Source organism: Aythya fuligula, chromosome Z, assembly GCF_009819795.1.
Source record: "Aythya fuligula isolate bAytFul2 chromosome Z, bAytFul2.pri, whole genome shotgun sequence".
In the NCBI taxonomy this organism is placed as follows: Eukaryota; Metazoa; Chordata; class Aves; order Anseriformes; family Anatidae; genus Aythya; species Aythya fuligula.
The window spans coordinates 2,930,290-2,987,055 of NC_045593.1; the positions used below are offsets into that span (position 1 = coordinate 2,930,290).

The following is a 56,766-nucleotide window of genomic DNA, read 5'->3' on the forward strand; positions in this document are numbered from 1 at the left end:
CACCATTAGGTGTAGGCACTAAGTTTAAATCAGTGTTAAGTCAGAGGTTGGACTTGGTGATCTTGGTGATCAACCTAGATGATTCTGTGGTACTGGGGTTGTTTGATCTGGAGGAGGCTCAGGGGAGACCGTACTCATCTCTACCACTGCCTGAAGGGAAGGTGTGGGGAGCTGGGGTAAGCCTCTTCTCACAGGTAACCAGTGATAGGACCAGAGAGAATGGCCTCAAGTTGTGCCAGGGGAGGTTTAGGTTAGAAATGAGGAGACATTTCTGTCAGAAAGTGTGGATAGGTACAGGGAGGTGGTGGGGTCACCGTCCCTGGGGATGTTCAAGGAAAGGTTGGACGCGGTGCTTGGGGACACGGTTCAGTGGTGATATTAGTGGCAGAGGCAAGATCGGACCAGATGATCTTGCAGTGCTGTCCCAACCCCAACTCCTCCATCACTCCCTCAGGCAGCAGCGCGGCGCCATTCCCGCCCCCATCCCTCCAGCAGCCTCCATGGCAACGGCGGGGCGCGGCCGCCATTTTGTGCCCGCCCCAGCGGGGCCGTCCCGTCCCGTCCCGTCCCGCCCCTCCCCGCCCCGCCACGTCCCGCTCGGCCGCCGGCCCCTTCCCTTCCCTCCCTTTCCTTTCCCTTCCCTTCCCTCCCTCCGTCCCCGCGGCGGGGCCATGGCGTTCACGCTGTACTCGCTGCTGCAGGCCGGGCTGCTGGTGGTCAACGCCATCGCCGTGCTGCATGAGGAGCGCTTCCTCCGCAACGGTGAGCCGCCGCCGACACCCCCGCGCCCCGTCCCCCGCCCTCCCTCGGCCCCCGAAGATGGCCGCCGGGCTGCTGTCAGCAGCTTTGTGTCCCTTTTTATTCTCCTTTTTTTTTTTTTTGTGTTTTTAACTCACCTTCTCCTCTGTGTGTGCATGTGGTGGTGTTTCTGGCTCGCAGCGCTCGGTGGAAGGGAGCTCTGCGGAGTCACGCTCTGCTGCGCTCAAGGCTGGGCATCGCCGGCCTTTAAAATAAAATAAAATAACATAACACCCCAAAGCAAAAATAAAACAACCCACAGGAACCAACCACAAAGCACAGAAGAACCCCAGACTGCCAGGAAGATGTGCAGTGTCCCAGGAGATGACCTGGGATGGATTAACCTGCCACCCAGAGCAAGGAAAGGAAAGGCAAAAGGGGTGAAAAGCAAGGAAATTGCTCCAAAGCTGTCTCTGGAGGAAAGAAACTCACAGGTTGTGCCTTGCAGCTCCACACAGGGTCGGTCTGTCCTGTCTCTGCCCTGCTCATCCCCAAATGTGTAAGGGCTGTGAGCAGTGGAACAAAAAATACGTGGTCCCATAGCTGCTGGGGGGGGACAGGGCCATGTTTTCCTCGTATCCCCACAGTCTTGGCTTCTCACACCCTCCTGTTTTTGTGTTTTCCTGAGGCTTTTGTGCTTTCCACTTTGTTGGTGTGGCAGCATTTCATACCAAAGTATGAAGAGTACTTTACTGCTTGCTTTCTGGCTTTCTGCACGCAGAGAATGCAAAATGGTCCTGCAGGCAGTCTGCACAATTTATAGAAAGCCATTTTAAAGCTTCTGACATTTTCTTAGTGACATCCTGATGCTGTGTTTGCCTTTAAACATCACTACACACCGAGCAAAGCCATTTCAAGCAGTTTCCAGTGGCACACAGCTGTGCTGCTCTTTGGCAGGCAGGCCAGCCACAGATAACACATCTCTAAATGCTCCTTCCCATTGCAATGTTTGTTAACGCTGTCTTGGTCGCTGAGCTGCCACCCAAAAAGTTCCTGTGTCATTTCTATAGCAGTTCAGAAAATCATCATCTCAGTTTGGAATTTGTTCTGTTTCCATTGTGTAGCTTGTTTCTGAGGTGTCGCTTCGTACCCAGCAATTATTTGTGCTTTTATCTTCTGGGAAAGGCCTGTGAGCAGATGCAGGCAATTTTTTTACATTATTTTGGCAGATGCTTTTCTAAAGTCCAAATAAACTCATTTGGTTCTCTGGCATGCTGGGAATAACAGGGTATTAAAAAGGTAAGGGTTTCCTTTGCAGAAACATTGGTTACTGTTGAGTTCATTAAGATGTTTAACAGTTTGTGGTATGTTGTTTCAAGCAATAGAACCTGAAATGAAGCTAATTGGTTTGTACTTTGTCTTTCTAATGTTAGTGATAAACTCAACCATACCCGGGATAGATCACTTGTTAATATTGCTGATAGCGTTTGTTGAATGTCTTTGTGGTTTTTTTTGTTAACATGGCTGCCTGTTTTTATGTGACACAGTTGGCTGGGCGAGTGATCAAGGGATTGGAGGATTTGGAGAGGAACCAGGAATTAAAGCACAGATCATGAACCTCATTCGATCTGTACGAACCGTTATGAGAGGTAAGATGACGATGATCATTTGTTTAAATTTGTCTGTGAAGTTTTGTTTCTGTGCTTTAATGAAATAATGCCGGCATGTCGCTTTCTTTTACCAAACAGCTGCTTGTCATGCAGTCTGTCCTTCTTTTGGGTTCCTTCCATCCTTGGTGCATGGATTCCCTATAGGAAGGGATTTCCAGGCAGGGCAGATTTGGACATCTGACTCTGGCTTGTGGTGCCGCTGTTGCATCTTACCTTTTTCTGGGATTTTGGGAGCTGGGGGGAAGCTTGGTTTGGAACGGGTTCACATTGGCTCAGTGCAGTTTTATGTGAAGAACCAGGTGAGGGAAATGTAATTACTGGGATTCTTAAAGGTAAGCCCATGCTTGAAAGGATGGGGGAGGGAAATGCTCTTCATTTGTCAGCTACCAGTAGTTTTTCACTATAAAGCATACCAAAATTCATCTTATAAGTGAAGACAAACAAGTAACAAATCTTACTTGTCTTGCTCACCATGAAGTAGAAACTGGTGTGTTTCTTCTAAATTGTAGTAACACCAGGGACAGAAACAGATGTTTCCATTTGGAGAAAGGGATGTTTGGGTCAGAGTTAAGAGGTGATCAATATTAGTACTGTTGCTTCCTACTAATTTTTAGTACCTTAGGCCTTGATCCCAATTCCTTCCACTAATCTTGATTCTGCATAGGAAAATCAGTTGTTTTTTTTTTTTTTAAACTTCTGCTTCTGAGAAGGTAGTCTCCAATTACTCTTGTTTTTTCTCTGCAGTGCCATTAATAGCAGTGAACTCCGTTACCATCGTGCTCCTCCTATTGTTTGGTTGAAGAAACCTGTCACAAAATCTTTTGGACATCCAAAGAAGCAAGTTGCTAGCCATCATTGCTCTGAGTTTTCTGGGATCCAGCACGGTTTAGCTGTCAGTTTGACATTCAACTTAAAATAATAAAGACTGTTTCTATTTATCCTATTTCCTAATGTTCACTTTCAGTTTCATTAAATGAGATAATGGGATCAATGCAACAATGCTGCAAATATACTGGACTGTGACACTTTCTGTTGCTGCCTGTTAATCACGTTGACTGTTAGAGTATGCATCGTAACATGTTGCAATGCGTATCAATAGGATGCGGTTTTTAAATGTCTTGTTACTCAGGGATGAATTTCCTTCAGTATACTTCCCAACTTATTCCTAAATTGAAAAAAAAATACCGTAATTTTTATTTCAGTTACTACCACAGTATTATTTAAGGGAATATGGATTACACTCCAAACATGTTAAAAATTACTAAAGTCGTGTGATAGCGAGGGAGATAAAACCAGATGGGTAAATTTCTAGTTTGATTCAAACTGGAAGCAGAGTGTTCCTCATTTGATTGAGACCAGGATTTTTTTCTTGGTTCGATAGCCTTTTCAAATCAGTAACATTTGGTGTGAAGTAGATGAAAATAGGTGTGTCTGCTATGCAAAATCAAAAAATTTGTATGTAAACCGGAGCAACTCTGTGTTTATTTAGCAGGTGGTAGTAGTGTTTAGCATTTGTTGCTGTTCTGTCAAACATTGTCATTTTTTTTTCCTAAATGTGTTAATCCTGCGTGGTGACTAATATGGTGGAAGTGGGGAGCTGTTCATATTCTGAGTTTCTTCTGTAACATGGGAGAATAATGTTTCCTTTCAAATGCAATTGTTAAAAAAAAAAAAAAAGTCAAATTTGCAGACTCGTCAGTTGCTGCTGCTGCTTCTCCCCCTCTCCATCTGCCTTTGTTCATTTAACAACTCACTGAAACTATGGGTATCATCTTGCAGTTCTTTCACAGAGAATATTGTTAATGCCTTTGGTAAGGATCTTGCCTCAGTTATGGCTGCTGGGTCAGGTCCTGTGTTAAATAGCAAGGCTGGATTTAAGATTACTGATCCTCAGATACCTTTTTAGAAAAGTTAAACTTTATGACTTTTCTGTTCAACTATGCTAAAGTGTCTTAAATTGTTTTTAGCTATTTTTTAAAGTGGGGAAGGCTGACAGAAACCTGTCAGTTTCATTATTTTAAAACAGCTAGGTTGTCATCTCTTCTTCTGATGTCTTGATGGCTAAAGCGTACATTGTTGTGTACAAAGATAAATCTGTAAAATGTGTAAATGAATTTAATTATCTCCAATTCCAGTGTTTTGCAGAGCAGACTATATGCAGGAGGAGAGTTTATGTTGTTTCCTTTTTTTAGTGAAAACCTGTAAATAAATTTTGAATTTCTAAGTTAAGCACTCTCTTTCATAATTCACTTCATATCCATGTACAGTGGAAACACCTCAGAACTCAGACTGCTCCAGGTACCAAAGTTACTGTTCTTCCATGAAATACTCTGCTTTTTTGTTACCACCATGGTGCTTGCTCATACCAGCTCTGCTATGAAGTTGTATTTCGGTCTGATGTAGCAAAGCCAATGAGCCAGGACAACTGGCCAGAGGCAGAACAGGATCATGCTAGGTTCTAGAGCAGGTAGGTGCGTTACAAAGTATTCCTTAGAGTAATCTTTGTTTAATTCAGAGCTGACTAGGGTATGTATAGTCTGGATCATATATTTTCATACATATGTCTTCTTTCATGTTAACTGGAGAGTACTTACATGGAACAGATAAAACGTGGATAACCAGAGGTTGAGTTGTGCTGTGCTGCACTTTGATCTGTGATGCTTTGGCTGCTGATTGCTGAAGGCGTGTTGGCCAGCGGTATAAAAGCAGCGGAAGATTTATTTATTGCTGATGGGTTGGAGCACTGAGCTGGTCTGAAGCACTGCTTGCACACAGTTTCCTCTTCATCTGTTTTGCCTGAAAACACCAGGTCTTATGAAAATACAAGCTGGCACTAAAGACTACAAGCAGCAACTCTGAAGATGGGTAAAAACTGATTTCCCCCTTCCTCCTGTCCTCTCAGAAAGGCTGAGGTCTCAACACATGCCTTATAGCCCAGGGAGCATTTCAAAATCGATTTGATGCGTGCAGTAGTAGTTCTGTGCAGCAAGAATCCTTCACCTGAGGCAAAACTGGGACAGTTTTACCTGCCAGCTGAGAAACAGTGATGCAAAGTGGGATGGCAGCTGGAAATCAGGTCTCCAGGTAATGAGCGTGGAAGAGGGCAGCTAACAGGCAGAGAAGGAAGGATTGGAGAGAGAGAGCAGGGGAGTAACTATACTGCCTCGTATGGCTTTGAGTAGTTCTGAAGTACCTGCTGTAACAGAAGTTTAAATTAGGCAAAGCACTTCCTCACCTTTTTTATTTTTCCTTTTTATTTGCCTCCTACTTGCAATATCTGCATTTTCCACCCCTAACAGGTGACTGTGCTGGAACTGCCCTCAAACCTGGCCAGGGCTCAGGTTCTTCACTACCATGAACATGGAGGAAAGTTTCTACCTGGCAAGGAGCTGTGCCTGCGAAGCAACCTGCGCTCCAGTAGTCACTTCAAAGCACAAAGAGCATTCTCACTCGTACCTGGCACAGAACTGACAGTACCCAGAACAGAACAGGATGAAGACTGTGACTTCCCACCATAGAGTAATTGCCAGATCGTTTCTAGGAAGCGCTTGGAAACAGAAGAGGCTTTCACAGCAGCAAAGCGCAGTTTGGTGGCTCCTAGCACGGCTGGCTGGAGTTAAAATGAACCTCAGGGGACTCATCTGAGCCTTTAGTGCAACTTCAAGCAGTGATAATGGACCGGGCCTGTGTGCCTGTATAGTTTAATTAAAGGTTTTGGAGGGCATGGTAATAGGTGAAGGGAAGGGCAGGAAAGCGACGGGTTTGGATGCTCACAAAGGAGTCTCATGTTCAGTTTGCCTACAGCATCCTACCTTACAGTGCAGTGTTGTGATTTCAGTCGTCGCATGGGTTTTGCTGTACAACCGGCATGCAAAACTCTGACCATAAATCACATAACTCAGAGCTATGCCCTCACCCCTCAGGAAATCCTACTCGCATCACCACCCACAGCTTCAAATGTGGCTGCACGAAACCTAAGCTCACTTTCTACACGCTGTGTGTCCCGCAGACGGACACAGCGTGGTTCTGCAGGTGGCCGGGGGCCTCTTGCCACTACCGCAGCCAAACGAACGGGGTCGGAAGGGAGCTGGAGATCCCCCAGCCCAACCCCACGCCCATCACCCGGAGCCAGAACCTCCTGGGCCTCACTTTGTGCCCGGCGCCTCTCCTCCTGTCACTGCGCACCCCTAAAAAGGCTCTGTAAAAAGAAAAAAAAAACTCAGGAAGGCTTTAGCTCGGTCCCGGGCGGCAGATATATAAAAATATATCGACATTTAACTACTCGCACGCGGAGCGCCCCGCACCCGCCTCACCGCCGCCTCGCTGAGGTGAAGCAGCGGCGGCAGGACCCGGGCTGCCCCGCGCGGTGCCTGCCGGGAGCCCCCGAGGGCGGAGCGGGGCCGCCCCTCAGCACCGCCCCCTCCCGCCGAGGCGGCGCAGCGCCGGGCAGCCCCGCTCCGTGAGGGCCCCGGGGGGCGCTGGGCGGCCGTGAGCCAGGTGGGTGCGGAGGGGTGTGTGTGGGGGGGCTCGGGGCGCACCCCGCGCTGCTCCCACCCCCTCTGCGGCCGAGTGCGCCCGCCCGCCCTGTGGGTGCGCTAACGGGGCGGGCGGAACCACGCGAACAGAGAAGGGGGGGACAGCGTTAAGCACGGAGACTCCCCTTCCGGAGAGTGGGCCGGCCCAGCTGCCCGTTGTAAAGCGGTGGGGTGGGGCGGTACCATCTCAATTATGGGGGGGAGAGGGGGGTTGCGTCCTCCTGCCCTTGGCAACATGGCGGGGGGGGGTGCATGGGGCTCCTGAGGGGAGGCACCTCAGAGGGCGCAGCCTTGTGTGGTGGGCAGGGGGCACATGCAGCTGCAGCCACTTTTGTAATGCTTAAAATGCCCTGTGCTGGGCTGAAGTGCCTGAGGGAAGTTTCTTTTGGCAGTGATAACACAGAGTTGTGCAAAAAAAAAAAAAAAAAAAAAAAAAGAAAAGAAAACAAAAAAGTCATTAATGTGTGTGAATATCTGAGGGGAGGGGGTCGAGGGGATGGAGCCCGGCGCTTTCCAGTGGTGCCCAGTGACAGGATGAGAGGCTCCGGGCACAAACTGGCAGGGTGGTGGCTGGACCAGCTGATATTGGAGGTTTTTCCAACTTTTAATGGTTTTGTGATCCTATAAAACTATAAAACTGAAGCTCAGGAGGATCTGGCTCAGTGTTAGGGGCATTTCTGTGCTGTGAGATGACAGAACCAGGACAGGCTCCCCAGGGACACCCCAAACCCGCCTGGGTGCCCTCCTGTGCAACGTGCCCCGGGTGACCCTGCTGGGTCCCTTTCACCTGTTTTGGTGAAATTCAGCTCAATTCAGGCATTTCACCTGCACAAGTGTTTCACATGCAGAAGAAGCCCTCTTCCCGTGGAGCTGATGACGCTCCTGTAGGAGTTGTGTCAGTTTCTTATCATCGATGCCTAACCTTGGCCTGTGTAGCAACTGGCATACTATAAAATAAGCTTTTTTTTTTTTTTGGTTTCTTATTGTGGGGAATTGGCAACAATAACAAAGGTGGCATCTCATAAAGTTCTGTGCGTGCATCTTGTACCTTAGACATCAAGTTCATGTGGTCTTGGTAGCTGATAAATCCATCTCCAAAGATAAAAGTATCATGACGGAAAATCAGCTGTAATAAAGCAAGGTCTGGTCATGGTGCTGGCTATTTTAAGTGTTTTAAAAAGTACACCTGTGCTACATGTTGTGCCTGTAACCAAACAGCCCAGCAGAAAACCAGAAGGATTTTCTGCAGTGATGGCAGATTGGATGGTTGTTACTGTGCGACAGGCAGCAAAAAATGCTTCTGTACTGGATATTTGCTCTGGAAGGCTCAGAAAACTTGCAAGTGGCAAAATATACAGCACTTGCAACACACCTATAAAGCAGTAGTTTCTGAAGACAGGTTTTAGACTTGCACATAACCTCACTGTTTTCTTCCCCTGTGTCTTTATACTTCGAGGGCTGGCTTCTGTTTGAGGCCAACTCTCTTGCACTCATTTATGTGACAGAAAAGCTGCTCGAGTGCCCCCTCTGCAAGAGGCAGGAGTAACCCCTCTGGGTGCTGATTATCCTGGAGCCCTGAGATCTTCCAGGCCAGCAGCAGTCTGCAGAGTCCTTGCTGGCACGCAGGCAGTCAGCCACTGCATAGCCTACGAATTAGGACACCTGAATCGTGCCGCGGGCTGGATCGCTGCAGATCCAGCTTGCAAAAATAAAATTAACAGCATCCACTTTTTCAGAGCCTTTTGAGCTTTATAGTCGGAGCCGTGTATCATTGCTTAGTGGTATTGTATTTATTTTTACTTGAACAACACCACCGGTGTCGCTGGGACTTGCCGAAATGTGCTTGCTGAGGCCTTGAACCAGCAATACCAGACCTAATGATCCTCTTCCCAACAGTCTTAGTTGTTTAGAGAATTTTTGACGCGCACAAATAAAGGCACTTAAAAAACAAATAGCACCTGATTTCCATATATAGCGTCTTTGGGAAAATACCACCCCATCAATTATGTATTTTTTTTAAACACTGCCTTTTATTTCTCTGTCTAAAGGGGCCCATTTAATACTACGAGTAATGTTCTGAGTAATACCGGGCTTGGCACAAATGAGGCGCTTAACTGAGTTCCTTATTTTTATTATCCATTGTCTGCTAACCAGTTTTCTGTTGTTTCATTTATTTGCCTTTTCCCTGGGGAAGGAAGGATGGCAGCTCGGCGCGCGCTGAAAGCTGTCTTGGTGGATCTCAGCGGCACACTTCACGTTGAAGACTCAGCTGTGCCAGGCGCTCAGGAAGCTCTTAAAAGGCAAGCCACCTTTTTTCGATGTCCTCTGATAGGTTGTGTCACTGCTGCTTGCACAAAGACATTTCTTCAAGTAAACGGGCCTGAAGATCCTGCCTTTTTATGCTGGTATGGATAAGCAAACATGTGAATTCTGCTTTCATTTACACCTGTGTCAATACCAGGAGAAGTCAGCAACGGGCCCAGAGAGTGACATGCCACCATGTACCACCTGAGCCCCTGCAGCTTTCCTAAGTCACTATCTAGGTCCTCTCTAAGCCTTTTCTAGACAGAAAAAAAGACTACAAAACCAGCTAATTGATAAGGGATTGCAGCCTTAGCCCAAAGTGGAAGGTGTTACCCTGAATTACCCCCTTCCAGTCACTTCAGCTCACCTGATGCTCAGTGCTTTGTTTAGCTGCAGGAACCTGCTCAGGTGTCTGAGCCCTTAAACCTGTGGTGAGCTAAATTGGAATAACAGGGAGAACACATCATGGCCTGGTGACCGAGGCATCCTTTGCAGTGTCCTCGTTTCATGTGCTCTTTCAGCCAAGCATTTGCTTTGTTATTTTTAAAGTTTTTTTTTTTGCTATTTAGAGAAACGTTTGATAATGCAGCCTATCTTTTTTAGGAATTTCTTCGTGTTCATAAACAGGACAGTTCAGTACCTCTTCCTTCTCGTTAAAAGGGTGTCTAAAGAAACGGAGACATAGTAAAATGATTTAATCAAAACTAGTCGCTAGCAAAGTAGGCTGTGCAACCCCAGGGATCTCTGTACTCTTTTTTTTCTGAAGCTGTTTCCCTGGAGAATTAACCTTGCAAAGGATGAAGAAAAGCAACAGAGAGAGATGTGTGTTGCCATGGGGGGGAAGAATAAGTTTTAGTCAAGGGAGAGGAATAGGGCTGAGTTAAGCACAGGAAATTTTTACTGAAGTTGTATTGACTCCTTAAGTTTTTATAAAGCTAGACTGTTGTTTGTCTGCAAAGCTCAGAGGTATTAGGAAACTGCTTTGCTTTTCACAGGTAATTTTGTGGCAATATTTATTTTTTTAAAGATGTAAAATCGCAAGCAACTAAAAACTACTGAAGTGTTGGGTATTCTTTCATTACTCATTCCTTCACTGGATCCTGTCTTCTTGGTGTTTTGTGCTGTGGAGAGAACTTGTGCCAGATGAGAGTCAGCATTCTCCGAAATCCATGTGTGCGCACATACTTTTGTGTGCTTTGTGTATTTATAGATCTATTGCAAAGTGGTGATGCTATCAAGAGCAACTCAGCATCTCTCCTGGGCTCTGCTCACCTCCAAGCCCTCAGGCAGCATGTAGGACAGAGGAAATGGCTTCTGTAGAATGAGAAGACAAACTGTTTTGTAAATCCACTGATTCTTCTCTGTCTCCTGCTGTGCCTCTGCTTGATTCCTACTGAGTTGTGCCCAGGCAGGCTCAGCGCTAGTTTTGGCAAGGGAGGGAATTAGGGAAGGGATAAGGTGCAGGGAGCATCTGGTGCCATTTGTCAGCCTCAGCCATCTCTCACAGGTACACAGAGCAAACGTCATTTCACTGCAAAGAACAGACAGGACTTTCTGCTTAGAGGTTCAAACAAAATAGTGTCCCATGCTATTTTCTGTTCATCCGTGTCATTGTCCTTCCTAAAGAGAAGCTGAAACTATCAGCCTGCAGCTTGCTTAGGGGACAAATGGATAGATTCCATTTGGAGGGTTACCTTTCAGTAAGATAAAAAGAAATAATGGGAGGTTAAAGGAAATAATAATCACTTTATTAGCAAACACAGGCTTTTTTTTTTTTCTAATACCAGTTCATACTTGTGAAAGGTGAGTGCATCCTTCTGCACATCAGAACAAATGAAAAGGAAGAGGCAGGTGCGAGGAGGTCTTCAGCATTGACCAACTTCATTCTGATGTTCTTCGTGCAGTCCTGGTGCCAGTGTTTGTTTCTATAGCAACAGAGAAAGTGATGGTGGGGGAATAATTAAAGGAGATGCCACTGCAATTGTCACTTAAAATTATTTGGCTGTTCAATAGTATGTACTATCAGGGTAGAGCAATAATATGGTTTTATGTGAGGATCATTGTTCCTGAGGAAAGGGAGAAATGGCTGCAAAAGCTGACATAAAATCACCGCACAGATAACGCAGGCTCCTAGAGCACCCTGCAACTTCTGAATGAGCTGTAGTTGCTGTGAAATTCACCCAGCGTGTGGAGTTCTGTATGTTAACTTAGCAGCAAGCTTCTTCTATCAATTTGTTTTAGTTTAGGATGCTGTTGATCCAGAACACAGGCCTGACTTATTTATTACCTTGTTTGAATTAAAAGGCTTTTCAAACTATTTGCAATTAATTGTAGATATGCTTGATACTGCTGTGAGGATGGAGTTCAGAATCACCATTTTCCTCCAGCCTTTTCCTGGTAGAAGCAAAGCAGGGATGTCTTGATCTTGTGCGAGGTAGCTGTAACTCTTGCCATCTGTTTCACATTGCCCTCCATTCTGCACAGAAGCTAACAGCCTTGTTTCTTCTGAGCTTAGCACCAGTAGTTTAAGATGTATACAGTCTTTTCATCTGCAGCCTTTAGACAAACATTAATTTTTCAGTCCCCAAAAGCCATAAGAAGTGTGTAAATGTAAAGTAGTCCATGGCAAATGTGTCTTTGCTCTCCATCCATCAGGTTGCGCAGCGCTCCAGTTACAATTCGGTTTGTGACCAACACAACGAAGGAGTGCAAGAGAGACCTGCTGGAGAGGCTGACGAAACTGGGCTTCGACATTGCTGAAAATGAAATCTTCACATCCCTGACAGCAGCCAGAAATCTTCTGGAGCAGAAGCAGGTGCGGCCTCTCCTCCTGGTGGATGATAAGGCCCTGCCTGACTTCACAGGTGAGGTGCTCAGGGAACAACATGGGAGGAGGTGCTGAACCTCTGAATAATGAAACACTGAGAAATGTTTTGTAGAACAACACATGTATGTATTTTACTAGCTACAACAAAGCCTGAATCATGGACTCTCCAGAGTCATAATGGCCCTTTCCACTATTAAACTTAACATTAAGCAGTTTGAAGTTGTGGTTGTGATAGCTTCTTGAGGAGTAGTGGGAATAGGCAGGAATTCAGAAAAAAAAAATAAAAAATTGATGCCTTGTTATTAATTTCCAGCATAGAAAGTAATATTTATCACCAGATCGTTGGAGATTTATTGCGCCTACAAATGCTGAAATGTTTTAAAGCAAGAATGTTACGATTTAGTGGAAACCAGATGTCCCTCAGCTATTGTAGGGAGATTATGTCCATAAAGAACTAGTACTTCCAGCAGTTTGCTTGTCTGTTGTTGGTCCTATGCTGCTGCAGCATGTTTTGTCTCACTGTCTGTTGGAGATCTTAGGGAATGTTCAGTGTCAAAGTGATCAAAGCGTCCTGAGTGTATTGTCAGGCCAGCAGTCACACGTGTTGCTGAGAAGCTGGTGTGTGGGCACACACAGGAGTCTAGTTCTCTCTTAATAGATGATTATTAAATGGAAAACCTTGTATTGACCACCTAGCTCTCACTCCATAACTGTACCACCTAAGTGGGTGCTTTGTCACCCTGATAGTCAACTCTAAAGACCCAGTGAGAAGCTGCTTTCCTTTCAGATGTGCCCATTTCCCTCCCACAGCAATAAGAGGAGGAGAAGGTGATCCATGCTAACATGGACACCTCAGGCAGGTGCCTGAAACTAGGTCAGTTAGTCCTCAACTTAACTAAGTCTTCATTTCACGAGTAGTGAAGAAATCCACGCTTTTAACATGCTCAGAGTTGGAATCAGTACATTGGGTTGTGAGTGGTCTTTCATCTGGAGCATCAAGGCAGTGAAAATGCAGCTGGCTTGCTGCTGCTCCCTGCCCCTTGCCTTATGAGCTGAGATCCTCACTGCTGTATTAATTTAAGTAGGTTCTATTCTTGCTAGGAGCAAGACATGCATAAAACTTTACGTTTCCTGTTAAATTTTAGTGCCATGCTCTATTCAGTAATCTTCAGATGGATAGGTGTTCAAGAGAAAAGCCTCTGTGGGCTGTGAAAGCCATAACACCTGATAATCTGTTCCACCTGTCATCGTATCCAGAGAAAGAGGCCCCCAGCAATATTCTGTGCTTGTGTTCTCAGGAAGGCTTTCCTGGGTCAGAAACAGCTGAGGCAGCAGCTGATTTCACTGAAGTTAAATCAGTTTAATCTCTGTGTGTTTGGGATCTTTCCATCAGATTCACAGTAGCTGATGTTAATTCTGTGTAAAATACCAAAGACAGAGATATCAGAGGAATACATTGGCGGCATTTTCTGCATTGCTTGGATCTGGTATGGATTGTTCTGTTTCTTTTTTCTGCAAGCAGTTTGGCTCAGATTCTCTCAGTGCTGCTCTTGAAACATTTAAGTACACTGGAGAATGTTTTAAATTCCTGTTAGTGACTGCTATTGAATTATTCTTGGATAATCTCTCTGTAAAGTTGGTCACAGATGGATGAATGTAATCCATTCATGGTTAATGGACCCAGATGCTTTCGGGTGGTGTCACAAATCCCCATGACATCTCTGCATGCAACATTTTGGTGTCTGAGCTAGCTGAAGGCCATGTGGCATGAGACATCAGCCAGGAGGCTGTGATGACACTCTCTGGAGACCCAGGAGCTCTAGCTGTCACAGTAAAGGTGCAGGGGATATGCTGTGTGAAGGCAGACCAAAAGTGTTAGCAGAAGTGCTGCTGTTACAAGAGTAAGAGAGATTTATTTACAGTGGGTTAAGTTTCTTCTGTAGATACTGTAAATGCTCTTCCATTGCTGGTTTAGTTCTTCACAGGCTTTTTAGGGTCATATTTAGTTCCTTCAGAGGAGACACTGCTATGTAAAACAATCATGCTCTCCCCCAGAGCAGTGAGGGACACAGGAGGTGCAAGCTGTTCTCAGGGGGACTGGCCCACATTAAAAACAGACCTCCCAGAAGAGACAAAACTAATTTGGTGAGACAACTTCTAAGCCGTGCTGCAACACCATCTTTGCCACCATAACCAGACAGAGTGGAACAGTCAGGCTTTGTATCCTCAGTGACCAGAGGGAAGTGAGAGAACTGGGTGGAACTCACTAATGTTCCTGCTTTACTGTCTTGCAAAGCCCACAAATGTGTGTGGAGAGAGAGAGAGAGATACTCACAAAAAGTTGTTCAGTGAAAAAAGCAATTTGTAGTCTGCAGCATTTCAGTGGAGGCAGTGGGAGAATCATTGCTGGACAAGCACTGACTGCCCAGACACAGAGGTGTGTGCTTTGTGAAGGATGGCACAGTCTGTGTACATCAACACCTTTTCCACAGAGACTTTCCTCATTTCTAAAATAGGTAAAACTCTTCAACAACATGTGCCTGTGTGAGAAAATGCTCGTTTTTGCTGTAAAGTGATTAATTGCACTTGCTGTACTTGCTAACTGTATATTGCTAAGTATGAACAAGATTTGGTTCACTCAGAGTAACCATTGGTACTGCGTTTTGATCTTCCAGGGATAGTCACTGAGGACCCCAACGCAGTGGTCGTAGGACTGGCTCCTGAGCACTTCCACTACGAGATGATGAATAAGGCCTTTCGGTAAGTCAGCCTCTCCTCGTGGCTCTTTGAAGGGGGGCTGTCTTGTGCTGCGTCCCTTACGTGCAAGGAAAATCCTTCCACGTGGGGAGAAGAGGCTGGTAGCAGCATCGCCATTATGTAGTGAGGATTGTGGCGTCCTCCCCTGTGTCTGAGAGAACCTTTGTGGATTTGGGGCCTTAACCGTGAGCTGCAGGCAGTCTGGCCCCAGGTTTCATAGCTTTCAGTCTGCAAACAACCTGCAAAAGCGCAGCTGCAGTTGTCATTGAGGTGAAGCGAGTTAGCAGTGCTTCAAGAGGAAAGTGCTGCTGTGTTCAGAGCTGACTCTTCAGGGCCCACAGCTCAGAGGGAAGGAAATGCAGTTGTTTCTGAAGCATCTTGTGTTCAGGATGCTGGGCTATGGACCTCCCCTGGTCTGTGTTATATCCAGAGCACTGTCTGCAGACTGAGCGGGGAGACGGCTGTCAGGGACTGGTCACGAGGCAGGACGCAGTGGTGCGTGCAGAGGTGTGAGGCCGTGCATCATGCTGCAGGTGTCAGTATTGTTTGGTCTAAAGGAAGCATTAACTCCTGGCCATGTTCTCTTCTCCAGCCTTATGTCCATACGCCTCGTCCTTTACTGCTCAGCTAATTAAGTCCCTTGGGATTTGCAGTGCTCGCTGCAGAACGTTAAGGTGAACTGGATTAAGTGCAGATACCCATGGAGCAGATGCCTCTATCTGACCTGGGCTCCTGAGGGAGAGGGGAGCTGCTTGTAAGGCATCGTTCATATTATGCAACTGTTAGGCAACTACTTGGTTGAAACCCAGCATCAGGCGAGGTAAATCTAACCCAAAACCAGATACACAGAGCGAGGCCCTTCTCTAGGCACCATTTGGAATGGCTGAGATCAAATTTCTGTTTTCATAAACATGGGATTTTGATGCCACATTTACAAGAATTCTCTCGGGTGAGATCTTTCCTGTAAACTGCTGAATGTAAGTGGCTGTAGTGTGGCTGTCAAATTAAATTCTTCTGTGTCCTAGAGACATCCTCCCACTGTGAACGTATCTGGCTGCTCGCAGAGACACATGCCAGCTCCCTTGTTATGGAGCTTGCTTTGAAATGCATTGATCCAGTAGAAATATTTTGTGATAATTAAGTGAAATGAAGTATTACCATTTCTGCATTGCTGAGAGTACACAGGCTGCTCTGCAGGCACGTGGAAAAGAACAGGCAGCCCCCAAGGAGCAAGCAGCCAACCTGAGCCAGCCTCTTTGAGCAGAGACACATCAGAGCTCCAGAAAGGCAGTGAAGGGCCAAAGCAAGATTTTATTTTCTTAAGGCCTTTTTTTTTTTTTTTGTTTTGTAAATCAGGCAGAGTTGAGGAGAAAAGAAAGCCATCTTTCTGCTCTGAAGGCAACTGCCAATGGTTCCCTTCTGTCCCCCAGCCTGGCTGTTTCTGCTGTGCTTGTTACATTTCTACCTGTTGTGATAAAGACTTGAGTTGTCTGCAGTACCTGAAGAAGGTGCCGTAAAATCCAGCGGGAGGCGTTTGGCAGTCACTGCCTCAGCTTTTATGGATGCTGTCAGGCGGGCTTGTACTGAACCCGACGCTGGGAGAGGGAGGACTGCGGTGATGTTGCTGTGCTTGGTCATACCCGGAGGATTCCTCAGCCCCAGCTGCTGCCGTGCACATTTCCCTTTGTTACAGAACAGGTAGCTGCTGGGTTGGCTCCAAGAAAAATCAACCAGAGGCAGTGGAAATGGAAGAATCAAAGATTCTGGAGGAGTAGGTCCAGAGCCTGTGAAAGCAAACTGTCCGAAACTTCTCTTTACTACCCTGCTGTCACGGCCCCATTGATCCAGGCACCGTGTGCTAACGAGACACTCCCTGCCACAAAGGTTTGACAAGGCAAAGGTCAGAGGAGAGCCTTCAAGCAGGACTGACAGTGAGGTAGTGAGGCTCAGGAGCTGGTTGAGATTGGTGGAGAAACAGCAGTTTCCCAGTAACTTCTGCCTTTCCAGTTCTGTGTTTTTTCCACCCACTACAGACAGTCCCGTGTATTGTGCAGGTTTTTGACAGGTAGGCCAGCTAGCAGGCAGCGGTGTGAATGTGCCCAATATCTGTGTGCTTCTTCAAGTAACTTGTTGCACTTCCTCCAACACTAAAATACAAAATTAAGGTAAAGTGATCCACCTGCTACTCAGGATTCACCCCTGAACACCCATCTCTGCCCAAAACACGTTGATATTTGGCTGTTAGAGGAGATAGCAACAGCCCTAAGAGCTGCTGGGCTGACTGCCTGCTCTGTAGATTTCCTGCAGCAGCATCCTGGAAGCACAGCCGTGTCCGCAGTCCAGGCAAGGAGGTGAAGGCTGTGGCCATCCATCTGCCACCTATGGTCGCTACCTGTGGCTAATATATTTTAAATTTGTTGCATGGGAAAGTCGGGTGGGTCCTAATGTTAGGATGTTGGCCTTAGCAAAAGGTGAGGTTGCTTAGAGTAATGAATCTAATTGCATTAGCGATTTTTAAAATAGAGATATTATTTTAAAAAGTTACCTGTTAAAATCCTCAAGGTAGTAACTCCTTTCTTTGTGGGAATTTTTTATTAGCTGTTCCGGGACGTAAGAAAGGAAGGAAGGAACTTTACTTAACTCTTCACGTGAATGTTAGCTTTATAAAATCCCTGTTATCATTTGGGTCTCCGTGAAAGTTTTGTCATCGACTTAAAAGCAAAATGGGGCCTTCGGCTGTAAGTATCTTTAATATAAGTTGCGTGTTTTCTTCTTCATTCACCCTTCAGGCTGATTTTGGATGGTGCTCCTCTTATAGCTATACATAAAGCCCGGTATTTCAAGAAAAAAAATGGCTTGGCTCTGGGACCTGGACCTTTTGTGACTGGGCTGGAATATGCAACAGACACCAAAGCAACAGTGGTGGGGAAGCCAGAGAAAACTTTCTTCCTAGAAGCTCTACGAGGGACCAGCTGTGCCCCGGAGGAGGCTGTCATGATTGGTGATGTATGTGGAGACCTAATGCCTTCTCACCTGCCTTCTAATGTAGTGTGTGTAGGTACCTCCCAGGTGCTGTGAACCCATCTTTGATTAAATAAAGGGTGAAAACTGAAATGCCCAAACTGGCATGATTTAAGGTGTAGTCCATGGGGTTAGTTCTCTTACTTCAGTGACTTCTGGAGAAGCCCTAAGTGTCCTGCCTGAGAGCACGGAAAGCCTGCTGACAATTAGCTCCTGCTAATGAAGTGTCTCTGATGCCCCTTCTAAAATCACCCAGTGACTTAACAGCTCTGTTCCTGCATTGATTAGGTCTCACTGTTTGATTAGGCAACAGCACAGAGCAAACCATTCCTGTGGCAGTTTGCCTAATAGGTTGCTAAGGGATTTGACTCGGTGTAGCTGCGTTTAAGTGACTGGTCGGTGATGTGCAAGGCAGAGAATGTCATGAGCCTCTGGTTAACAAATTATGCGTCTGACCACAAATGATCTCCCGTTCTGTCGCAGGACTGCAGGGATGATGTTGGCGGGGCACAGAATGCAGGCATGCGTGGGATTTTGGTGAGGACGGGTAAGTACTCGATGGTGTGCTCATTTCTGGGGACAGAGGTGGATTCCATGACCTTGTCCTTGCACTGGCAGCCCGCGTGCCCAAAGCAGAGGGGCCTGGGTGTAGCCCTAGGCATTTTTAGAGGCCTGCCATCCCTGCAGTTTGGTGCACCAAGAATCTGCAGGGAGGGCCTGAGCATATTATGGAGCAACTCCTTTTGGGGTGAATGAAGCAGATACATTTCCTCAGCTGCAGCTTTACAGCCTGTCAAGCAGTAAATTGCAATTAAGCCAGGATAGGCTGCAGATTATATTTAATGTTTCAACGACAGGGCTAGAGTGCAGACTCTGACCTGATCGCAGGGTGGTATGAAGTGATGGGTGGGAGTGGTTGAACACGTAGATGTGAATCTTTTTCAGCGACTCTAAAATCCTGGGCACTAGTCAAAGAATCCAGAGAATTGTTATTGTGACATCTTAGATTGCCAAGATTGGCTATATCAATGTAACCTCTGCTCATTCAGGAAGTTTGATGACATTCCCCAGTAATTACATGGGTCATTATCTAAACTGGAACCTTGAGCAGCCTACAGGGATCATGAACATTACTGATACTGTGATAGAACCACCTCTTTCTGAGGGGCTCGTGCCACACGGTCCAATATGTTAAAAATGAAAACGAGTAATCCTGCTTTTTCTCATACGATTCAGCAGGGAAGATGACAGCATTATCATTTCAAGAACTTACATTGCTGAGTAATCAGTGAAAGAATTACACCAGTATAGCACAGCAGGTTGAAACCACTGCATAAGCACCTCTGTGCTTGAGCTGGAGCTGCCCCTTGGCAGAAACTTCAGTAAAGTTCCTTGTTTGTTTGGAAAAGACCTGTGAGATGTTTGTTGCAGGAGAACATCAGATGGGCGTCCTGTGTCTAGCTGTTACTGACTCCAGAAGGCTGCTGTTTTCAAAGGGAAAAAAAAAGGATGCCCCAAGGAGCTTGGTAAATACATCTGTTTGTTCATTTGTTACAGGTAAATATCGACCAGGAGATGAAGACAAAATCAATCCATCTCCTTATTTAACCTGTGAGAGTTTCCCAGAGGCGGTGGAACATATCCTAGGCCATATGCTATGAGAAATGGAATCGTTTGAAGAAGCAGATATTTCATCGTTTCCTTTACTCTTGCTTCACAAATTAAGGTCACAGGATCAGTGCATGCATTGGATCAGAAACCTAGCCCTCAACTCCTTCCCTTTGAGCTGGGAACGGGAAGAGAATTGGCACATGGCCCCAGTGCAGTCAGAGCAAGGCCCTTTTCCAGTAGTAGTTGCATGAGGATGTGATTAGGGATCTTAGCTGCTCAGCAGATAAGATACCCAGCACCAGAAGAACTACAGCACAGCTGCTTTCATGCCTGACATAGAGAGCGTGGCAGAGAGTTCTGTTTGTTTTCAGGAAATGGCTGATGAAAAAAGCCCACTCTGAAAAGTGTCGAGTTCTTCTGCTGAATAAGCTAAACTGTAAAACTCACTGGAAATACTCAAGAAAACTGCAAAGACTAACAGAGCATTAGACTGTAGCAATTTCACTGAGTATGTCTCTGCTGTAATTTAAAGGCAGTGATTATCCGATCTAAAATTGACTTTTAAATTAAAATATTACCATTGTTAATAATAACTACTGTTAGAATCTTTCCTCTCATTAGAGCAGATCCTGTTTTTTGTTTTTCAAATTTTACATAAAATTAAAACTGTCAGCATTTTACAGATGTTTTAATTAGATGCTGTTATTAAAAAGAATGGTACACCAACAAAAATCTGGTATTAAATGCCTTAGAGACTGTGAATTTTTTAAGTTAGACTTCAGCAGGGTCCTATTAATGCTACAGTTGCAGAATTTCACCACTGTTGTTTTTTTCTTTCTTCTTAATGTTATGGGAAAAATCCTTCGCAAGCCATGGGGACAGATTCCAGTTCTTACACAGTTGGTTAGCAGAGCTGTAAAATGAGATTTAATTGTGTAGTATGCATTGCTTCTCCTATGTGCTAAACCTACCAATATGAACCAACTTTGTAATGATGGTAAATAGCTTTTCTGGTCCATTTGCAAATTGTAATAATCAAAGTCCTTTACAGTTGTTTTACAATGCTCGTGAGTCTTAAATTATTAGATTGTAATTATACAGTACTGGAGTATTAACCTTATTGAAAATATACTTTTGTGTTAATGAGCCATGCTCCTTATTTGTTAAGAAAAATCATTGTGGTGAATGAAGGGGAAGCTCTCCTTAAATGAAAGATGGTCTGTCTGCAGTCTCAGTTGGTGGGTGGTTACTTACCTTTAGATTTAATCTCTGTCAGAGACAATGCGGGGCCTGGGGGAGCTCTGCAGTAAAGTGGGAAAATACACTCCCCCCCCAGGAACAAAAGCCATCTTTAGATATTGTTTGTGTTGCATGCTGTATAATGAAGTCAAAGCTACTGCTGGACACCCTTTACGCACACCCACATCACCCAGGAAGAAAGCAGCACTGAGAGGCTAATGTCTCTGCCAAATGTACCATTGGTAAAAAAAAGAAACCCCCCAAGAAAACACAAATACATGATAACTGGAGGCCTTATCTTAGGTACCATTATAAATTGTAACCTGCTGTTGTGAATAAATTCACACATCTAATGTTCTGCCAGCAATTCTGAATCTGTGTTTGTTGCCTGGAGTACATACAGGAGGTTTTTGGCCTGTAGTCAGAGTCAGGTTAGGGAAGTGAGGAATCTCTAAGTAAAATCCTGTGAGGTAATTTCCCACAAAGACTTCTGACAGTGTGAGACAATGCAATGCTACAACAACAGGAGACTGTCACTTCTCCAGAGGTCCAGGAGCATGCTGGAGAGCATCGTGGCACTTAGGAAAGCAGTGACACGGAAAACCATGCAAGAGGAAAGGTAAGAGGGGGACAGCGATGAGACCTGAAAGCCTGGAAAAATGACTTAGGTTTTCCAATAAAAAGCTTGACAGGCAGCTGACTGGATACCTGGCCATGATTATCAGCAGAAAAGTCTCCAACTGGGGTAATACCGCAGCACTGCACAGACTCACCTTTTTTATATGACTCACCTCACATTTTATGACTGGCTGCAAACCAGTGGGTTACCAGCAATCCAGTTTCTAGACAGATTACCCTAGATGATGCTGTTTTTCCACAATGACTCCAATTTCTTCTGATCCCTTGCACTTTCCACCTTGGAAATGTCCCAGACCAGCTGGGAAGTAATACATTTGGCACATCAAGATGATCTTTAAGGTCCCTTCCAACCCAAACCAGATGAAAACAGCAAAGTTTACCAGGCACTATTAAACTGAATTTCATTGAAAACAATTGCTTTTGCTTCATTAAAAAGGCATGCGAGCCTTGGTAGAGCTGTGCTGGTTGTGATGCTTTAGTGAGTCTCAGAAAGGGAGAATTACACAAACCATCTAATTGTTGTTAGCAAGCTTTCTGCTCCAGCTCTTGTACTCCAAACCTGTAAACAACTACCATGAAAAAAAAATAAAAATCAATCAAGCTTTAAGTCTTTATGTATAAAGTTAAGGCTAGAGTTTTAATTACATAGCAACTGACATTCTGCCATTACATTAATTCTGTAAAGAATATTTTTGAACAGTCATTGAAAATGGCTAATAAAAACAACCCTCCCTCCCCCACTGCATTTTCAAAGATTTCTACCTGACATTTCTCACGGCATTCTCTCCCCAAAACAACAGCACTTCCTTCTCCATCACCATTCAGTCCTTTGGAGATGACACAAATGCCATTTGGGATAGCAAAAGTCTTTCAGGATTTTTCTCTTCAAACTGACTCAAACTCTCTCTGCCAAGCTGTGTATTTCTGACTCAGCTTCTTTGCTGATGGCTTGGTATGGGCAATCACATCCAGGAAATCTGCTGTTGTGATTGTGTCCAGTCGGATCACAGGTAAGTTACTGTTACCTAGAGAAAACAGATCAAGTATCATTATTACTACCAAAAGACATTCTTTTAAGTCTAACATAACACTTACTATATAAAAACAGAAGAATGAACCTAGTGAGATAAAGATACTGACATAAAAAAGGGCTAATTTTCAGAAACATTAGCTTTGGTAAATGTTTTAGAAATGGAGACTGAAACTTCTTTAAGCAGATAATAGAGCTCCACCTGCTGGGGTTAACGCAATTTCTAGAGTTAGAGCAGTAGATCAGCATTTCCCAGATCAGATTCTCTAATCAGAGCTGTGGTACCTTGCTGATGGTTTTCAAGAGCATCAAAGATTTTCCTCACTGGTCTCATGGCTGCTTCCTTGCACACGAGTTTAATGTCTGAACCAGAGTACCCCTCGGTTTCCTGTGACAGAACCAGAATGATAAATTGCAGCTTACAGCCTTACAAATCAGACAACAACGGCATTTACCAGCATATATATTTTATTTGTATTTTTATAAAGTATATGTAAATTCTATTGCTGTCAGAAATGTATCACAGAATATAGAATGAGGATATTCAGAGGTGGAGGGGACCCACAGGGGTCCTTGAGTCTGACTCCTGGCACACATCATATATGTATAGATAGGCACATATGTATGTGTGTACGTATATATACACCCTCCTACACACCCCTTCCCCACCCCAGCATTACTGTTTGTCTAGCTTTGAATGCCCACAGTACTTTTCAGGTGCAAGGGAAATACCAAGCATTTTCTTTCTAAGTGACAGTTTTCTGTAGGTCAACTAAAACTCACCTTTCTGTATCTGTTTCCGGCTTTCCTGTTAATAAAATAACTACGTTTCCTCGTTTATAAAACAAAAGCTGAGCGGAATTGTCTCTGAACAGAAGTAAAAAGAGACAACTGGGCAAGCTGTAGATATTTCCAAAGAATTCAGGATGTGACAAGGGGCTAAATAAAGCAAGCCTGATTTCCTAGTGAATCTCACCCTTGTCTGAAAGTTGTTTTCTCCTGCTGCAGTGGAGCTGTGACAAACCTTCCCTACCCAATTAATTGTTCATTACCCCAGTGATTTGGAAGTGCTCCCAGCCCGGTGAGAAGAGTGAGAGAACATACTATTGCTGTAAGTCTCCCTGTATTTAAGGCTGAAAAATTGGCCCAACAGAGAGGATCAGAAAACATGATTTTGCAGCAGAGCTGTGGAACTGTCGTGGTTCCACAGAATTTTGCAGGCATGTACCTGCAAGACACCCAGCCCTGCCTCTCACTAATTTCTGGCTGGCCTCGGGCAGACCTGAGGTCTTTCCCCTAGCTCTGTCTGTTGCAACTGCTGCATATAGAGGTGCTGACCCTACCCTCTGCCCTGGACCTGTTCCCCCATGACACAGTTCTATCGCTGTTGATAGTACGTCACTCTTGCTTACATTTCCCACTCTGGAAATCCCCAAGCTGCTGCAGCGCTGTCTCACCTGGCCCAGCAAGCTGTAGTCCAGGTCTGTTCTCAGCTCCACTCCTCCGCTGTTGCTCAGAGGGGGCAACCAGTGCTGGATCATCGCCCGCCGCGCCTCCTTACTTGGAAGGTCGACCAAAATCCGCTTCTCCAGCCGCCGCAGCATGGCAGAATCCAACTCCCTGCAAGCAAAGCAGAAGAGGAATCATTTCAGTGCGTCTCTTTGCAGAGATATTTTTCACAGGAAGCTCCTCACAGCAGGGACTGACAATTTTCAACCCCACCTGTAGCTGTGCCAACCTAGTTTTGAAAAAATGGATTAGTTACCAAGTGCATTCCTGTCGCTGTGTTAGCAATACGCTGACATGGTGACAACAAGGCTTAACATTAACTTGTAAGGTGTAACTTGTAACTTGAAGCTGCAGCTATGGTGTGTGCAGCATGTCCTGTCAGTAATAACCTCTTCGTTTCAACCTTTGCTGTTAAGGAGACACAGCAAATTGTCTGTCTGGGGTAATATGTCAGGACTAATTAATTGCTGCTTTGTAAGGGATGCTTAAAATATAGACAGAAACAGACTTTCAATCTGGGATGCAAGGACCATGTTTATGGCAGAACGGGAGCTTGATCTGAGGCTGCTGCTGCAATGCAAATTGTGTATCATACAGCCCCCAAGGACAGTAACCTTGTAAAAAGGAGCATGTGAAAGGTGAACAGGCTGGATCGATGTGCCAATGAGCCAAAACCTCTGTTGATATCAGCTCTGATAAGGTGTTTGGCAAAAGCAATACCAAAAAACCAAAAACAAACCACCACAAAATACAAAAGACTGAGAATACTCCTCATTTTTACTTGTTTGTGATGCACAAACGAAGCCTGAAAGAAAAAAAAAGATTTTTTTTCCCGCTCCTTTCTCAAAGCATTTTGTGACCGCCTAGATGAAGCCTTTCTAGACAGACCACAGATCCTGTCAGTTTGCAGGAGTCCTGGTATGCCTGGCATGCCAGCTCTGCAGATGCACATCCAAGTGGGTTATTTAATCTAGCCTTCTCCCAAGTGCTCCTCAGTTGTCTGCATCTAACAGTGACATAGCTGAACACAAATTCCTACTCTGGTTCATCTCTTGTTACTCATATAATGGGAAAAATCTACAGGTATCCCAATCATCCATACAATTTTCAAGAAGAAATAGCAGCTACAAAGTATTTACTCATAAGTCTCCAGTACCTTCCAAGAGCTGCTCTGAGCTATTATCCTTCCAAATGCAGTACCAATCTTTCTCTAGTGGCCCCATTCAGACACTGAATTGTTATTTCAGTTTAAAATTTAGTTCCCCATGCCTGCCAAGAAACTCTCATCAAGGAGCAACTCTCTGCAATGTGTCTTGTGCTAAGAGAAAAAAAAAAAAAAGGAGCCCTAAGCACCATTTCCACCCCTGTCAGCTGAGCAGAAAGAGCCAGCTGCTGGAGAACTGCGCCTGCAGTGTAGGTACACTTAAACCTGCCTCTACCTTTGATGATTCCTTAGCTGAAATCCTTTCGCCAACAAAGTCAACATACAAGCAATACTTCTGGTATAAAACCCCTCTTGAATTTACAGGCAACTGACTGCCAGCTCAGGACAGACCTGGAGCACACCAACAAAGCTTATTTCTGCCACCTTTGGTGACTTGTCCTTATTTTTAATAGTATCTTCTACTGGCACACAACATAAAAAAAGGAAAAACAGCCACCCAGGTAGGTGCTGTCACTCAGCTCAGTGGGATCAGAAGTGCCTCTGTCCCCAGAAAGGACCTCTCAGTTTTGGAGAGCTGAGTCAATGGCTCAGGGTGATTGATAGGATTGTCCATGCCAACAGGAATTCATTCAGATCCCTTCCAGTACTCCTAATCAAGGACTCTGATCTGAATACCAGAGCTTTGCTAATCAATGGCTGTTGGTGTATTGATACCATTACTGAGGTTTCAGGCTGCTTAAGAGGCTTGCTGAGCAGCCCTGGGGTTTGCCCTATGCTGTGCAATGCCCAGTGCAGTGCAGCCACACAGGCTGCAGAATGGGCACAGGACCATCTTGGTCCCCTCTCCCCTTCCAGATGTTTATTTCAGCAGCTTCTCAGAACAGCTCTGCTAGGCTAGAATTTAATTACTCTGCAGCTGACCGTCCCCTTGGCTGCTATTTACCCACATTGCCTTCCTCCACGTGCACAAACAGAGCCAAATTTCTCAGGGTTTCAGAGGAGCCCATGCAGGTACTCTAACTGCTCTTGCAGGAGAAGGGCAACCACAGCCACAGTGCCTGCAAACACCCCATGAATCCACCAGATGTGGACATTTTCCACCACTCCAGAGCACTGTTGGGCTGCCCCTTGACATCGCAGCTTCACGAGCTCCCTAGCCACCCACAGAGGAAACAACCTTGCCCTTAGTGGATATTAACACAGCAAAAACACAGCCCCCGAGAGGCGCTGGGCCCCCAGGCAGTATTTCCAGCTGTTCCTCCTACTGCTGTGTTTTAGTTCTGCAGAGATGTAAGCAGTGAAATAGAGGTCTAAGAAGTGCTCATAACTCAAGGAACTGCTCTGCAAATGAGCCCACTGGTACATACAAGTTGCTCTGCTTACCCAGAAAGGTTACGGTGACCCTGCTTGTTGGCTTAGAGAGGAAAATAAAGACGTAATGTTTCAGTTATCTTAAAAGTGTTTATGTGCTAAATTGTTCTGTTAGTGATCAAATGCAAGGTTAAGTGACAACAATAACCAGAACAGAACAATAAGCACTGCGCCAACCAAAATATTATGGGCTCTTATTTCAGAGAAATGTGTTAAGAAATGCTCACAGAAAGAATCCCTACAGGACCTACAGAAGAGGGTGACTTTGGGGATCTCTCCCAGGCTGACATCACAAGGCATCATGCCTCATCATCACTGCCACATTTCATGGAGGTAAATGAGGCAAACAACTATTTTTGTTCCCATAAGGAGGAATATTAATAAAAGCATTAGGCAGAAATTCAGAGACCTCAATACCTCCAGAGGTGAAGCCAGAAACAGCAACAAGAGCTCATTGATAATTAATCCCTGCCTACTGGGATCATCGCTGAGGTGCAGAAGAGGGAAAGGCACCAAGAGCAGCAAGCTTCTCATCATCACACCTCCTGTCCTCCCATGCAGAGCCACCACAGGCTGAGGGCTTATTCTAACTCCCTGTCTTCTCCTGGGGCTTCCCCACACTGCCCTCAGCTCTCCTTCCTCACTGTCCTCCACCATACACACTGGGCACGCACTGCTGGGAGTGAAGGGAAGGGCTGGCTGTGGGGTAACCCCGATGTGATTTTGGGTTTGCAGCCCAACTCCCCTGACCCCACCTTGACTGTGTGCTGAGGGATCTAGCACGATCCAGCTCTGGTGGAAGGGAAGAGTCTAACAGCTGCCACCAGAGCTTCACCCACCCTGAGGGTGGGGAAAAACCAAGCAGCACTGCAATGGAAGTTAAACACACCAATACCCTAGGAAACATTCACTACGTGGTTAAGGACCACTTTATTTCTTCATTAACAAGGCCTTTATTCTGTGTAATTATGTTGAATCATTGCAACAAGGAACTTGTCAATAAGAAGTGCCTGGCTGATGAGCAGGGGGAAGCAAGGCTGGGCAGCAAGCACTGCCTGAAGAGGAAGATCAATAGCTGCAGTGCAGCTTAGGACAGCATAAAGAGCTTTGTTTAGGCTTCTTTTCATTCATCTAAAAGCAGCTTGGTACTTTTTTTTTTTTTTTTTTTTCCATGATCAATAAATATCCAAGTTAAACAAATCTCTTGAAATCCAGCTTAATACCAAATGTTTGCAAAAACACAGAGCTGTACTGTGCGACTGCAAGGTCTGGATTGTAAAAAGATGTATTTTGAAACTTTTGTTACAAAATAGCCCTACGCAGCTCAAGTCTGGGGTCTCACAGTAAGACTGTTGGTAGCCAAGCACACAAAAATAATCCAAAAACACACAGGTGCGATCTTTAAACCCCACCAACCTCTCTGGAAGCAAACACTCCCAAACTCCTCAAGGCTGTCAGCCTCAAGGATGATATAAAATGCTCCTGGATTTCACCAGATTTTCATCTTCCTAAAGTACCTTTCTGAGTGTATATCCATCTGCTTTTTAAAGCATCAGCATTTTAAAGCATCTCCACTCTAGGCACAGTTCTGCCAGGCATTCAGAGGTTGAATTAACTTTGGAGAGGGAAAAAATCCCACCTGTCCACAAGCAATGCTGAAAAAGTCTGAAAAAGAAAACCTAAGCTCACAGGTATCAAACTTTCAGCAGTGGGAGCTGGCTTCTCACAACAGCCCAGCTCTCACCCTTGTACCAACACAGATTGCCATCTTTCTGTGGGAGCAGTTTCTCCAAAATAGATATCTTGTCATTTTGGGTCTACCTGAGAAAAGCTGTGTCATTTTCTTGATGTTTCAAGGGAGCAATTTTGCAGACATTAGCACTTCAGAATTGCAAAATGATCCAAACCCAAATGTGTAAAACATTCAAAACTCAAGCCTGTAACTTCTGCTCAGCTTTCCAGAAAGAGTTTCAGTTGCATAAGACAGATGCTTGGCAACAAGACACACACAGGAATCTTTTTCTGCAGAGGCGTACAGAGAGATCAGCCCCATGCTTGCATTAACACATCTCCAAGATCCCCAGATCCAGCACCTTCAGGCCAGTTGTGCTCTTTGGACTCTTCCTCTGAGGGTTTCAATACCCAGTTACACCAGAATACTGGTATTCAACACCCGGTTTTTCTTTTCAAATCAATGGATCCTGTAAAGACTTCTGATTCTCTTTAATACTGCCATGTTGCAGCATCACTTGTAAGGCTACTCAGAAGTTAATTTAAGCAAGAGACCACTGAAAGGTGCAGTGCATTGCTCAGAGTTTCTCCTTCTAGAAGGGTAACACACATTTGTAATGTATTACTAATGAACCACAAAGAGATGAATGGGTTATTAATGTATTAATACCCTTTCAATCTTAACCGTTCACACACACAGTAGCTATTTTTTTCCAGCATTTTCTGATACAACTGTAATATAATTAAGTCCTAGTCTGCTCAGTTCTTTTCCTTGGGTGTCACAAGCAAGAAGCATGTTTGTACATTACACAAAATAAAATTTACACTGAGACTTTTTAAAAAGTGCTCAAAAGCAAGCAGCTGTGGATACACACACTGAGTCATTTGAACATGGACACTTCCTATGGTCAACAACAGCCTTGTGATCACAGCCCAGTGCCCTCAGCCACTTTTGGATGGCTCTGTTCTGTGGTTGTCACGCTTCAAGAACAAGAAGGAGCAATGACAAAAGAAGCCTTCATATTCCTATCATCTCTTTCACAGATGTCTGCCTCTGTGACTGTCCCCCACCAAGCATAATTTCCACAGTTTACTTCACTACAGTTCCCCTCTCTGCTTTCAACGTACCAATTTCTCTGTAGAAAAAAATGCCCTTCCACTGCAGATTTCATGGATCTGTAGCCCAGGGACACGGGGAAGTTCAGGGCCAGCAGAAATCCACAGGCTAGTTCCAGACCTCTGAAAGCTAACCTAACTTCAAAAACAAGCTCATCATCAATTTGTTTCAACTCCCTGTACAGGTGTTGGCTCCTACTCTGAAAAAAGGTTAATGAGCTACAAATCAGACTGTTAAAAGCAGCTGTGCTTGTACAGCAGCCATTATTTTCCCCATGTACCATTTACAACCATTTGAGAAGGTTTGTATGAAAGCAAGAGAAATACACTACATTCAGATAAGCGATCCAGCCAGATCAACATTCTGGCTGCCAGTAGCCGTAGGAGAAGCTATCTAAGGAGAGTAGAGAGCTGGCCATTTTCTGCTGCCTGTTGTCATCTTCTCATCCTCTCCTCTCTGTCTTGTTCTCAGTACCTGTTCTGCCCATTTTGAGAGCCAACATGATGAAATATTCCAGTTCTAATTTCCAACCATTTATTCTTCTTTTCCAAATTATGTTAAAAGAAATAACAAATTTTGTCCCTTAACTTTTAAAAGTCACATTTGATACCAATAAAATCCAACTTTCCTATTTATGGAGTATCCTTCTAAGCACTAGATGTTTTAAGCACCTTACAGCTCCAGGCTGAAACCCTTCTTAGCTTAAACATAGTAAATAACTTGCCTCTAAAGTCAAATACTCCATTTTAAATATTAGCAGCTGGTAGCACCAGCATATGTTGACTTTATTATGGATTATTCTCATGTGGCACAAATAGCAAGAATTGTAGAGTTTAAAAGTAAAAGCTCCAAATTAATCTTTAAATGCTTTAACCAAATATCAAGGCTTTTTCTGCAAAAGTCTAAATAAAATCTTTATCTGTGCTTAGAAGCTCATGCAAATGTATTCAAAATGTACTCTCTGGATCTCTTACCATGGCAGATTGGAAGCTGCTAAAACAAATACAAGATCATCAGATCGGGCCAAGCCATCCATCTGCACCAGTAATTCTGTTTTCATCCGTCGACTTCCTTCATGTTCACCACTACCAAGATTCAGAGAAACATTATTTGCTCAGTGCATTAAAGTAATCATCTTTATTTATACAGTGTCATTCACAGCAACTGAGCCCTTGTCACCATTTTGCCCCAATTCAAAGCACGATTAAGCTCCATTAGCTAACATCTAAGCATTAAAATCAAGCTTTCTAATGATTACTTAAATGGACTCTCTTCAGTGCATTAAAGGGAGGAGAGTTCACCATTACTGAATCCAAAGAAAGTATTTAATTTTTTTTCTTTATATTAATCTCCAAATAAAACTGATGTTTACTGGAAAACAGCTAAGGCTTTGATTGATTGACCTGTGTAGGAGAATTTTTATAACAAAACAGTTGTGATTAAACAACTAACACACCTACCTATTCAGGGCAACTACTGGAATTTTTCTGTGAGTGAATTTTAAGTGGCCACAAGTAGACACACATACTGCTTAATTCAACAGTTTGCAAAATGTTGTATCAAAAGTAAACAGAAAAGTTTGCAGTACTGAAACAAATTGAAAAATAAGGGCAGAGACCACACACAAAGGAGCCTTCTTCAAGGAGAGAAGGGGAACTTAAGCAAAGTGCTAAGAATACTGGCCCTGCTCCAGGTAACCAATTTTGAAGGAAACCAGTTTGAACTCTTGGTCCCAGATGTGGAGTTCTTGGTAACCCCTGGACCAAATCCAGAGAAAACATCAGGGCCTTAGATGGTAAGAATTATAATTCAGGTTTAATGGCTTATTTCTGCAAAGGCATACACACATCGGCGTGATGTCAATATTTAATAAGGATATGTAAAAATAACTATATAGTCTCAGATAAAAACCCTTACTGAAATACATAATCCAGTGATGTTAATGAGAGCTTTTAAAAAAGTATGAAGGCAAGACTTGGCCCATAATTTATAGCTATCAACTGACAATTACTACAAGTTGTGTATTTATGATATGGCATATTCTATTTATGCATCTTTGTAAGTATATAATTTATAGTATATTACGTACATATAGCAACACTGTAATGGGCTCCTAATGGGTATAATGATATTTTTGTATTTCTCCTGCTTCTCCTCCGAGTTCAACACTTTCAGCTTTTTTAAAATAAAACTGTCTACTCCATGGATGACGATAATAACAACCTCCATTCCTCCAACTCTAAGTCCTGACAATAATATCAAAATTTGTCCCATTAATGAAAATACCATTCCACTGTGTACACTGCATCTTACCCTGCTCTGCCTCAGCCTGTCCAAAGTGTCACAAAACCAGCTGCTTTTCATTTGCTTCTAACAAGCCGCCTGTTATGTCCCACAGCTGTCTTTACTTCCACTTCAAATACCTTATTTGAAAATACAACAGCACTGGTTATGTATTAGTGCTCTTCCCTCCTGCTTACAGTCTTCCTGGACCTGTTATTTCCATAGTCATATGCTAAACTTCTCAGAACCTGCCTTTCACACTACTCTACTGATCTCATCTACTGTGAATGAAACAATGACCACATCTCTCTTTTTAAATCCCCACAGCATATGCAACGTTTTCACAGAACAGTATTTTCGGAGCTGATAGGCATTCTGAAAGTAATACACTGCAAGTCTGTTAAAGCTGACAACATAACAGAAGAAAAATAACTTAATAGTAAGTCATGAAAATTACTGTTATCACTCAAAATAACTATACTGTCAATAAAAAAATCTAAAAGACAAGTCTTTCAGGGGCCCATTCATGCTCCTATTAAAGTTTACAGAGTAGACTCATGCCTTACTTGAGCTAAAATTTGTTTCTAGAAGGTGTATTGTATGATTAAAATTTGGTCAGCACTACTAAAAAGATGCATTGCAAAGGGGGACATACATTCTCCTAACACCATAGGAAGTGATCTCATCATTTACCCAGAAACAGTGCCTCTTTGACTCATAACTGACTCCAGCTCATCCAAGAAAATTGTGGAAGGAGCATGGTACCGGGCAAGCTCAAATAGCACCTGTTTAAAGAGAAGAATAAAAGTGACAGAAAAGATTAACAAGAAAACTAACAGGAAAAGGCATTAACAGCCACTTGCACTGGAGATAAATAATGGTACCCATACTCCAAACTTCTAGGGCAAAAAGGAGTATGTTCTAGGGCAAAAGATCTGGGTAGGCTGAGAGTCCCTGAATCCTCTCAAATTCTGAAAGGTTTGTAAAGGAGATATAAAGAACACAGGCATGTAATCCTGTTTTTATATGTAAATCTTTGTCTAAATCCTATCAGAGTACCCTGAGAATAATGGGATAGAAGAAAATGATCCATCAGAGGATTCTGGGAAGTCCTAAATTTTTAGCAGAGATTAAACATCCTGTCTTCTATTGGTGCTCCATTTGTAGTTTTTTAAATAAGGATTTGAGGAAAATAATAAATCAACTGCACCATAATGAAAAAAAAGAATGGATTGCTTCTCTTGATAAGAATTAAGAAGTTCTTTTGTTTTTCCTGGAGAAAACAACAGCTTGAACAATCAGGGCTAGATTACAAAATGGACTATTAAGCTGACACAAAACCTGGGCCTGCCATTTTGAAAAAAAAAAAAAAAAAAAAAAAGTTTTTAACTATTTTTCTGTAAAGAGGGAGAGACTTATATTAACAATAAGAATATATAGTCATTTCTTCTTCAGTGAAGCATTCTTGCAATGTTTAAATAAGTATCACTAACAATATATATATAAATCCAGCATTTTTTAATCTGAACATTTAAAAACAAAACTTAAAAGATAAATATTATTTTTTGCACTTTGGATCACGAGCAGTGTATGATCAGCATTGTGACTCATACTGTTTAAACATGCAAAAGTTCGCAATTAAGTCAAACACTGGATCATATAATAATTTTGCCATGTGAGTAACTTTTCCAAGATGGTTGCTGAAACAAAAATTGGATGCTATGGTATCAGTTTTGTTTGTGTATCTTCTTCCACTGCTGTTGTGCTAACCGTTTGCAACCTATAATTTTATTATGAACCTAAACTATAAAATCACATCAATACAGCTGAGAAATGATGAAAACAGACTGAGCTGATATTCCTCTGCATTAGTGCAAAACTGACATATACTTCACACAACTTCAGAAGACCATGCACCAGCCTCGTGTTATTTTAGGATATAAATTCATATGTTACTTTTCTTAGAGCTGTCCTGATCCACAATCTAATTTTATTTCTGTATTCTGCCAAAGACTCAACTCAGGGTGAAATTCCACAGATTCAATATAATTAGAAGTGCTGTAGCATGTTCACAAAAACCTTTTTGATAGTGTTGTGTCAGAAACCAAATCCCTTCTCCTGACAGGATGGAAACTTTTAGGGAGATACTGACACAGATGTCAAGAGGATCACACACGAGGTGAATGTCAGAAGAAAAACATGCCATTTTACAGGAAAAAAGGACACAAGAAGAATAATTATGTTGTAGATATTGCCTAAATTTCAAGGGAGATTTTGAAGCATTAACAATACTTATAATGGCAGTAAGCAAGTGCAATCTGTCTTGACTACTCATTTTCAAGAGCTCTATATCTATCTGAAGAGGACCCTAAGAGGTGTGTGTAAAGGAAGACTAAAAATTTGTGGATTTTTTACACCAAAATCGTTGACATTACAGAAAGAGTTATGTACCTCAGGGTACAGAAGCCACACCTAAATTTCTGAACTTTTCTATATCACAACTGAACCATGCATGCTAGTTGCCAGTCTATATGTGAAAATGCCCATTTGTGAAAATACCCATTTGCCATTAAAATTCCTTCATTAAAGCAATGTTATCTCTGTGTTTGACTGTGACAACAGTGTGCTTTGCCAATTCTGTGCCTTGCAAGATGAGAGCAGTAGGGTATTTGGTAACCTAGATAGCAGGTATATTTTGTAGGGAGCCTATGAGCCAGCCAACTCTCACACAAAGGCTGTAAAGCACTCTGAAGGGGTCACTAAACAAACACTAGTTTAGTTAGGAATACAGCTTGCTTGTTGCTTATTTAATGACTCAAAAGTCTTTGCTGGTGTTGGGATACATACTTCATATTAAATTACATAACTAAAATTCCACAGCAAGAATCCATTTTAAGACTTCAGCAGAAGCGATGTTATTCCCATTTTAAGAAGTAGATACAGAGACATATTTTGTCCAAGACAGGAAAGATGATAAGTATCAGAGGAATACTCGTTTTCCAGTTCTGTTTTAAACTCCATTTCTTTAAGTGGGAACCTGATTTCTGTGTAATGAATAAGATAATTCTTACCCGCACAAGTTTTTCTGAATCACCCCTCCATTTGCTGACAATGGTGGATGCTGATATGTTGAAAAAGGTTGTTTTGCATTCTGTGGCAACAGCCTTAGCAAGCAATGTTTTCCCAGTACCTACAAACAAGTGTTGACAAAATTCACTCTCTAAAGAAATACAATGCAAATGTTTGAATAATTCCCCTCATCTCACTATTAGTCAAAGTACTAAAGTAGGAAAAGTCCTTCTAGGATTGCCTGGAGAAATTCAGGTATTACAGCACTGCAAATGTGTTCTCCATATTCTTTCTATGCCAAGTGCATCTAAGCATTCACTAGAACAAATGGAGTTTACTGGAATGACAACTTTTGCAATTAACTCACACAGTACTTGTGGCCTCTGTCCCCTCCCAGCCACACTCATGTGGTGGCAGTGCTTCCTCTCTTGTGTCAAAGCGGAGTAGAAGGAGCAGTGGGGCTGTGCTGAGTGGAAAACACCCAGCTAGCACAGAAGAGGGCAAAGCTTCCACCCCATTTCCAAAATGATTGCCAAATACAGAAAAGAGAAGGCAAGGACATTTTCTTCAAGAAGGTGAAGAATGCAGGTTTATTTGTATTTTGCAAGATCAGGTAAAGTCAAACTCGATTAATATCATCCAAGCTGAGTAGCAACATCAATTCTTATTTCTCCTAACGGGTAGTGTAAGTACTGTGTTTGTTGGTGTGGTTTTTTTTGAAGATTCAAGTGTAGAAATAATCAAGGGTTGTAAGAAAGGCAAATGGAGAGGTTTGAGTGAAAGAGGCAATCATCCACATTATCTTCTTTCATTTCAAATTACAGAACATGTTCTTAATTATTAATTATTATGTGATACATTAACACTTTTGATCTAATTAGCATTAATGATTTATGGACAGTATAAAAACAGAAGTAGTGACATAGGATAAACAATAGTATATCCTATGTGGATAGGCTATAAAAACACTCCATACCTGGTGGTCCATAAAGCAATAAACCCTTCCAAGGAGACAGAATGCCTGTAAACAGTTGTGGGTACTGTGGAAACCAAAAAGTAATTCAGGGATTATAGATATAACAACATGGAAGGAATTCTAACCCTTACCCCCACTGCTCCTAACACATGTCAGAAATGGAAGAAATTGGAAGATGGGAAAAAAGAACAAAGCAATATATGATATCTATGAGTACTGAGAATAATACCGTATTAACTGTATTTGAAATTGTTTTAAATGAATTCTTCAAATGCAATTGGCTTTCTGTTCTCTTCTGTAAGTCATTTTACATTCAGTTAGTAAACGCCAAATCCAGTACATTTTACATTGCCAAGGGTGCAAAATAATAGAACCCCAAACTTAAAAAATTTTCATTTTGACTTTCTCCTATGGGAGAATGGGTATTACACTTCTAAATGAAACAGGAACAATTCAAACAGAAACTGCCTACAAAAGCACAAATAGTGAGAAAACTTGACCACCACTGTAATTACAAGGAAGACGTTAATGAGCTCAATGATAGTTTTCTCTAATCTATTTAGTATCTTACCCTTATAGGATAAACAACTGCTTCCTTGACTAGCCTTTTAGCTGCATCCAGTCCAATAATATCATCCCACTTCACATTTGGATTATGGAGGTAGATATCCTGCAACATATATCAATCACATCCTGTTAGCAAAACTTAACTTCTCCACTAGAATAACCACCTTTGGCAAAGTAAAAGCACCGACTCAGTTATAAAACAATTGTGCTATTAAGTGATAAAAACTTATAATTTCACCTTGTGTACTAGTCAGATCACAAGAGGAAAGCACACACAGCAATCTTTTCCACAGAAGTGCTACAATATGCCTTGCTTCCTCTGAAACTCCTAGTTTCCCTAAGAGCACATACACTGCCAAATGAGGTGCAGTTGAAGGAACATAGGTTTATAGAAAGACCTAGAGGAAAAGAGGCTCAGGAGAGACCTTATCTCTCTCTACAGCTACCTCAAAGGAGGTTGTAGCAGGGTGGGGATCAATCTCTTCACCCAAGCAGCAAGATAAGAGGAAATGGCCTCAAGTTGCACCAGGGTAGGTTTAGGTTGGATATTAGGAAACATTTTTTCACCAAAAGGGTTGTAAGGCATTGGAAAAGGCTGCCCAGGGAAGTGGTTGAGTCACCATCCCTGGAGGTACTCTAAAGACACACAGATGTGGTGCTTAGGGGCATGGTTTACTGGGAGACTTGGCATTGCTAGGTTAAGGTTGGACTTGATGATCTTAGAAGTTTTTCCCAATGTACATGATTCTATCTATATGCTGAGCAGATGTGTCTCTCAGATCTGTTTTCTGCTAGTTGGTTTTAGTAACTACCCAACATATGAAGAACTACTGTAATGTGAAGATGTGAAGATTACATGTTTTTTGAAATGTTTGTTCTATAGCAATAAGTTGCATAGTTTAAAATCAGATGCTATGTGAAAATACTTTTGTTTCTTTTAAACTTGCTGCTCAGTAACTTCACGGTTGCACTTATCACTGTTATAAATAATACTGAAAAATTGCTCCCTCTGTACTCCACACGCAAGAAAAGGTGCAAGAAGCTTTGTACCAGGAGGAAAATTCCCCCCTAAGCATCTATCAAAATACAGTCGGTAATTAGTCCATGCCCTGAAGCACTCACTAATTTAATTTCATTTAATTCATCAAACTACCCAACTCTTCTATGAATCTTTCCATTTCCTTTAGTAATATTTTGTGGCTTTGTGTTCCAGAGACTAATTGCTCTGTAGAAAAATATCATATCCTCAGTACAAATACTTGGGATAAATTCTGCTCTCTGATAAAAACAGGCAGTCTCCAGAGACTAAAGAAAAATTATGTGCTTATATCCAAGGGGAAAATTTGATTTAATACAATTAGAAAAATTATTTATATAGAGTAGATTACACTTTCCCTTTCTATTAACAGCAAATTAAGATGAATCAGATTTATGATACTAAGTAGAGGCTTCCATAACTGTTTCCAAATTAAATTAGATTGTGTTGTGAAATAGATACCACATGCTATTTATTTTTATTGATTTACACGGTGTTGATTACTATAGCAACTAGGAACATACCAACACAATTTAAAAACATATCATAACGAAGGCCAAAGTAACCCTATTTCTTGTTGCTAAAACAGCAACAAACTACCAAATCCTGTGATACTGTGAAGCCTTTTGGACAAGTACCTAGTGGGGTTTGGGAGACAATGCAAGCAAAGCATTTGTCTGCTTTGTTGCTAGACCAGTTGATCCACAGTAGCCCAAGGCCTGTTTGCTGGACCACACTTCAACCCATGACTGAAATAAAAAGGTGCTGACAACATTGGGATTCCCTCCAGGTGTCAAACTGCCCATACCAGAAGAATCCCCAGGATACAGACTCTCCAAGGCTACAGAATATTACTGATGCTTCCCATGCAGCTGCTGGGAAGAAGGAAGGGCACTGTCAGCAGTCTACAATAACAGCACATCCCAGGTAAGCCAAGCAAGAAAATGATTAAATGATGAAATAAAAATGATGAAATGAAAAAATGATGAAGAGTGTGGATTATGCAGGCAGTGCAAAGCAAGGCACAGGACTAGTATGTAAAAAAATGTGAGAATATCAGCATCTGATAATCTTTGTACATGATATCTAGTAGATACACTCAGAATCAGGATATTGCTGTAGTACTGGCAGATCATCCACACTGAATACAGCCCAATGCGTTGAAGGGAAATGGCACCTGCAGAGTTGAATAAAGGTTTTTCCACCATTCATAGAAAGGTAATACATTATACAATAGATAGTACTAGATCATATATTTAAATCAGTGTTGCATTGTACATTTTCTGTACCAATAAGAACAAAGGTAAAAGCTAGGACAGTCCCATAGTTACAATATGATTACATGTTACATGTAAATCCCTATTAGAAAGATCTTAATTACTTCCTTCTATTTTGTATAAGAAAAAAAAACATTGTTTCACATATAAAGAATGATTTTCAAATAGTCACATATTAAAAAAAAATGGTTTGCACCTTAGACAACAAGCACTGTAAGCATTAACAAAAAGAAACAAACAGCATTCTCAAATGACAAAGATAACCAAGATCTCTATATAAATGAAACAGAAATCCGATCTTACTTTGCTTACAACTGTTGCAAGTTCTCTCATCTCACCAGTCATGCCAATAAAAGCACTAAGGGGTTTTAATAATCGTTCCTTAAAAAGACAAACATAAGTTCTTGTCGGACTTCAATTATTATAAATAGAAGAACGGTAAAATAATTTTTAAAAAGCTCATACATCATATCAACTTTCAAAGTTGTAAAATATGCATAAAGATTTTGAAGCAAGCCACATTTGTTGTAACTCATTATTTCATCTGACAGAATCTAATCCAGAATTAACATTGAAATGAGCAGCTCTCTTACTGCATACGTAGTCCTAAACATGCCCTACACGTATTAAGAGGAATTAAAAATATAAATGTGTGTCATCACGTAGCCGCATAGTCTGTTTTGAAAGTTTTTTCAAATGTAGCAATTACCAGGCAAAGTTGTCTGTGCTGTCCTAGGAGTTATAGCTCATATCAAGGAGTGATTACTTTACTGAAAGTTTCTATTCTAGCCATCTAAACTGTGTTCCTGTCTCAGCTGAGGTGAATGCTAAATAGCATACTGAATTCAAATGAATGAGAATTTCACCTCCAAAAGTACGGTGGGTTTCTGCAAATTTGTTTGTGAATCATACAGCACAATGTGTATTTGTTCCCTTCTTTTGTGTTCAAAGAGTAGACAACTGTCAACAAATTAGACCATTATCAACTACAACCGTCCACTCAACAAAGAAACATACCACTCAAAAATCTAACCCCTTTTTTAGGGCTTCAGAAACAAGACAGTATTATTACAGTATTTTATTTTGTTCCTGGTGATATAAATCTGAAGATCACGCACACTGGATGAAATACAAAGAGAAACACTTACCGATGGATCTGGATCCCAATTAAGACTGTTCAAGGCTATTCCATTTGATGATAGTTTGATAGCATCTTGGACCATCCCATGGAAGTCAATAATTTGGTCCTTAAGAAGATAATGGTGTGATAGGCTTTTACCAAGATGGTAACTCTACTATTAAAAATGCACTGGGCCAAAATTTTGCTTAACATTACAGCAATTAGCTTCCTTGTTGCACATACAGACATAAATATGGCAAAAAGCTGACCACAAAATCTGTTGTAGCGATGAGTCAGTGTAACAATTTAACTGCAGAACCTCTTATCAAAGTACTCATTAATTTCAAATTTATCTTCAATTTAGGTATTATTGGTGGGTTTTACAAACAGAAATAATGTTTCTTCTCGTCTAACTTTGAAATACTATTTAACATAAACTAAGCCTCCAGTGCAAAAATTTACTGCCCCAATCATAAAATTGATCCTTCATCTAATTATACAGCAAAACTGTATATAAAAATATACAGAAAAAGCTCACATTGGATACTTTTGAAAAGCTTTTATGTGCTTTTCCTATATGCACATCTCTGACATAAATCACATATTAGGTTTCTACCAACCCTTCTTGGGTGAGGACCTTCTCCTGCTCCTCCAGATTTGTTGATTGCTGAGATGCTTAAGCCAAAGTCAGATTGCTCTGAAGTAACTGCACTGTCATTATTCTAAAGAAAAATGAATTTTAAACAGATGTGTTGCCAGGTACATGAGTTGCAGATAGCACCCTGTTGTAGGTATCATCCCCCCACTCTCCCCTGCTCCCATACTTCATACACGCCTAGATAAATTGTATTAGTACATGGTAGTTGCAACAGTAATGTGGACAAGGACTTACATCAGACCTTATATATATAAAAATTTAAACAAGAGGCTGTCCCTCACCCAGTTCCTCAAAAGCTGTAGCAGACAGTACTTGCCCACCAACCTGCTGTTCCTGCTTTCTCCTATGTAAGGGATGGTAATAAAGTAGTTTTTTGCAGCCATCTTACTAAAACAAGACTCACAAATCTAAAAATTACAGAGCCACAAGACTCCCACAATCTCAAACACCTTATGTACTGTGAAGATGCTTAAAACTGACACAAGACTTTCTGCTTGGTTGGTTTGTTTTGTTTTCTGATGCTAAAGGATGAATCCTTAAATCTACAGATGTCAATGGAAAGATTCCTGCTTATTTCAGTATAGGTTAGATTATATGACTTCTTTTCCTCTAATTTTGGCTTGTGACTTGCTCCCCACCTGATAGCTAGAGAGCATCTTCTCCCAAACTCTTGCATCTATAATGCTTAAATTATATAAACAGTAAAAACCCATAAGTTGTGCAAACACAAATTGTGTAACATCCTCTCATTGACTATAGCTGCTCAAAATAAAATCACATTGATTTCAACTGTAATGCTGCCAAGATAAAACACATTTGAACCTGTTTGGGGCTCTCTTTGGTGGATGATTTAAGTTCTGTTGTCCCCCCAGGAGAAGTTTTTGATGATGGTCGTTGCACTGTCTGATGTTTCGTCCTTGGAAGATTCTGAGAAGAGCTTGCTGCCCTAGAATGCAAGTTATATCTTCAAAGGCTTTCATAACTTTTTTTTTTCTTCTTCAAAATACCAAAGATTAAAAGGCACAGTTTTCAAACAAAGCAATCTGAGGCTAACTTTGCTCCCACTGAAGTTGAGCCATCAGTTTCAATGACACAAACGTTCAATGCTCACAGCTTTCAAACACTCCAACCCCACCTTATCCCACACTGCAGAAACTTTGCAGATTGTCTGTAAGTCCAGTTGGAAATTAAACCTTTATTTTTCTCTAAAAGATAAAGAAAAATCCATCACACAGTATCAGGGGATTCTAGGCTAGTTTAGTATCCCTACAGTATCACAACATTATTATAACTAGGCTGCATATTACTCTTAGAGGAAACTTTTCTGCCCAGAAAAAGACCCATGCATTTCGCTTACCTCCTATTTTTTCCTGCAGTTCTCAGCTGCTGTTTGTTTTCTGCTGCAGCAAAATTAATATTAAAGTGGAAAATAATTAAGGATTATTATTTTAAAAAGGACAACTTGCTTTCCTTCCCCCCCTCAGAAATATTTCTGAGCATATTTTAATGATCTTGGAAATACAAAAATGTAAACAAGAACAGCATGATTCTAAGCACTACAAGCTTGCAAAAATATTTCAAAAACAAACAGATTGAAGAGAGCAGTTTGGATCCAGGCTTGTTAAATTTTTAGGCCCATTCGATTTTTTACTTATTTCATCATATTTTTAAAACAAAACTCTGCACTGGTCCAACCTTACCTTAAGTGCAGCGTGGTTTTGGACTCCACATCAGGAGAAGGACATAAAAATGCTAGCAAGTGTCCAAAGGAGAGCTAAAAAGATGTTGAAGGTCTGGAGGGGAAAACGTATGAGGAGCAGCTGAGGCCCCTTGGTTTGCTCAGCCCAGAGCAGGGCAGGCTGAGTGGAGGCCTCATGGCGGCCTGCAGCTCCCTCACAAGGGGAGCAGAGGGGCAGGCGCTGAGCTCTGCTCTCTGGGGACAGCGACAGGACCCGAGGGAACGGCATGGAGCTGGGACAGGGGAGGGTCAGGCTGGGGGTTAGGGAAAGGGTCTGCACCCAGAGGGTGCTTGGGACAGGCTCCCCAGGGCAGTGGGCACAGCCCCAAGCCCGACAGAGTTCAACAAGCTTTTGGACACCACTCTCAGACATGGGGTTTGGCTTTTGGGTTGGTTTTAATGCAGGTGACAAATGACCAAGCAGCGGCTTCTCAATGAGATGTGCAGGAGGGAGGCTGCTTCTGCTTCAGGGACTCAGGCAGATGCATCTCTGACAGCCTGGTGGCAATTCTGGGCTTGTGTAATAGAAGCTACCACATGTCTGGGTAGCTTTACTGACCAAAAGTGGGTACTGAGGGCTTGTAAAATGTCTAAGAGATTTATTGGCTTTGGGGAATAGTTCACTTGGGTCTATGTTCATGGATCCTAGCCTTGGCTACCACTCAGTTTGACTAAGTTTGATGTAATAAATGTTTTGTAATACAGTTTCCTTCTTGATTCATAACAAATCCCTTTGGTTTTGTCCTGAAGGGCTGCTCCTCTTTGTATTAACACCAGTCAATAAGTTCTAGCTGTAAATCTCTCCCTCATGCAGATAGTTTGCTTCCAGCTAGTACTGATCTTCTGTATCACCCTTAATGTCACGATGACTACTAGCTTTACTGCCTTTCAAAATCATTTCACCTATCCAGGTAATTTTATTATGGTTGTATAATGTTCCATTTACCTGGGATTTCAAAGTTGCTCGCTGTCATATGCAACGATGAAAACTGCTTGAAGATGTTCCCAGACCATCACCCCTCCCCTGATGATTACATTTTTCTTACAAGAAATATAGGAGGAGATGCTGGTGTTTTCTGCACCCTCCCAAGCTCTTCGTAACTGACTCTTATGCAGTTGTTCTTATGACTTCTGTAAGTTACATTTTGTACTCAAGTACAAAATTATTCAGGATCTCACAGTCATAACAGAATGCTCATGTTCTGCTCTGCCTTATTCTGCGTCACTCATTTATATCTTAGACTCTTAAGTCCTTTGGAGAAAATATATTAAAGGTAATGTGCCAAATGTGTAGGTTTATAAAAATACAGAAAATAAATGGTAAACGAGATTAGTGGTAACAGACTTTAAAGAACTAGCTCGGATGAGCTAAGATGTAATATCTCATTTAAGTGGTTTATTTTACTTCAAAGGTTAAATACAGAATAGAATGGACTTACTATTTTCTCTCAATTAGAAGAAAGAGAGAGTATATCCATGTCGTTTTGCAGTTCCATGGCATTTTCCAATATTGAACTTGTTTTAAAAGACTGAAAAATACATTCATCTTGTCCCTCTACATAAAGAGGGAATGGGAGAGCAGAAAGGATGAAAGCCCCATCTCTTAATTCTTATGTCCTAGGAATATAGATCTATAAGGGAGTTCAAACATTGAAAATGGACATACATGCAAAGTGTTGGGAGTACATCAGGCAAATATAGTTTTCAGGCTTAGAAAAAACAGAAGCTTTCTTTAGGAAAACAGCCACGTACCAGTGTCCAGGACCTTCTTGGTAATTTTAGGATATTTTTGAAATTTTACAAAGTAATAGCTTTCATATTCCATCAAAATTGTCTCAAGATCAATGTTGTCACAAACTTCAAAGCCACGTAAGCCTAATGTTGTCTCTTGTTCCAAAGCATTTGCAGCATCGATATACCTGGTAATTTCAAAAAAATGAAAGAAGAAAAACCTGAGAGTTATTACTTTAGTGTGATTTTTGAGAAAAAAAAAAAAAAAAGCAAGCAATGGCATTAGTAAGTACATAGTAGTTTTAAGTTGTCCACATCTCTTTTTTATTATAAAAGCCATAAACTGTATTTAAAAATACTTTCAGCAAAGGATTGATCTTACATATTTGGCAATGATATAGGACACTTTTGTTCCAGGAACAGAAAGAAATTAGCACAGCAAGCTGTCAAGTTATTTAATAATAGTTTATTTCTTTCTCATATGGAAGCAAAGGGCCTTGCTGTCCATTCGTCCAACAGAGGACAGAAGTACATGTTACGGGAGGTCATACACACAGAAACACTAATGTAGGGCACTATTATTTAAATTACTTACCCTTCCTCCACTAAGTAATGCAAAATTAGAATGAGGAGATTTTTTCGACGAGCTTCTGTTCGCAGCTCATCCTGTGAATTAAGACAGAACTCTAGATCAAATGTAATATTCTCTTTATTGCTGTAAACAGCATCTAAATGTAGCCTGTGGAAACAAACAAATTAAGACAACAGCATGTAAGAACTGTAAAACAACTCACTGTTAATAAACGGAAGTAAAGTGGTTTTGAATGCAATTTTTCTTACACATTATCAGGGCTAGTGGATGGGTAGAAACCTTTTCCTAGAGAAAAGAAAATTATCTTGAGGTTGAAAAACAACTTCCTGGCCGTGCTACAACTATGAACCTCCAACAGGTTCAGGCTGTTGTGAATTTCAGGGTAGGGCTTTTGCAGACCTCATGCACAGCACCTCCAAGAGCTGTGCAAGCAAACCACATGCTCCACTGTGGCTGCATCCCTCCCGTGCAATTAGAAACCCATTTTCTGAGCACTCAAAGTGATTGAGAACAAGCCAGCAATCTGCACAACTACGCTACATTATGCAGACCTGCTGCACACTGTTGACACCTCCTGTCTTGTGTGCCTTGATACATAGACACAAAGGAAATGCACTTGAAGAATTAATAGTTTTGGTTGATGTCCAGCTTGCCCAGTTTTAACACAGGAGTGACCCATGTCAAGTCCTGACACAAAGAAATTTCAGGCCAATAGATTTCCTCACACAGCCAGGAGAGACCAAAGGCATTCACAAATGGTTCAGAGGTAACAACAAGGCAGAGTAAAACATCTCTGCCATTTTTCAGTGAAGCTACACCTGCGGGAGTATACAGTGTAATATTAAGTATAGCAAAAGGGACACTGGAAACTAACCTAGTAAGACACTGGAAAAAAGCTTTACTCTGATGAAAGTTACCATATATGCATATATGGATGTCTCCAGACGTAAACTCTGGAATCTTAGGGTCATAACAAAAGTTGCTACAAGGTCAATTAGACCTTGTAGCAACAAGGTCAATCAGCATATTGACTCTACTCATTGTGATCTGAAGCTGGGATCACAGGAAACACAGGTAAGGCCGAACCCACATTTAGGTAAATAAATTACTGATGGTCTCTTTGAGGATGCTGGTTTTCAGCATTATTCTTGAGGACCCAACAAGAGTACAAGGGACTGCCACTGACTTAGTAGATTGGGAAAGATCGGTGGTTTTTATGTTGCTTGCACAGCAGATACATACTGCTGACTGTGTTTTGCATGCTGCCTGTACAGACACCCGGCCCCAGCTTCTACCGCACTCAAACAGTGGCTGCCTCCATCCCAGAGAAGCCCAGCCCAAGCATTAGGGCTCTGCAGGCCACCAGCCCACAAAGCTTTGCCACCTTCACGCTGGAAGGCAAAGCCTCAGCTTTGGTCGCAATGACTTCTGCTGCACTCTGCCACCACACAGCATGCAGACAAGTGAAAGAGTTACTACTGATTGAGGCTTTATGCTTTTAAATCCCAAAAGATGCATAAAGGGAATATTCGCAGAGCAAGGCAATTATACTATCCTTCTTAGTCTCTTGGAACGAAGCACCACCACAGAAAACTACAGATATTGGAGAAATCTTTATTCCTCCAAGTCAGGGTGCTTTTGTGTGGTGCAGTGCGCTGCAAAACCAACTTACCTCTTCACCTATCCGCTTCCTGTGCACTGCCCATAGCAGCAGGGATCATACAGCATTCTGCTGCCCATTTGCACGTTTCAGATAGCACATTCAGCTATTGTGTTTTTGGTTTTTTGTTTTTTGGTTTTTTTTTTGGAACTAATGCTTACCAGTGTTTGCAAACCTGTAAAAAGTACCTGGCAGAAGAGGCAAAAGGTCAGCCAGTACAGCAGGTATTTTCTGGGGTGTTTGCTTCAGACGTGGGGCCATCTAGTGACACAACAAGGAAAGGGCTGGGGTTTGCTTTTAACAACGTTTCCTGCCGGTTCGAAATGTATTTGTATTTCACATATTATTAAATGGATTGGTAATATCTTCATTCTGGTGTTGTAGCCAAAGGAATCAATCTGGCTGGAAAACGGGGAAGAAACCACACACCACTTCTTACTTTTGCTACTTTTTCTTGTCTTGATAAAGTCACACAGCCACTCTGTCCCCCTGTCCATAATGAAACTACAATACCATTTGCCTTTCACTGGTGGTACAAAGATGATTTTTGCAAACCATTTCAGGCAGGAAGAGTGCTCTGCAAATGCCTACTAGATCAACAACTTCTGAATGAAGTTGGTCCATTCCAGAGAGGTGCTGCAAGCAGAAACAAACACAAAGAAAAATTAACTGAAAAATTAACCCCACATATCAAAGGGTGAGATCGCAGCAGCTTCTGAGTATTTACGACATGGTATGAAAACACAGCAGTTGCCACAGGTGACAAACACATCAAGTGTTCCGTGTTTGAGTATTTACAGTAATGTTGGGAGAGGAATTGCATTTGTCTGATGAACTGACGAGCTCACTATCAATGCTTGAAAACAGTCTGTATTCTTGTCTGTCTTTTGCTGTTAGTTCCATCAGGTTACTTCTGCTGTCTCTAGAGGTATTTTAAATCCTAGTTTAGACAGTGATGGACAGCAGCTCAAATACTCTTCTACGCAGAGACTTGCCTTGAGATGCATAGGAGAGCATCGTGTACACGTACTCACAACCCACTCCAACCTCACCATAATACTGCCCTTCTTGGGTTGGCCAAGCAGAAGCAAAAGCCAACCTTTATACCTAATAAGAGTCCCATCTAAAAATCAGAAGATAGTGTAGACTGAGAGGTTAATTCTATGTTTATCTTTTGTTAATAACAATGCAAATAGCAATAGCTAATTTTAGGAAGTTAGCCATCTGTCCAAACAAAGTTAACTAAGCATTACATCAGTTGATTAACTGACAGAGACTTGCATTACATTGGGTTGAAAAACAGAACACAGATATCAAAATCTCTGGTCCCAGTCCTGTGAACAAAGAGGAATGAAGGACCTTTCCACACATACCTCTTACCAAATCAGAAATCTTACCAGTTGGTTGCTAACAGACCACTGCTTCCTTGACCACTCTCATCAAGCCACCTCTCCCAGCCATTTGCTACCATGTCCCCTTTCCAGCTGGCACACAAACCCCAACATGTGCCACTGTCACCAGCAAATGCACACATGACCAGCTCTCTGCCCGTGCCCGTCTCCCTCCTGAAACCCAGCTTAGCCCCTAGAGACTGGCCCTCTCTCCAAATATATCCACAAAACCTGCCTGACAGTGCAGACAGACAGTAACACTGCCAGGACTTCAGCTGCGTGTAGAGTTGCAATGGTAAATCTTACACTGCGTGAAAAAAATCAGAGTACTTACGAGTACAAAGTTACTTAAAATTCAGTTTAGCTTTATAGCGATTTAGCCTTCCTGTTTAATTAGTATTTGGAACTGCACGTTGTTTATAGCCAATGGTATTTCAATAGATGTTTAAGTGTTTAAAGTTTAATAAGCTCCTATTCTTAAAAGAACAAAAAATGTATGTAATTAAATTTTCAATTACTACAGGGGATTTTTGGGTCCATGCAATTAATAAAAGCTTAAGGCACTTAAGCGTGATCTTGTTTTAAAAACTAAATAGTTGAGCACTTAACTAATTATCTCCAACACTTATAGTGTATTTTATTTATTTCTAGCTTAACAAAAGAGTGGTACATACTCCTTTCTTTGCAGCCATTTAAAATTAAACTCTATTAGAGTCATGCATCTTTAACTGCAATTGTTTGTTTAGTTATTTAGTTACATACCTTTTACTAAAATGCATTTACATTGTAAATCAACCTAGTCTCTGGTGCAATCCCATCAAATTAATGGAGCTACTAAAAGATTAATTTAACCCCACAATGTTTCATTAGTATCTGACCCTGTATTTCTGCATTAATATGTATGATTGCGTGAAGAACAAAGTTGGAGAGGAACTCACGGTTGAGAAGCTCTGAAGTTACAACCCTACCACTGTAATGTTTCACCCTTGGACATCCAGCTGGGGCCACACCTCACTAAGATGACTTCAGAGGGGTCTGTGATCAGGGATTCATCAAAGAGGCAAGCAGTTAGCTCTGTAATCACATCAGGGAAGATCTTATCATGATAAGCACATGGTGTCCTTCCCATCCTGGGCCTCTGTGACCCCTGGCAAGTGCAAGCTGACCCCCTTAGCCAGGAGGGTGAGCATAGCTGAGGCATCACAGACTCCACCACTCCCTACCCTCAGTTCTTCCTCTCCCCTAGCCCTTTGCACGTTGTAACTGAAGCCTTGCCAGCCTTTTGAGAAGGCTGGCGTTCAATTATTGTTTGGCGTCCTGACAATATTTTTTGAAACATGAGCAGAGAAGGGAAATGGTGAGTTTTAAACAATGTATAAGTTGGCTGCCATTGAATAAATTTCCCAGCACAAAGAGAAGATGCTTCTTTAGGCTGTTCTCTCTTCCAAATTATACAAGGCTGCTGCAAACAATTGAGTTGGCCAAGTTTCTCAAGAGGGATTAGAAATAGCTTTCATAATTAAAACCATACAGCAAGCTCAAAACTGAAGTTATAGCTGTCCTAGTAATACCACTAAGATGCATTTGAGAGGTATTACATTTAAAATCTAAAGATGTTAAAATTTGAGTCTGGTGCACTGAAAATCTTCCAATTCCTTCCCTTTTGCAGTAGTTACCTGCTGTCGTTCATGAATTCATGCTCTGGTGTCAAGGGCTTTCCACAAATGCCACTTGTGGAGCACCATTACCTCCCTCCTCTACGAAAACCACTGCTGAAGTCAGGTTTTACATTGCCAAGACCTCACTAATTTGAAGCAAAATGTATCTATGAAAAATGCATTAAAATGAATGGCATTTGGTATGGTGAGTTATTAAACGGTCCAAATTTAGAATGCTGAGTTTACAAATTGATTAATAAGCATTAACTCTCCTACTTATTTGTGGGAATTTGCTAAGTTACACTACAGTTTGCAATAATATTGCTTTTTGAGAGTGATTTACAGGACAAACATAGAAAATACGCGGCAATGAAAACCAGTGAGATCCCTCACAAAACAGATTTCTGGGATTTTACACCTACACTGAGGTGCTGTGAATAGCCATAGAACTGTACAGCATAAACACATCATCATTACCAAACTGCTCTGGTGAAATCTCACGTCTGTGTGAAATGAATAGTCCATCCTTCTTCCATCTGGGGCCTCAGATCAGCATTTCTGCTTTTTTCCCAGCAAACCAGTATCCCTCTCCCTTCCCAGCCGTGCATGTTGCTCCTTTTCTCTCCCAACTCCAGAGCCAAGCATTCAGCAGTACAGACACAGAGACGTGAGACAAGCAAGAAGCACAACTCTGGTGAAGCCAAAGTGCTGCTTCCCTGTGTCTGCACCCCTGGCACGCTCCTCCCCACCACCACCCTTCCACTTTGACAGGCAGCATCTCAGGTAAGGCTCTTGTTTCTAGCTGCAAGGTGAAGCTCGAGGTACAGGCTGTGTGTCCCTGCAAGGGACGTGCCTGCTCTTCTGCCTCTCTTTCACCCCAGCTGCTCAGTTTGGCCAGACCAGAAAATTCTGTTGCTAAAGGGTACACCAGAACACACTGACCTGAGAGAAAAGCAACAGACTGAGGGCAAGGAAAGGCTGGTTTGTATCAGTGCAACAAATGAATTTGGCTCAAGTGAATAAAATATTTAGCTAGGCAAATGCTCACACCCTTTACTCATTACCATTAAATAGCTGAGATTGGACTGAAATTATTCTGCTGGACTCTATTCATAATAAGGGTTTATTTCTTGAAACAGTTTTCCCAAAAATGGTAGGAAACAATCATCTCCATTCTACAACACATATTAATGGGAAAAAAATGCCCCATAGGTAGGTACAGGACTGGGGAACCAGAAATTCCAGACGTTTAGCGATACAAATTAAAGATGTAGCGGCCTAATTTTTAGATACAGAACTGCAATACTGGAATTATGTACCTATGCTCCAACCACAGAAAAATAAATCAGGAACCTTAAAACAAGAATATAAAAACCCACTCCTCTTGGCACCTCCAGCTTGCTCCTCAGCTACTGATGGTCTTAAACAAAGCAGGCTCCCAATTTCTGCCCCTGTGCAGAATACAAACACCTCTATCCACCCTGCAAACTACAAAATCCCATCTCTCCAGTCCATTCCGTCTTTTGGCAGAACAGAGAAATCAGCTTGTAAATCAAACCAACACAAACTCAGTGGTCCAGCTGAGGGGGGAAGAATTCTTGAATTCCAGGTCCCATTCATATAGACATTTCTGCATTTAATATTAAAAATCAGCCCCGGCAGCAGGGCTCACCAAATCCCCGCTGGTGAGGTTCCAAACCATCTCCCTTTTCCCCTGCCTGCACAGCCCAAGTTTTGCCATCCTTCTGCATGTTAACACCATTGCAGTACCCACCTCAGGGCACCTTCCTTCGTGGTTGGTATCTGTGCTCAGAGTGACATGGGGACTCCCATTCCGAGGTAAATATACATGTATACATCTGCTAACTGAAGAGGTTGACATAACCTACACCTCTGTCCCCAGATTGCTCCCAGCAACTACCTTTTGTCAGATTCACGCACAGCATCAGCAGGAAATTGTGCACACATGCAGGGTGCCAGCATTAGAAAGATGTCGACCAGGAGGAAATTCTTCACTGTGAGTGTAGTGAGGCACTGGCACAGGTTGCCCAGAGAAGCTGTGGATGCCCCATCCCTGGACGTGTTCAACGCCAGGCTGAATGAGGCCCTGAGCAACCTGATCTAGTGGGTGGCATCCCCGCCTATGGTGAGGGGGATGGAGTCAGATGATCTTTGAGGTCCCTTCCAACCCAACCAATTCTATGATTCTGATTTTTGGGGAAAAGCTTTTGGCACTCTCGCAGCACAGCCCTGCTGCTTATCAATTGAATCTGACCAGCAGGTGGAGACAAAAGATCAGGTTAAGACATAAAACAAAATAATGCTGCTGCTGTTGGGCTTCCTGGAGCGTCGACCCACCTGCAGGATGAAGACACAGCAGGGCAGCCAAGTTTATTGCAAAAAGGGAGGGAGAGAAGGAGGCAGAGCAGCACTTTTTGTAAAAAAAAAAAAAAAAAAAAGTGTGGGAAGAAGAGGGAGAAGGGCATGTGGGCTTGTTCCCTTCACAGTACCAGCTCCTGCCATGGACAGGGGACAGCGGAGCCTGCAGTGCTCTGAGGAAGGGACAACACCAGGGACACCCCCCTGCCAACGGAGAGGAAATGAACAGGATAGACATAACGAGACTTCCATCCCTACAGAGTGCTGGGCCCACCGCCATTGCAGAGACCCCCACGGTGCTACACCCAGTTCCTACAGCTCTGCACCCCCCCAGGCCCTATTAGAACTCCCCAGGCCCTATAAGGCTCCCCTCAAGTCCCATAAAGGCCCCATGAAGCCCCTCCTCCCCCCCTTCCCCCCCCCCCAGATCCCTCTGGGCCCCATAAAGACCCTCTGAGGCTTCCTTTATCTCCCCGAAAACCCCATAAGGACCCCTCAGGCCCCATAAGGCTCCCCTCAGATCCCATACAGGCCCTATAAGGGCCCCCCCAGACCCCTCTAGTCCCCATAAGGACCCCTGTAACCCCCTTAATTCCCCCCCCAGGGCCCATAAAGACCCTCCGAGGCCTCCTTCATCCCCCCCCAGACCCCATAAGGGCCCCTCAGGCCCTATAAAGCTCCCCTCAGATCCCATAAAGGCCCCATAAGGGCACCCCCAGACCCCATAAGGGCCCCCTTCATCCCCCCTCAGACCCCATAAGGACTCCCGAGGCCCCCTTCATCTCCCCCAGACCCCATAAGGGCCCCTTCAGGCCTCCCCCCCGGCCCCATAAGGACCCGCTCGATCCTCCCCCCTCCCCTCAGGCCGCCATGATGGCGGCGGCCCCTCCCTCACCCCCTAGGCACCTGCGCGCGCCGCTCCCCGCGCATGCGCAGAACCGCCCCTCCCGTTCCCATAGCAACCGGGACGCGCGTCCCCATCGGCCCCCGGCCCTCACCGCCTCCCTCGCCTGGCGGGCGGCTCGCAGCGCCCCGCATGGCAGCTCCATCGCGGCGGGCGGCGGGGCAGGGACAGGCCGCGGGGCAGGGATGGGCGGCGGGGGACTCCGGAGCCCGCTGCCGGCAGCCACCGGTCGCCACAAGCCGCCGAGGCCCGCCGCCACCGGCGCTCCCTCCCGCAGCCAATCGGCGCGCCAGGTGGTGGAAGATTGCTCGGCGACTTAGCCAATGGGTTATGGAGAAGGAGACGGTAGGTTGAAGGATGGCCAATCGCCGTGGGGAGGGAAGGCGGGGCTGGCGGCGGGGCTGGCCAATCGCCGCCGGGCTTACCTGAGCGGTGTGGTGGGGTGTTTTGGCGGGCGGGGGCCGCCGGTACAAGGTGGGGGGGAAGCGAAGTAAAGCGAGGCGAAATAAAGCGAAATAAAGCAAAATAAAGCAAAAATAACGCACAACAAGGCAAAACAAACCAATCCGTGACAACGTAAAGCAAATCACCACGAAATAAAGCCAGGCAGCCCCGCGCAGCGCTAAGCACGTCCCGCTCACCTAGGCGGGTCCTGTCATGGTGCCGGCCGTTAACATGGAGGCCAACGGTCCGGTGCTGAGGGGGCGCTGGGCGCCGAGCGGGGCCCCCCTCGGAGCGGTTCCATATAAAACGGTGTTACAGCACCCCACACACCAGCTCTTCTCCCCAAAACTTGCTGTCCCTTGGGGGCCAACGCAAGCTTTCTGCTCCTTCAAGCTTTTTCACTACTTTTTTTTTTTTTTTTTTTTTTTTTTTTTTATCTTAAAGTCCACACACCTCTTGTTAAAACTCTCCTTTCAATACGCCCTGCTCTCAGGGATGTCTAGGCAAAAGCATGACTGCATCAGACATTAACAGTCCAGCCAGCAGAGCTATGCTCTTATTGCACTTCAATCCTCTTAAGCATGTAATTTAATACGTATCTTTTAAATTCAATTTTTCCCATAAAACGTGGTCTTTCCAAAGTGGATCAGATTGATATCGCAATATCCAACTTTGGTCCTCTCTCACTTTCTGTTTAATTTTGTGGCATTAACGCTGCAGTAGAATAGGTAATGGGTTCATTTTCCATTATTGGGTACTTTTCTTTTATGGCTCTGAAAGAGAAGTTCCTGTAATTGAAGTTAGTGTTCAAGTCATCCCAATTAGGTTTCCAAGATCATATCATTACTGTTGAGAGAATAGCCTGGGTTCTTGGCTTTGCTTGACTGGAGAGAGTTTTCTACATCTCTTTTAAAAGGATAGAGGCATCTTAATGTGCTGTTTGCTGCTGTTTTGATGGAAAAAAGAGAGTCTCCTCGATCCTTAGAGCACAGACTTGAGGATAATTTTCACCATATGTTTGTAAAAGAATCTTCCAAACTGTCTTTAGAGACAAATGCTCACCCACAATCAGAGAGACCTTTCTCAGGACTGTGAAACATCCATGAAAGCTCCAGTCTGTCCTTACCAGTTAAATCTGCAGGGACAGACTGCTGTAGCCAACTAGCACTGACTGTCAGGATCAAGGTGTTCACAAGCAATTCAACAGCCTACAAAAGACATTGCTAGTGCTAGGGCACTCATCTAGGCCTTAAATTTAATAGGCATTTAATAAAAACAACAATGGTCGGATAAACAACTTCATAGTCAACATTTAAATATTTCACTTGTATGCTAATTACTAAAATATAGCTGTATATCAGTATACTAGGATAGGCAAGTGAAATTAATTAATATACATTTCATCATCAAAAATGATTAGAATACAAAAAAAATAGAGGAGAGCAAGTTAGATTTCTAATTTACATTTTATTCTGGTAAGAACATACTTACTGAGTTTGTTATCTCTTTAGCTATATATATAACTTCACTGCATGTCTTGACATAACGGACACAATATTATGTCCTACCTAAGCTCTGTTTTTGTCAATTAGCAGGGCAACAGAAAGTGCAGATACAAAGCACCCACGTGGAGATTTCTTTCTAATATGAAGTATCCTACTCAGGACATCTCGTCTCCAGTCAAAGCCCAAATTTTTACAGGCAGCAGAGCAAACAAGTGGGCCTATAAAGCTCTATATGCCCCTCTAGAGCTAACAGAAGAAGGGAAGATGTTCAGCATCACTTTATTACAATTTCTCATCTACTTTCCTTGGTGTTAATTTAAAAAGTAAATGGCTATGGGATAGGAAAGACAATTAATTAAGAAGCCTAAGGCTGCCATTGCGAAGTTTTTTTTCTTTAAATACAGCACACGCAAAACGTATTTTCAAACCTTCTCCCTCCCCATCCTATCACTGCTTGTAATTCATAATCAGTTGTCTATTAGCAGCTGCTTCAGCAGCACAGGAGGAGTTAATTGAGATATAATGCTGATGAGTGTAATTTATGCAATGTTGGGAGTTGTAGGATTTTGTTTGTTTGTTTGTTTTTCTTTTTCTTACCGTCTGCAATGTGTTTGTGGGAAGCAGGGGGGAATAATCAGATATTCAGATGTCAGTATTTCAGTAGGTATTGTAGCTGTGCAAGTCAGTGCTTGAATGTGTAGTCCTGGAATATGGCTGCATAGTCCTAGAAAGATTACTAGAGAAGGTTGAAGCCCAGCTGTATGATTTTATTCTAACAAGCCTAACTACTTAGAGGGCAGATGCTTAGCTCCTCTAGGTCCCCACAGAATCAGAATCATCTAGGTTGGAAGAGATGTCCAAGATCACCAATCTGTGACCTAACACTAACAAATCCTCCACTAAACCATATCACTAAGCTCTTGATAGCCACTCCTCATAAGATGTGTTCTCCAGACCCCTCACCAGCTTCGTTGCTCTTCTCTGGACTTGCTTGAGCACCTCGATGTCCTTCTTGTAGCGAGGGGCCCAAAACTGAACACAGTACTCAAGGTGCGGCCTCATCAGAGCAGGGTACAGGGGGACAATCACTTCCCTAGACCTGCTGACCACACTGTTTCTGATACAAACCAGGACGCTGTTGGCCTTCTTGGCCACCTGAGCACACTGCTGGCTCATATTCAGCCAAATATCAACCAATTTGATATTATCTTTAACATCTTACCCTAATGAGAGCTTATTAGAAAAACAAACCAACTACCACTGTGATACCCTACTGGATAGGGCTACAAATTAGCTGCTTTGGAAAAAGCTGCTAAGATGGCTCACTGTTTGAGGTGGTTGGGTAAGTATGAAAGTCTTAAAAAATCTGTAGTGAAGAGTTAGAGCAAAAGGAGAGATGGGTTCTAGTTCTTGGAAAACTTAGAAGAGAGAGATCTGGGAGAATGTTGGTTTAGAGACAGGATAATGGAAGAAAAGACAGGTCTGTGTCTTTTGCTTTTGTTGAGTAGGAAACTAGTAAAAAGCTTAAGCAGTATGGAGTAATTGTTTTTTCAAGGGTATGACCCCCATAAAAACTAGCAGAAAGATTGTAAAGAAAAACCGGCCTGGGGGGAAAATAAAGCTCTTTTCTTTAATTGAAAAATTACTGATAGGCTGTCAAGTAAGGTTATCTTGTGAATGCGTGGCATTAAAACACAAACTATAATCTTTCTGCTGTTATCTCAGTGAGTACGGGGAGTGAGATAAATAGGGAGGTTTAAAGATTTGGTTATGATTTGAGAGGTGAGTGTAAGTGAGAAAAGAAATATCTAGCTCTGGTGTGGGTTTGAACACTGCTGTTTCTATGTGCATTTGAAGGAAGAAAGATGTGAGAGTATTCCAAAAGAAGAGAGAAAGCTTTGGTCTGGCCTGTGCTGCTGGGTGCTTTAATGATCTAAGAGCTCCTAACCTGTGGATTGCCTCTTTTAGTCTGGTGTTGGAATGCAGGGAAAAAGAAACGTCTGATAGGCTTGCTTAGTTCACTGAGTTGAACTTATGCAATGGTGTGGTAGAAAGCACATTTTATTAGACTACAAGCTGCAAGTTCCTCAATTCCTCCTTTTGATTAAAAAAAAAGGGGGGGGGGGACACTTTGGAAATACTGAAGTCCTTATGTTTAAGTCTTCAAGGAAATGGCTATTGCAAGACCAAGTATAGGATCAGTTTGTGTAGTCAAGGACTAGCTGTCTGTCGTTTAAAGCTTATGGTTTAAAGCTTTATCACTTTAAGGGGTTTGTCTTGGACTAGCTGATAATAAATAAAAAGGAAAGCCTAAGTCAAATGGCTACTACAAAATTACCCTTAGTAATGTTAATTATTGAATTTCAGCGTGACTGGAACATGTAGGGATATTGAGTGACTGTAGCTAGCATGTATGGCAGGCATCGATACCTGCTATAAAAGCTGAGAAGCTTATTGACAGCTCTGCTGAGTGGGGATATGTATTGGAGTCCTGCAATACCCTTTCCTTTCTCT

General features: G+C 42.8%; 3 protein-coding genes across 5 annotated transcripts; 2 read left to right on the plus strand and 1 right to left on the minus strand.

Moving 5' to 3' along the window:
- Positions 1-596: 596 nt before the first annotated feature.
- Positions 597-4,068, plus strand: IER3IP1 (immediate early response 3 interacting protein 1). Its single transcript, XM_032205687.1, has 3 exons — positions 597-762; positions 2,286-2,387; positions 3,153-4,068. Exons 1-3 carry the CDS (start codon positions 672-674, stop codon positions 3,206-3,208), a joined length of 249 nt encoding a protein of 82 aa, XP_032061578.1. The 5' UTR covers positions 597-671; the 3' UTR covers positions 3,209-4,068.
- Positions 4,069-6,839: 2,771 nt separating this feature from the next.
- Positions 6,840-21,069, plus strand: HDHD2 (haloacid dehalogenase like hydrolase domain containing 2). 2 transcript variants are annotated; one of them, XM_032205685.1, is made up of 7 exons: positions 6,840-6,905; positions 9,142-9,243; positions 11,903-12,111; positions 14,750-14,834; positions 17,621-17,837; positions 18,336-18,399; positions 19,410-21,069. In XM_032205685.1, the coding sequence occupies exons 2-7, from the start codon at positions 9,143-9,145 to the stop codon at positions 19,511-19,513; spliced, it is 780 nt and encodes a 259-aa protein (XP_032061576.1). In that variant the 5' UTR covers positions 6,840-6,905; position 9,142; the 3' UTR covers positions 19,514-21,069. The 2 variants fall into 2 exon arrangements, with proteins under 2 accessions (XP_032061576.1, XP_032061575.1); XM_032205684.1 differs by having other exon boundaries at positions 6,847-6,905; positions 9,138-9,243.
- A 942-nt stretch (positions 21,070-22,011) lies between these two features.
- KATNAL2 (katanin catalytic subunit A1 like 2) lies at positions 22,012-44,376 on the minus strand. 2 transcript variants are annotated; one of them, XM_032205683.1, is made up of 15 exons: positions 44,315-44,376; positions 43,741-43,907; positions 41,608-41,650; positions 41,073-41,196; positions 40,213-40,314; positions 39,621-39,719; positions 38,776-38,853; positions 36,164-36,262; positions 35,593-35,656; positions 34,619-34,737; positions 32,241-32,332; positions 30,239-30,349; positions 23,829-23,991; positions 22,657-22,759; positions 22,012-22,366 (listed from the first exon to the last, which is right to left on the minus strand). In XM_032205683.1, exons 2-15 carry the CDS (start codon positions 43,811-43,813, stop codon positions 22,227-22,229), a joined length of 1,410 nt encoding a protein of 469 aa, XP_032061574.1. In that variant the 5' UTR covers positions 43,814-43,907; positions 44,315-44,376; the 3' UTR covers positions 22,012-22,226. The 2 variants fall into 2 exon arrangements, with proteins under 2 accessions (XP_032061574.1, XP_032061573.1); XM_032205682.1 differs by lacking the exon at positions 44,315-44,376 and having other exon boundaries at positions 41,608-41,647; positions 43,741-43,883.
- Positions 44,377-56,766: the final 12,390 nt, after the last annotated feature.

Bases quoted from the DNA above. Each gene is read 5' to 3' on its own strand.
- IER3IP1 (XM_032205687.1), top strand. From the start codon at position 672: ATGGCGTTCACGCTGTACTCGCTGCTGCAGGCCGGGCTGCTGGTGGTC. The intron at 763-2,285 runs GTGAGCCGCCGC...TATGTGACACAG, and splicing joins GGAGCGCTTCCTCCGCAACG to TTGGCTGGGCGAGTGATCAA. The intron at 2,388-3,152 runs GTAAGATGACGA...TTTTCTCTGCAG, and splicing joins TGTACGAACCGTTATGAGAG to TGCCATTAATAGCAGTGAAC.
- HDHD2 (XM_032205685.1), top strand. From the start codon at position 9,143: ATGGCAGCTCGGCGCGCGCTGAAAGCTGTCTTGGTGGATCTCAGCGGC. The intron at 12,112-14,749 runs GTGAGGTGCTCA...TTGATCTTCCAG, and splicing joins GGCCCTGCCTGACTTCACAG to GGATAGTCACTGAGGACCCC. The intron at 18,400-19,409 runs GTAAGTACTCGA...CATTTGTTACAG, and splicing joins TGGGATTTTGGTGAGGACGG to GTAAATATCGACCAGGAGAT.
- KATNAL2 (XM_032205683.1), bottom strand. From the start codon at position 43,813: ATGGAATATGAAAGCTATTACTTTGTAAAATTTCAAAAATATCCTAAA. The intron at 35,657-36,163 runs GTAAGATACTAA...TGGTTTCCACAG, and splicing joins CAGTTGTTTATCCTATAAGG to TACCCACAACTGTTTACAGG. The intron at 32,333-34,618 runs GTAAGAATTATC...CTCTTTAAACAG, and splicing joins ATTCAGAAAAACTTGTGCGG to GTGCTATTTGAGCTTGCCCG.